This window comes from Nicotiana sylvestris, chromosome 9, assembly GCF_000393655.2.
Source record: "Nicotiana sylvestris chromosome 9, ASM39365v2, whole genome shotgun sequence".
Lineage (NCBI taxonomy): Eukaryota > Viridiplantae > Streptophyta > Magnoliopsida > Solanales > Solanaceae > Nicotiana > Nicotiana sylvestris.
In genome coordinates this window covers 113,391,504-113,463,592 of record NC_091065.1, presented here as the reverse complement: position 1 = coordinate 113,463,592, position 72,089 = coordinate 113,391,504, and the positions used below count along the sequence as shown (strand labels likewise).

At 36.6% G+C, this 72,089-nt stretch overlaps 2 protein-coding genes and 1 long non-coding RNA gene across 3 annotated transcripts; 2 read left to right on the top strand and 1 right to left on the bottom strand.

Moving 5' to 3' along the window:
* The first annotated feature begins 17,551 nt into the window (after positions 1 to 17,551).
* Positions 17,552 to 30,782, top strand: LOC104238247 (protein transport protein SEC31 homolog B). The gene is made up of 22 exons (XM_009792565.2): positions 17,552 to 18,136; positions 19,197 to 19,257; positions 19,365 to 19,487; positions 22,250 to 22,346; positions 22,429 to 22,465; positions 22,634 to 22,739; positions 22,812 to 22,869; positions 24,197 to 24,294; positions 24,492 to 24,611; positions 24,993 to 25,035; positions 25,598 to 25,710; positions 25,783 to 25,910; positions 26,001 to 26,550; positions 26,646 to 26,738; positions 26,963 to 27,148; positions 27,226 to 27,439; positions 28,305 to 28,420; positions 28,500 to 28,682; positions 28,836 to 28,967; positions 29,071 to 29,350; positions 29,962 to 30,200; positions 30,302 to 30,782. Exons 1-22 carry the CDS (start codon positions 17,820 to 17,822, stop codon positions 30,389 to 30,391), a joined length of 3,384 nt encoding a protein of 1,127 aa, XP_009790867.1. The 5' UTR covers positions 17,552 to 17,819; the 3' UTR covers positions 30,392 to 30,782.
* Positions 30,783 to 46,686: 15,904 nt separating this feature from the next.
* On the top strand, positions 46,687 to 50,202 carry LOC104238248 (uncharacterized). Its single transcript, XM_009792566.2, has 3 exons — positions 46,687 to 47,140; positions 47,366 to 47,472; positions 49,895 to 50,202. The coding sequence occupies exons 1-3, from the start codon at positions 46,752 to 46,754 to the stop codon at positions 50,098 to 50,100; spliced, it is 702 nt and encodes a 233-aa protein (XP_009790868.1). The 5' UTR covers positions 46,687 to 46,751; the 3' UTR covers positions 50,101 to 50,202.
* Positions 50,203 to 57,873: 7,671 nt separating this feature from the next.
* On the bottom strand, positions 57,874 to 67,599 carry LOC138876879 (uncharacterized). Its single transcript, XR_011402181.1, has 2 exons — positions 67,106 to 67,599; positions 57,874 to 58,465 (listed from the first exon to the last, which is right to left on the bottom strand). It is a non-coding gene; the product is annotated as an uncharacterized lncRNA (long non-coding RNA).
* Positions 67,600 to 72,089: the final 4,490 nt, after the last annotated feature.

The window sequence follows — 72,089 nt, the reverse complement described above, 5'->3', positions numbered from 1 at the left end:
TCTGAAATCATCTACTGCTTATTCTGTCGCATGCATTTATTGTCTATGTGTGGAGGCTAACTTGGGCATTTTAGTTATCTTTACGTGAAGTCTTATATGTTTTTAATGTCGTCTAGCTTTCTTATTTTTGAGCAACCTAAGTTGAGTCTAGAACCACCTCATAGTAGGTCCAAAGCCTCCTGGACCATAGGTGTGGGACGGGTAGTGCACGCATAGGATACAGTTTAGAATTGAATTAGAGCGCCTTTAAGTAACAACTTAATTGGGTAGCAGGAGATGATAGTTTGTGCCCCCTAAATAATATGAGCAACCCTTACCTTAAAGAAGTTGTGAAGTATTATTTATGTTGTATGGGGTGATCCTTTAGGCTAAAACACTTAGTACCCCTCCCTTTATTTATATGCTTGTTATTTGTACTTAGTTATTTAATATAGACCAATGCAGTTGTGCACTTGTAATCTTTAAGATTTGTACCAACTCATATGTGTTATAATAAAAGTCTTCAATTATTTACATTTTTCTTTACTTATTTGATCACCAACCTTATTACATAATCCACATAGTTTAAAATTTGGTCGGGATCCACAATTGTGGACCTCAAAGAGTGTCTAACACCTTATCTTTGAGGTAATTTGAGCCTTTACCCAATCATTGGTGACATGGACTAGTCAAACAACATTATTTATAAATAGGTGCCCCAACGCACCTTAAAAATCGTTAGATAGCAACTCTCTCTTTTAATACCTCCTTTAAAAGAGTTGCCACACGTCAAAATCCGCTTTCGCGAGAAAACGGGGCACAACACCAGGTGGCGAGGGCATCGGTTGCCAAGGCGGTAAAAGCGTAGAAGTTCATGATGGTGGTGATCAGTAGTCTTTCTTCTTCTCTCTTTTTCTATAAACTTTTATGCATTTTTTGTGGTGTCTTCACGAGCCTTTGTAAAGAATGTTTTAAGTATGAAATGCCAAATTTGTTTTCCACATCTACTTCTTTTCCTTTGGTTTGTTTTCTGTAATTGTATGTTTTTTGCTTCTATTGCTTGGCTGCCTTGGCTCTTTCTTTGTGCATCGAAACATGGTCGAGGTCGTCGACTTGATTGATCGTGATCTTTCGTTAAATTGCGGTTGAGGTTTGATAGGTGTTTGTTCGAGCGAGGTCAAAGATAACCTTTTGTTTAAATTGAGGTCGAGGTCCAGTATGTGTTAGTTCGAACAAGGTCAAACATAGCCTGAATTTAGTTATGGTCGAGGGTCGGTGGGTGTTTGTTCAAACAAGGGCAAACATGACCTAAGTTTAATTATGGCCGAGAGCCGGTAGGTGTTAGCTCGAGCGAGGTCAGACGTAACATAAATTTAATTATGGTTGAGGGTCAGTAGGTGTTAGTTCGAACAAAGCCAAGCATAACCTGAATTTAATTTATGGCCGAGGGCCAGTAGGTATTAATTTGAACAAAATCGAACATAACCTGAATTTAATTATGACCGAGGGCCAGTAGGTGTTAGTTCAAGCAAGGTCGAACATAACTTGAACTCAAGAAAAATGTGCTGATAAGTGTAAAATTTATTGCCTTGACATTGTTTCTTTTGTTACTACTTGGAGAATTTTATAGATTTTTGGGTGTTGGCTGGCGTTCCAACCTCAGTCCCAGTCTATCTAGTCCCTTCATTGGTCGATCTGGAGAGTAGTGAGAGGTCGAGCAATGAAATTGTAACCACTGCCCTTTCTTTGTGTTCTTCGACGCGAAACATTCCCTTGGCCGCCTTGTTAAAAACCTCCTTGAGAAAACCCAAATGGGACAAAATTCAAGTAAGGGAAAAAGAGTACGGATTTGGGGACGCTTTTTCTCTCAAAAGTTGAAGTATTTGAGGTGGCTAATATTCCAATTGTTTGGTAGTATCTTTCCTTCCATTATTTCTAGTTGGAACAAACCTTTGTTTGCTTTGGCTGTGATTTTATATGGGCCATCCCAATTTGTTCCCAGCTTGCCTTTCTTGAGTCCTTTGCTCGCTTGAGTTTTAGCTTTCAGTACGTATTACCCGACTTTGAGTGGTCTGACCTTAGCTTTCTTGGTGTAATAGTGTTCTGCTTGCTGTTTTTGGGCGATCATTCTTATATAGGCCATATCACTTTGTTTATCGATTTCATCGAGTTTTTGCCTTTTACTCTTGTCATTTCTTGTGACGCTCTCATGGGAGTATCTTAGGTTGGTCTCTCCGACCTCGACTGGTAATACTGCCTCGGTCCCGTAAACCAAAGAGTAGGGCGTCTCTCATGTGCTCATTTTCGGAGTTGTACGGTAGGCCCACAATGCTTCTAGTAGCACTTCCGTCCATAGTCCCTTGGCGTCCTCAAGCTTCTTCTTCATGATATTTAGTATCGATTTGTTTGAGGACTTTGCTTGTCCATTACCAACGAGGTAGTACGGGGTCGAGAATATCCTTTTGATATGTTATTTCTTAAAGAATTCGGCGGTTTTCTTTCCTGTGATCTGGGGTCCATTGTCATAGTTGATTTCTTTGGGAAGGCCGAATCGGCAAATGATGTTTCTCCATATAAAGGCGATTGCTTCATGTTCCCGTATTTGGGCGAATGCTCCTGCTTCCACCCACTTAGAGAAATAGTCAGTTAAAACCAAAAGGAATCGTACATTACCTCGCCCCGCTGGTAGAGGGTCCATGATATCCATTCCCCATTTGATGAACAACCAAAGCGATATTACTGAGTGGAGGTGTTCTCCTGTTTGGTGGATTATTGGGGCATACCTTTAGCATTGCTCGCATCGCCTTACAAATTCTGGGATATCCTTTTTCATGGTGGGCCAGTAATATCCTGCCCGTATAAAGCATTTAAAAAGTGCCTGGTTGCCAGAGTGAGCCTCGCAATGGCCTTAGTGGACTTCTTCGAAGACGTGCCGAGTTTGATTCGGGCCCAGGCATTTCGCTAAAGGGCTGCTGTAAGTCCTCTTATACAGGTCATTGTGGAGGATAATATATCTGCCCACTTGCATCCTTAGTTTTTGGCTTCTTTTTTACCGCCAAAGAGTGTGATGTCTTGAAAGTATGTAATAATACAATTGTGCTAGTCCCAAGTTAACTTTATGGTTCTTACCTTGACTTGGTCTAGCGACTAGTTGAGAAGATGGACCACGTTTCTATCTCCGGTCGTGATACTTTTGGTAGTTGCGGCCAGTTTGGCGAGATCATCTGCCTCGGCATTCTGTGCTCGCGAGATTTGGTCGAGCTGACATTCGTTGAACTCAGGTAGCAGCTTGCAGATTTCTGTTTGGTATTTTTGCAATTTTTGTTCCTTAATCTGGTAAGTCCCTATGACTTGGTTGACTACGAGCTAGGAATCGCAGTGTAGTTTTAACTGTTTTTCCCCATACTTGAGCGCTAATCTCAAACCTTTAATTACGGCCTTGTTGTTAGTCATATCCGGGCACCTTATGGACTGGCGAATTAATTCGCCTGTTGAAAATTCGAGTACGAGTCCCAGTCCGGACCCCGACGCGATATGACCCATAGGTCTTGTGTTTGAGGGGAAGTTTGGACGGTTTCCTTTTCGACTTTAGGCATTATTTTTGCACTGAAGTCGGCGAGCACTTGTGACTTTATCGTGTGAGTGATATCGTGCTCACTTAGCTCAATGGCCCATTTGGCTAGCCTTTTCGATGGCCCGGGTTTATGTAAAATTCTTCTTAGGGGGGAAGTTGTGACGACCAAGATGGGGTGACATTGGAAATATAGTCTAAGCTTTCTTGAAGTTATGACTAAGGCCAAAGCCAGCTTCTCGTGGTGCGAATACCTCGTCTCGACATCGATTAGTGTTTTGCTAATGTAACAGATGGGAGATTGCATACCTTTGTTCTCTCGAATCAGGATTGAGCTTATAGCTACATCGGGTACAGCTAGGTAAATGAGGAGACGCTCCCCCGGCTCTGGTTTTGAAAGCAAGGGCGGCGACGACAAGTATGCCTTTAGTTCCCTCAGAGCATGGACACACTCAGAAGTCCATTGGAGGTTGTTGTCTTTCTCAAGTACGGCAAAGAATTTATGTCACCTATCCGACGAGCGCGAGATGAACCTTGATAGGGAGGTGATGTGGCCAGTCAACATTTGGACCTGTTTTTTAATGGTCAAGAGTTCTGGTATCCCCTCGATGGCTTTGATTTGGTCACGGTTGACCTCGATCCTTCGCTGTGATACCAGGATACCCAGAAACTTTCCTAGAGGTCCTCTATAGTGATCCTGCTGCTTCGACTACGTCGGGGTCTTTGATGTCATTCCCGGTTTCATCACGCTCCGACCTCGACCTTGCTGATTGTTATGCCTCTTTTTCTTTGTCCTTTCTTTTTTGGGTAGTTGTGTTGTCGAAGTCAATATGGTAGTATTCCCGGGATGTACGTTGTTCCCCTCGTATACTGAATATTCCCCTACAGAGTTGGGAATTTAACGACTTGGTACATGTTGGAGGGGATGGCTTTCATGGGGTGTATCTATGGTCGTCCTACTATAGCGTTGTACGTAGTGTCCTGGTCCATGATGTGGAATGTTATTTCCAGAGTTACGTCGTCGGCCAAAATGGGAAGTGTAATTTCCCGGGATGCCCGTTCAACTGCATTGTTAAAACTAGTTAGCGTAATACAACGTGGTACTATTTTATCCCCGAGTTTCATTTGGGTAAGTAATCGAGGATGGATAATGCACGCACCACTCCCGTCATCTATCATAATGTGTTTAACATCGTTATCCAAAATTTATAGAGTAATAACAAGGGCATCATTATGAGGAAAAGCCAAACCGTCAACGTCCGATTTGTCGAAGATGATACTTTCTTCGAGTTCATCGTACTGTTCGCGGGTGATAGATCGTTTGAGTTTGTGGGTAGTTCCAAACTTCATGATTTTGATGGAGGCATCGCCACCACCGCCGATGATCATGTTGATGGTACAGACTGGTGAGGGCGGCTTAGGCGGTCCTTGGTGTTCGCGTCCTCTAGAGAAATTAGTTTTTCCCCTATTACTTAGCAGCTCTTTGAGGTGCCCTTGTCGCAATATGTTCACGACTTCCTGTCTCAAGGCAATACAATCTTCAGTTTTGTGTCCTTATTCCTGGTGGAACTCATAAAGGGCGTCGGATTTTTGGGTGTTTGGGTCTGATCTCATCTTTGGCGGCCATTTCACTTTCGGTCCGAGCTTCTCCAGGGTGTAGACTATCTTTGTAGGTGACAAATAAAAATTATGAGCAGACAATAGGGGAGACATACCTCGTTCGTTCCGATGAGTCCCTGTTCTTGGTTTGGGTGAGCCTTCTTCGTAGCGGGGGGAGGTCGCAGCGGCCATTCTGACATATGGTTGATGTTGTTCCTTGTTAGGTCACGGAATTACATGATCCCTTCTGGCTTCGTTTCTTCAATCTTTCCTGGATTAGACTTGTACCTAGGTCAGTCAATGAGTAGGTCCATTGAGGTCGTCCTCATCTACTCGGACCTCGGCACAATAGGCATTGTGGATTTCATCCTAAGTGGTTGGGGGGTACTTCATCAACCGACTCAACAGTTTCCTAGTTGCTCTCAAACCATCCCTACTCAGCCTGTATTGAAATGTTGTGACCGTTATCCCTTCAGATATATTTGGCAAAGTCATCCTTACTCAGTTGAATCGGGCGAGGAAGTCCCTCAATCCCTCTCCCAGAGACTATTTAATAGCAAATATGTCATTTACTCTCGCCTCAACCTTCTTTGCTGTGGCGTGGGCTGTTACGAACTTGTTGGCCATTTATTCAAAAGTTTCTATGGAGAATGGTGGTAGCTAAGAATACCAAGGTTAACGCCCCTCCTGTGAGGGTTTCATTAAACTTCTTCAGCAATATGGAATACACATGTTCTTTGGCGAGGTTGTTGCCATTTATGGCAGTGACGTAATGAGTCACATGATCCTTAGGGTCGGTCGTGCCGTTGTATATTCTTAGGTAGGAAGGCATTTTGAAGGTTTTTGATATGGCATGTGGTGTTGCATCATTATTGTAGGGCTGCTCTACGAACCGGTTGGCGTCCCTCTTAGGCAACAGCTTAGGAGCGCCTAGTATCTTGTCGACCCTTTCTTGGTGTTCTTTCATTTGATCTCGGAGCGCCTTGTTTTTATTTTCCATTTCTTCCATCCTTTTTAGGATGGACATGAGGGCACTGTCATCTGCACTGTCAATGACATTGTGAGTAATACCTATCGTTGAAGGGAGAGGTGGGTTGCACTGTTCGTCTATCTATTGTATTGTACAGGTCCTTGCGGTTTCTACTGTAGTGCCTAGAGCGGGTTTGTGGAGGGTTCTAGTCAGCGTGTTAGTTAGTCATACCTCGAGGAGTTTTTGTATAGCTAGGGGTGCCACTTCGTGTACAGACGTGGAGGCTCCTTTACCACGTGGTTTTGTTATGCTACAGTGTGGGGGTGGTGACCCATCTCGCCAAGGGAATGCACTGGGCATCGTGTCCTCACCCACCGTTCACAACTCTTGTTGATGACGTTTATGAGCTTGGTTGGGAGGTCGATTGTGGTTCTCGTCCTTTCTTCTCAGTTACCTGCCATGTAGAATTTTGTGTATACAAAGAAAAGAGATCTTGGGTTTTGTAACGTTAGTGACTCGTGTCAGTTATAGGTCTAGAGGAAACTAAAAATTTAACTAGAAATCTCCACAGTCGGCGCCAAATTGTTTGATCAAAAATACAAATCTTAATTCAAATAATTAAATTTATATGGACAAAGGTTAATCCTAGTTAATAATAATATCTTTAGATTTTAATGTTAGAAAAGCCAATTGTTAAGCATTTAAGCATATGGCACTAGCACCACGTGATAGATGCTTTGCAATCTCAAGATCAGTGGTGTAGCATATAATATTCAATGAACAATAATAAATGGCATTTAAGTAGATAAGAGAAATGATTCAATCAATAAAGGGTGAAACAAATGAAACTTCCACCTGACAATGATTGACAGACAAAATCTTGAACAATCGAGGATTTCTTAGATCTGATGGTAAAATGTCGATAAGAATCTTAGTGAAAAGTAGATCTTTGTATTGAGTGAAGACCGAATTTTTTTGTCAAAATGCCTTTCTTAAAAAAATATCACATGCCTCACTACCACTACTTTATTTTCCATTTATATGGGACACATTCCCAAAAGAAACCTTAATAGTACAAATAAAGAGAATATCCACTAGAAAATTCTTTTTAAGAACCTATCATGAAAACTAGCCGTTACGGCTCCCTTGTCGGTACTCTACCTCGGCCTCGATCCTCGTTGATGCCTTGACTACGGCCCTTATCGACTCCTCGACCAAAGGTTGTGCGGCTTCTTGGGCTATTCTAATAAATGACGATTTGCGAACTTCTCCCGTAATGTCACCTTAACCTGGATATTCTAAGGGTGGATTTTGACCTATACAATAGCCAATATTCAAAACATAAATTAGCGGACATGGGCACATTTTTATTACCCTTTGTGGTTGCAACGATAAAGTTATTTTCGTTATTTCTATGTAACTCACCGGTCATGGGTTCGAGCCATAGAAGCAACCGCTAATGCTTCGAGCTGTGAAAGCAGCCACTAATGCTTCGAACTATGGAAGCAACCACTAACACTTATGTCATGACCCAATTCTCTTATAGGCCGTGATGGCACCCAGCGCCGCCGCTAGGCAAGCCAATAGTGAGTTAACCACGTGATTTCCCTATTTAATAAATTTTCAAATAATTAAATTTTCCTTAATTAAAAGATTTAAGAAACATCAGGTTTAAATAAATAAAACGAAAGCAGCTGAGTGCAATCATAACCATAGCAATAATCCAAAACCACAAGCATGTGAGTATGTGCCAAGACCTGGTGTCACAAGTGTATTATCACTAATAGAATATACAAAACTCTAGCTACTATCTGAAATGAAAATAGACAGAAATGAATGCAAAGGAGAGTCTCTAGGTGTTGCGGTATGGCTTAGAAAACATCTCACCACTAGGCCTCCGGGTAACGGGGATGCACGCCGGTATGACCGCCAGATGCACCTGCCTCAAATCCTACACGGTTAGTGCAAACGTGAAGCGTAAGTACATAAACAATATGTACCCAATATGTATCTAGTCTAACCTCGAAAAAGTAGTTACGAGGGGTCGACATCAACAGTTACTATGGACTAACAATATAAGTACATAAATTCTAATTAAGTATGAGTTATGTAAATAATAATAATAATAATAATAACAACTCAATACAACCAGGAATGAATAAGTCTTTCACAATTAGTAATTTCCAAGTCAATTTCTATCATTAATAATCAAAACCTCACAAGCCATAAAATAATATCAAGTATGATTAGGCTCCGAGTATTATTAAGCACGATTTATGTCGAGGTCGTACGACCCGATCCAGAAAATTATGTACACTGCCGAGGGACGTGCGACACGATCCCTAGATGCATCTATTCTACTGCCGAGGCATTCGTCCCGCTGCACAAGAAGAGAGGATACTTTATAAGCATCTGACTTAAATGTTATTACAAAGCGAATACACAACAATAAGAAAGGATGCTTTATAAGCATTTTACTTAAACGTTATTACAAGGCGAATACACAATGTGATACAATTTCCATTAATGGTCAAGAAATCCGCTCTAAATTAAAGTTGTCTTGCACAATTCCTCTAACAAGTTCTAATATAATTTAGGCACTTAAATTAATAACTAGGGTGCAAGCATTACAAGTAATTCATGATTTGGGTCTTAAACTACCCGAACATAAGCATAATTAGTAGCTACGCACGGACTCTCATCACCCCGTGCGTACGTAGCCCCCACAATTAGAAGTAAATATTAATTTAAATTACTTATGGGGTAAATTCCCTTTCACAAGGTTAGACAAGAGACTTGCCTCATCTCAAAGCTCACTTTCTGGCTTCAAATTCACTCCTAAGCCTCAATTCGGTGCCGAACAATCCGTAACTAGTCAAATATTGTATAAATTAATCAATACATGTTCAAAAGTTCATATTTTAACTATTAGAGTGATTAGCCCCCAATTGAAAGGTTCTTAAAATTCATCCCCGGGGGCATGTGCCCGGATTCTGAAATTTTTTGAAGAAAGTTGTTAATCATAACTTCACGAACTAAAATATATAATTTTCACTCAATTCCATAATCATTTTCGTGGTTAAATCTCATTTTTATCAAAACCTAGGTTTTTCATCTAAATCCATGATTTTCACAATTTTACACATTAAAATCTACCCATAATCTATGTATTTAACTCACCTTGTATATAAATTATTTACCTCAAAGTGCTAGGTAAAAATACCTCTCTAAGAGCTCCAAAAATTGCCCAAGGAATGCAATAAATGAACCCAAAATGGTTGAGTCCCGACTTAAATGAAGGTTCTTCCCAGCAAAACTTTCGCATATGCGATCACTGGGCCGCATTTGTCGTATCGCTTCTGCGGAACTAGGTCCGCTTCTGCGGAATTCCTTAGGCCCAGTGCTGGCCGCTTCTGCGGGAGAGTCCCGCTTCTGCGGATGGTGAAGCGCATTTGCGGCCCCTTCTCATCTGTGGGCGATCCATCGCAGAAGCGAGGTCGCTCCTGCGCATGCTTCTCTGCTTCTGCAGACCACTAGACAGTTTCCCAACGCCACTTCTGCAGCCAAAATCACGTATCTGCAGGCTCGTACCTGCGGCCAAAAGCTCGCAGGTGCGGGCACACCAGAACTGGTGCACAACAATCCTTTTAGTCCTAATTCAATCTGTGTATTGTCTGGATTGCTCCCGAGGCCCCCGAGTCCTCGTCAAAATATACCAACAAGTCCGTAAACATGGGACGGACTTTCTCGAACCCTCGGAATGCGAAAAACAATGTTAAAACTAAGAATCGCAACCCAAAACGAATAGGATCAACTTATAAACTTCAAAATTTTCCAACTTACTATGAACGCGCCAAAACATACTTAAACTACTCGGAATGACTCCAAATTTTGGGTGCAAGTCTTAAATCATCATACGGAACTGTTCCCAGGCTCAGAATCCCAAATGGACCTCAATAACATCAAAACTTACCCCAAATCAAATTTAAAGAACTTTAAAACCTTCAAGGTGCCAACTATCAACATTAAGCGCCGAAACGCTCCCGTATCATCCAAAACCTAATACGAACATACTCCCAAGTCCGAAATCATCATACAAACCTATTGGAACCGTTAAATCCTGGTTCCAAGATCGTTTACTTAAAACGTTGACTCAAGTCATACTTAGCCCTTTTTAGCCAACCTTAAGGAACCAAGTGTTCTGATTTCAACCCGAACCTTTCCAAATCCCGATCTAACCATCCCCGCAAGTCATAATACAATAAAAGCACATACGAGGAGACTTATTTAGGATAACGGTAATCTAGAGAGTAAAACGAGTCGGGTCGTTACAACTCATATTAGGATATGTTGTTCACATTACACTCCACGGGATGACTTGTGCATCGTTTTTTTTTAAAATATTTTATTTTCATTTTTTATGCCAATAAAAAGTAATGTCCTATAAGTAATATTTAAATAAGCAAAACATAAATTGAAATATTACATTGTGTAAGTGAAAAAATAAAAAAACTTTTTACACAATTTCTCATTCTCCATGTTGAAATTTTTTTCATTAATAAACGGCAAGTACAAGATGTTATGCCAAATTTGTGCTTGGATTTGACCACAATCATTGAAATCGAGTTAATACACAACTTTCTTTATGAACTGGAACAGGATCACCAGATACAGTGTTCCAATCTATATCAGAAAAGCCTTCGAGTACAGTAGGATATTTTTTATAAAATAAACCATAGGTTTTTGTACCAAGTAAATACCTCATAATTCTTGTTATGGCATGTCAATGTTCATTACCTGACTTGCTTGTAAACCTGCTAAGTACTCCGACTGCGGATGCAATATCAAGTCGAGTACAATCAGTCACATATCTCAAGCTTCCAATTAAGCTAGCATATTCCTTTTGATTTATCATATCATTGTCACTGTGTACAAGAAATAAGTGAACACTTGAATCAAAAGGGGTTAAAACATGTTTGCAATCAGTAAAATTATATTTTTTTCAAAATTTTCTCAATATAATGTGACCGGTCAAGGAAAATTCCATCATATGTTCCAGTAATTTTCATTCCAATAATGAAATTTGCCTCACTCAGATCTTTCATGTCAAAATGCCTTCTAAGTATGCTTTTAGTGTCTTCAATAACATTCATGTTAGAGCCAAATATTTACAAATCATAAACATAGAGGCAAACAATTACATGTGAATTATTCCAAGACTTGTGATAAATGCATTTATCACACTTATTTGATTTAAATCCATTTTCAATCATGCAGGAATCAAACTTTTCATGCCATTGTTTAGGTGCATGTTTCAAGCCATATAGGGATTTAGTAAGTTTACACACTTTACTTTCTTGGCCTGCTTCTATAAAATCCTGAGGTTGATCCATATAAATTTCTTCATTTAGGTCCCCATTAAAAAAAATAGTTTTTACATCCATTTGATGAATATGCAAATCAAAAATTAGAGCAATAGCAATTAAAGGTCTAATAGATGTATTTCTAGTTACGAAGAAAAAGTATCAAAAAATTCTAAGTCTTCTAGTTGCTTAAAACCTTTAGGAACTAACCTAGCCTAATATTATCGATGGATCCATCCGGTGTTAACTTTTTTCTTAGGACCCATTTGTACCTAATTGTTTTAAAATCGGGTGGTAAATCAACCAACTTACAAGTTTTATTAGAAATTAGTGACTCCATTTCATCATTTACAGCTTCTTTTCAAAAAAAAAATAGCAAACAATAAAGCTTCTTGTAAAGTAAGAGGATCATTTTCAATATTAAAAACATAAAAATCAGGATCAAAATCATTTTCTATTCTAGCTCTTTTACTTCTTTTTAACTCAAAAGCGTCATTTTCTTCATTTTGCAAAATAGACATAGAAGAACTAGGCATAGACAAAAAATTATCTTTATCTTTTTAGCCCCCACTATTTTTAGATTCAAATAAAAAATTTATTTTCATGAAAAATAGTATTGCCTGATTCTATAATTATATTTTCTTCAAAATTTAAAAATTTATAGGTTGTACTATTAGTAGCATAACCAAGAAAAGCACAAACAATGACTTTTTTTTACCCATTTGTAATTTTAGGATCCGTTAGTCTAACATAGGCTAAACAACCCCAAACTCTCAGATAACCTAAATTTGGCTTGTGATTTTTTCACAACTCAAATGATGTCAATTTTATTTTCTTCTGAGGCACCCTATTCAACACATAACATGCAGTCAAAATAGCCTTACCCCATAAATTTAAAAGTGCATTTGACGCAATAAACATGGCATTAGTTAACTCTACCAAAGTTCTTTGATGCAGGAGAATAAGTTGGAGTAGTTTCATGAATTATTCCCAATGATCTAATAAAATAATTAAATTCATTATACTCATATTCACGGCCTCAATCACTTCTAATTCTTTTTATTTTTCTACCGAATTGATTTTCAATCTCATGGAGATAATTTTTAAAATTTTCAAATGCATCACTTTTTATTTTTTATCAAGTAAACATATGTATACTTAGAGAAATCATCAATAAAAGTGATAAAAGGGTTGGGATCCACTCCAGTAAATAATCCTCCAGTAATGTTCAATGCTCTTACTGATTATAAATATCTGTCCACCTATACAATTAATGGTTTGGATTACAACCCTCTATTTCATTCTCTGTCGCCTTTACTTTTCACCGTCACCTTACTTCCAAGTTCCAACACTCCATTTTTTGTTACCTTACTCTTGAGCTCCTCTACGTATCAACTACGTCCTAAATTCTAATACTTCATTTATTTCACTAAATATACTCCATCCCTCTCTATATTACAGTGTACTTAGAATGTGCTCTTCTAAAATAAAGAACACAGAATGAGAACTTGGTCTTAAAAGAGCTTAGTTGCAGGTGAATGACAAAGAACTTGGGAGTGAGTACTTCATTTTCAAAAGCATAGTTGCAACCACGTTTGATGAAACAAAGAAAGCTTTGTACTCTTTCTCTTTACAGAATTTCACTCCCCAAACTCTATAGTTTTTTTTACTGTAACGTTAAATAAGAAGTTTGACTGCCCCTTCACAATTGTTGCCCCAGTTCTTTATCTCGCAAGCCCAACTTAATTAGAACTTAGCTATCGAAGGCTTTAATCGATGTTAAAACACAATTTTCACATCACATATGACATACTTTTCTACTTTTTTTTTGGTTAACTTTGTTTTTTTTTACATTAATTGATAATTAGTCATAAAAAGGTTTGCAGGGCCACATAATTCTTGCTTGAAAGAAGCATCTCCTGAGATAGTATGTCGTATGACATCAACGTTGCTGAAAATATAATCAATCGTTTTAAAGAACAAATTTTGTCAACCAATTTCTTGTTCTTCGCCATTTATGTGATATATAGAGAGAAAATAAAAAGTTGGGAATTATGGTGATAATTAAGGTGACTGAGACTGACAAAGGAGGCTATAATCTTAACCATTAATTGTATAGGTGGACACATGTCTATAATCTACGAGAGCATTGAACATTACTGGAGGATTATTCACTGGAGCAAATCCCAACCTGTGATAAAATATCTATTTTCTCCACGAGTTAAAATTCCTCAAAGTTCACAAATATCAGTGTGAACTAATTATAACAATTCAGTTTTTCTTTCAACTTGAAAATGAGGCTTTTTAGTTATTTTAGCTTTACTAAAAGCCTTATATTTTTTAAAGTTCTTTTTAATGATTGGGATTAATCATAAACTACTCATGATTCCCACATAAAGATTATTAATATGAAACACACGAGCATGCCAAAAATTAGTAGAAGAAAGCATATAAACAGAGTTAGAAGAAGTTTTATTCATCTCAACATTCAACTTGAACACCCATCACATGCATACCCCTTACCCACAAAAATACCCTTTTTCACTATTACATATTGATCACTCTCAATAATATGTTTGAAGCATGCCTTGTTAAGAAGAAAACTAGATATCAAATTTTTTCTCATTGAAGGAGTATAAAGTACGACTTTCAACATTAATACTCTTCCTGAAGTAAACTTCAACTCGACCTCTCCATTTTCGAGCACCTGGGTTGTGTGAGAACCACCAAGCATGATAGTTTTGGCCTCCTCAAATAGAGTATATACTTTAAATTAATCTCTATCATAGCAAATATGAAAGGTTTGCTCTAGAATCAGCCCATCATCCATTAACAATTTCTACCATGTTAATGTCTGTTATCACCGTCACAAGTGGCTCTTCAGTAATGTTTGCCTGTGGTATATGACCACATTTTTTGAAATTTGCAAAATCGAGCAATATGCCCACTCTTGCCCCAGACAAAGCATGGTTTCGCAATTTGAACTTGTTGATTCTGTGCTTGGTTGTTTGCACCATTATTCTTCTTGGGAGGTCTACCATAATTTTTCTTAAAAGTCTTCTTCTTCGGCTTCAAAGAAATATTTTTGTGAGCTTCAGAAGTAATATTTTTGAAGTGATTAAATTTATCATTGTAATGACGGGTTGTAGAGTGCTCTCTTCCGATTGCATAAGTGCATCTTGGCCTTTTGCCTCTTCTTCCATGCAAATCCGCATTATCAACGTCTCAAGTGAAGTTTCTTTTTGTTTGTGGCGCATAGTTTTTTGAAATTCCTTCTATGAAGGTGCAAGCTTATCTATTATACCACAAACAATAAGGTTGTCTTCAATTTTAATATCCTCGGACCTGAGCTCTCCAACGATCATTATGAAATCTTGAGCTTGGTCTACTGCAGATCTGTTGTCCACCATTTAAAAACGAAAAAAATCTGCTAGCAGCATAATTTTTCGCACCTGCCTCCGTGGTATTATGCTTACTCTGCAATGCTTTCCAAATTTCCTTTGCAATAGAGTGAGTTCTATCATAATCATAAAATTATCAGATAGATAATTAAGAAGATAATACTGACACTTGTATGAATTATCGTTGTATTTTTCAATTTTTTTCTTGACGGGCAATTAGCTCATCATCATTCATGGAAGAGTTGTCTACTTTGCTTGAATTCTTCTCGGTTAAAACGTAAGAGACATTGAGAAGTCTCGAATAAAAAAGTACTTTACCCTTCCATCTCTTGAAATGAGTACTATTGAAACGGAGTGGCTTGTTAAGATCTCCTAACTTGATATCTGCGGAGTTTTCAACTATAGCCATAATGAATTCGCTTAAAGTTGTTGGTGAAAATACAATTATAGTTGAAAAATAAAATTAAGAAAAATAAAATATCTTCAAGTTGAGGCGCAGATATCTCGCTCTCTTTAAGGTGATTCAAGCTCACTGCAGCAAAGTCTTCACTGGTCCAGCAGTATCCCTCTTGACTTATCTCCCCCAGGATACAACAGCCCGATCACGTCGTATGTCTCGAACAAACTCTGGACAAGTTGTTGAGTCCAAAGATCCACAAAGATGAACACCTTCCTTCAACAAAGTAAAAACTTGCTTCTTCTTTTTTCACAACTTTAACCTCACTTTATTGAAACACTCTATAACTGTTTCTCACGCCACATTATGGAAGAAAGACTCCTATTTATAGGTGTAGGAATTATTCCTTGAATTAAATTGGAATAAAATGGGGTAATAAGTTATGAAATCATGGAGAACATGAGATAATGGTTAAATTATTATGTAATTAGTGGTAGAGCATGTGAGAAGAGTTACAAAAGAATTATAGTTATTTTCTACATCATGGAGTAGTGAGGGTTATAAGAGTTATGACCATTTTCTACCACATGGAGTAGTGGGAGTTATGACATATTTTATTTTAATAATAAAATGCTATTATACTAACACATAATAGTCAACTTAATTATTTTTTTTTTCAAATTCATCCATTAAAATTAAAAGCTTCAAATTGCAACTTATCACTCCACAAATAAAAAAATACAAATCCTAATGCACAACCTTCTTCATCAATCATTTTGACTCTGACTCGGCAATGAAACTAAGAGTTTAAGACTCTTCATTAGTTTTTTTTTTTTACTATTAACATATCCTTAATCTTGATTTCTTTAAAGTTTGAGCGTCATTTTGATCACCGACCCCTTTTTTTAATTAAAAAATCTAGAAATTTTAAAGTGCGAAACATGCTAAATCAAACATTTTCCTTTCCCATAGCACCCATTTTGAGCGAAACAATGTTCCATTCTTTTCGACGGCATCCTTCCGCATTGGCGGCGAGTGGAGTGCCACAATCCCATTCATCATTTTTGATCTACATAAGCCAAAGCCCATAACACTAGTGACGTCTCCGGATATAAATGCAAGGAGGATGTATAGCTGATATAAGATCTTGTGGAACAAGATTTGATTCTGCAAGCGGTTCAGTACAAACGAAGAAATTTCGAACAAAAGGGTCGGAACTCGCTGATAGGAAAGGAGAGAAAAACAAAGCAATGCCAAGAGCTCCGTCAATCTGTTGTTCATCAATAGACGAAGCTCTCTCTTTATCATCTCGTGCCAGATGCAACATTCTTTTTCCATCTCGCGAACCACGGGAGCGCCTAGCGCCCAGAGGAGCAAAACTCATTTTCCTTTCAGGGTAAAGCGGTGCATAAAAAAGGGCTGGCCCGTCAAAAGTCCGGCTCCTTCACGAACGAAGTTCAGAATCAACAAAGGTTCGTAGAACGAAGGGAGTGTATAACTGGGGCGCAACCCCACTTTTTTGTTCGTAACGAGGGAGAGATAGAACGGAGTTCTTCACGAAGTTCGAAACAAAGGAATGCAAAGAAATCTCTCTTTGTTCGGTGTTTTTTTCTTTTCTTTAGAACTTCTTTTTGTTTATACTTGGATGATAAGTTATTATAATCATTAAGTTTTTAAAGAGTTACATGCCAAATTTTATCGCTAGTGATTAGCAAACAGTGGTGTCCCGTCGTGCTAAAATCCTGAGTCCGCCTCTGGTGTGGTAGTTTAGTAGAAATAAAGTAACTTAAAATTCAAGGTTAATCATAGCTAAGACAACATTAAGTGAGGATTTTCGATCCGTTTAAACTTTTAATGAGTCAAATTCTTATACATGTGTTCGTTCTCCTGTTTGATTCATAGGAAGAGGGGAAGATTAGGGAGAACGTGGAGCTATAGATGCTACAAACATTTGTAGGAAGAGGGGGCTATAGATGCTACAAACATTTGTAGGAAGAGGGGACGATTAGCTAATTTCTGTAATTTTCAGTTACAGTTCCGACTTTTAGGTATATGCGGGGTAGTCATGTCATTTAACTAAGCGTCCACCAATGCATTCCACGTGACAACCTATCATTGGTCATATGACGAAAGTTGAAGCCCAATTCCTGTGTCTGAATTTCCAATATTAGCCCCTACCTTTCATCAAAACCCCCTTCTCCCTTCTTCTCCAAAATGAATTTCGACCTTTATATTATAGTAGTAAGTAGTAACAGAAGAGATTAAAAAAAGAAGCAAAATAAGGAAAATATATATGCAGAAAAATCTAATCTGAAAAATTCCCAAACAAGAAAAAATAAACAGAGAGAGACTCCACACTCTCTCCTCTCTCTTTCTCCCTCTCGATCTATACTTTCTCTCTGAGAAAAGCTTCGATCCCAATTTCTCAAACCCTAACCCTAGATCTCTTCATTCCAAATCTACGCAGGATTTCGTCACCTATATCGATTCGATCTGGTTCGGTGTGTGTAGATAGTTTCAATTTTGATTTTCTGATCCGATGGCGAGCATAAAGGTGGTGAACAGATCGGCATCGGCGGCGTTCGCGCCGGAGGCACCGTATCTGGCGGCGGGAACGATGGCGGGAGCGGTGGATCTTTCATTCAGCTCCACTGCGAATCTTGACATTTTCGAGGTGGATTTCGTATCGGATGATCGGCAGCTGATTCTCGCCGGTTCGGTTCCGAGTTCGGAGCGGTTCAATCGGCTATCTTGGGGTAAATGTCAATCGAACTCGGAGGAGTTCTCGCATGGAATCATTGCTGGTGGGCTTGTTGATGGCAACATTGGGCTTTGGAATCCGAAGCCTCTGATCTCGTAATTCCAATCTCTGTTTTCCTTAATTTGTTTTCTTTTTCGTGGTTAGTTTTCGAGTTTATGTTATTGCTCATTGTGATGATGTACTGTTCATTTGCGCATGTATATGAAGAATTCTTCCTGTAGAAGAGATGAACTAAATGCAGACGTTTAGTGTCTTCAAAATTTGTTCTTTTGGTGAAATGGTAGTGCTGTAAATGAACTAGATCAGCTATTTGAGTTCCAGGTTTCCTTGCATATTTGAAGGACAGGATTCCTTTGATTTTGGTACCTTAAATGCACTTTCTTTGTGCTGAAATATTAATAAAATTATTTATTATTATCATTAATAAATGCACAGGCTTGGTGATTATTGTGGAGTAATTGATCTGGGATGTTTAGAAGTTGGGTTGGCAGTGAGTAGTGTTTCTGATTACTCCTTCTAAGTCAAGGAATTAAAGTGATCATGTCTTTTCAAAAGAAGTTATCTATGATTGAACTATGTTTGCTGACATAACTTGGACAGGAGAATTTTCGAACCAATCATCTCTTATCTCCCTAATCTAGTGGGGCATACTTCTGCCATTTAATTTTTCTAAAGATTTTTACTGTTTGTGTTTAGTACAGAATGGACGTGGCAATATATTGATGCAACACACAATATGTGTGACCTGTTATGGGCATGTAGCACTGCTGAATCCAAAGATGCTGTCTGCATTTTACTCTTACCTTTTTCAACCAAAAAGATGAAAAAAATAAACCCTCCTGATAAAGGTTGTTCCAACTTCCAATTTAACCTCTTTTGAGAGAAGTTCACTGAGGCCCTTTTTGTTGTCTTCTTTATAAACCTATGCTTGTAGCCTTGTAGGAAAAGAATTCTTTTTGTTCTTGTTTACTTAGTATTGAGAAAGGTGCAAAAAGGTAGCAAGACTAATTTGTTATAATTTACTGGCGAAAGACGGGCATAATATCACTTTTTATGATGCTATTAAGAATTTTTGCTTTGAGTAAATGCATGATTCTTTTGGTCTTGCAACCTCGACCTTATATAATTTTGTTTCTGTCCTTTCTTTGGAAGTAGAAAAGGTTCTGAGGCAATTGAAAGTGCTCTTGTTGGAAATCTGTCGAGGCACAGAGGGCCTGTAAGTTTTACCACTTTGCTATTTTTGCATGCTTCTGTTCTTTTTGTGGACATATTTTGATTTTTCCTGTGTATCTGATATATTTTTCTCATAAATCTAATTTTTAGGTTCGCGGATTGGAATTTAATGGGTTTACTCCAAATCTCCTTGCATCTGGAGCTGATGAAGGTGAAATCTGTATATGGGATATTGCGAAACCTTCAGAACCTAGCCATTTCCCTCCCCTTAAAGTAAGTAATATTTGACATTAAATATTTTTATTAGCATTTCTCATGCAATGCTTTTTTAAATTCTACTATTCTATTACCCTCCTGGACGTCCTCTAAGTCCACCACAGTACAATGGAGATAACCGAGGAAAAATGATATAGCTTCTTGCATTTTTCTGTAGCTGTTCATTCAAGTCAAATGTAAAGCACGACGCCCCAATCCTTAAAATGCTCCCCTGTATCTTGTTGGTTTTTTAAAATGGATTGGTATTGCCCCTAGGGCCTAGCTCAAGTGGCAAAGGGTGGTGGATTTGTGTCTTAGGTCACAGGTTCAAGCCCCCACACCATGCAAAGCAAAGCCTGGTATTTAAGTGGAGAAGGGTAGAGGGGCGAGCCCATTATCCACCGAGTTTCGAAGGCTGCGGTTGGTCCAAAGGATCGGCCCCAGACGAATTTCTCGGCCATAAAAAAAATGGATTGGTATTCTGGATTCTAAGCGAGTAACAGTAGTTGCTCTTGATAAGTGATAGCCACTGTGAAAAGAGAAAGCAAGAAGAGAAAACTTCTCGGTTGAAATTGGTAGTTAACATACAAGATGATGCTTCAGGGCTTGAGCACAACACGTGATATGTGGTTAGATTCATGTCACGGGTTCGAATCCTGCCGCATGCAAAAGCGTGGTATTTAAGTGTAGATGTATAGAGGAGTGGTCCCATTATCCACCAAGTTACGAACCTCGGCCCGGTGTTGGTAAAAGCATGCGAAGCGAGGGTTTATCGCTTCTTTAGTATGAGTCAGACGGGTTGAAGAAGCAATTGCTTTAGTCAACGAAGCGCTGAATCGAAAATAGGAGTGCCGAGACGGAGACTGAAAATAGGAGTGCCGTTCCAGTGGCACCATTTCTTCAGGCTATATTGATCCTCTTTCTTCTGGGGCAAGTTATAAGGAACTAGCCAAAGGTTGATGCTCCAGCATATGTTTTTAGACCTGATCAACTCCAGTTTGCTGTTTGGGAGATGAATTTTTTGGGAACAATATCTTATCTTTTGAGAAGTTCCTATATGCCCTCATCTTAAGATACTTCTGATGGTTTCATCTCTTTTTGTTGCTCGTTAGGCTTGTCTTTATCATTGATATCTGACGTAGTCTGGCCTTTGTTGTGTCCTTAGTCATCTCCCATTTGTTTGTGCCATCATTTGTTTGTAAACATCTTGGTTGCAACCTTGGAATTTTGAAGTCAAGGATTGCATGAACCTCACTAACATTTTTAGGAAGAGGGCAGCACACAACAAGGAGTGGTTGGGAGGCTGTCGAGGAGGGTTTTGACTCGTGGGGTTTACCGTACTGATGACTGTAATAAATACTAATTCGACATAGTATGAGAAGAGCTGTTGCTTCGCACAAATGGTCTTTGTGTTTGGTTAAAACCATGTGGTGTGAAGCCACTTTGAGCCCGGATATTGACTGAACACCTCAAAGTTAGAATCCAGCCTGCTTACAAAAACAAGTCAGAATCCAGGCTAGATTGTTGTCTGCCAGTCTGCATGCCGATGTAGGGCTTTCGGCCCCAAGGGCATGTGTCGTTAACGAAGTTACTTTCTTTATATTGTCCTACACACGCCCTCTGTCGTTAACTAAGTTAATGCGGTGGAAGGATTGCGGTGACCGCCTTGCACATTGTAATGGACCTGAAAAACTCACTTTTGTTCTTTCTTTCTTTTGTACTATTTGCATTTACTTGATGCCATTAATGCCACTTCAGCTAAAAAAAGGATTGTAGTGACCGCCTTGAAATGCGATTTCCACTTAATAGCGGTAGAATCTTTGATAAATGACTTAAATAAGCAATATAGTATTGTAAGTGGCTGGGTGACATTGCTGTCATAATCCACTGAGATTTAACCCTTTTGTGGCTCCAGTTCATGTATTCTATTCTCTTGTTAGGGTCTTCACCTTAGGGTTGAAGCTTTAAGAATATTCTACACAGTAGTCTTAATGATTCTCTTGACATAAAAATAATTATCTAGAAACAACGAAATGGAGTTAAAGGTTTTTCTTTAATTGTTTTAAAGGGACATGTTTTGGTGAAAATAGATGACGTCCTTTTTTGGGCTCTGGTGCTTCTCTTTTCAGTGATCGGTTCACCAGCGTCATGCCTTTTCGGTGACAGTTTTGGGTTTCAAACTATCTAACTTAAATGAAATAAATAGAAGTGTTCATTGTCCAGAAGAATAAACTTTCAGATTAAGTATTCAAGCAAGTGAACATAATATGGAAGTAGGGTAGAAGTTCTGAGTTCGAGTCTTATTTCCATCCATTAGCAAAAAAAAGATATTCCCATATGTTTTACCCCCTAAATATGAGGGGGTGTCTGTCAGTCCTTTTTTTGTTGTAACAAGGGTCATTGTCGCCCCAACTTGCATGCACCTTGCTATTCCACCAGGCACGTTGCTACAACCCGTAAGTACAGGTGGTGGGTAAACCTGTCCCACTAAGGTCGGAGCAGATGGACCCTCACTGAGTTTTGTAGTTATGCTTCCTTATAAGTGGCATGCAAGTAACTATTTATGGAACTGATGGTTTAAGCAGATAAAAGTGTGGTTTAAAATCACAGCAGAAAATTTAGTTTAATTGTGTGTTTCAGTTAATGATGGTTTTGATCTGCTGTTGTTTTCTCTTGCTATCCGCTCTTCCTGGCCTATAAACATGCTATAGTTATTGAAAAGTTCTTGATTTTGACAATCTATTTAAGGTACTTACTTAGATTTTGACTCCTTTTTGCAGGGTAGTGGATCATCAACTCAAGGTGAAATTTCCTATGTATCGTGGAATAGCAAGGTTCAGCATATATTGGCTTCCACTTCGCTTAACGGGACAACTGGTAAGCAAGAAGCGGAGGTTGCCTGTGTTATTCTTCTATTAAGGGTTGCCGTAATATCCTCTTTTTTCTTTTCTTATTTCAGTTGTGTGGGATTTGAAGAAGCAGAAGCCTGTGATAAGGTAAGCAGTTGTCCATAAAGTGTATGCTTTAATTGTTATTATATTCAATTTTACCTTCTAAAAAATATTGTTATTACATTCAAGAGTTGCTATAAGTGGAAACAATTCTCCTTCAATTTATGAGTAAAGAAATAATGACATTCAAACCTCCATTGGGCTACTATGCAGTTTCGCAGATTCTGTTAAAAGGCGGTGTTCTGTATTGCAGTGGCATCCTGATGTTGCCACGCAGCTCATCGTTGCTTCCGATGAAGATGGTTCACCAGCACTTAGGGTAAGAATTCTACTCTTCTATCTTTCTTGGGCTTGTTGTAATTATTAGCTGACTAATATATTATTCGTTCAGCTGTGGGATATGCGGAATGTAATGTCTCCTGTGAAAGAGTTTGTGGGTCACACTAAAGGTTAGTGCACCTGAAAGCTTGTCTCTTCCATCTTTACAAGCTTGTCACGAGTCATATAATTTCCATGTTTCAACTGTCTTAGAACATGCAAGTTTGAAGAGACAAATGATGGTGGAATTATATCTTACAGATGGCTGAACTCTATTAAGCACTTGCAAAAACTATTGCTTAGCTAGCCCATATAGATGCAGTCAATTCATGATTATAATCACCTTGTTAAAAAAAAAAGAAAAAGTAAAAGCAATGCAACTGTTATAGACCGGTACGACAATGGTAGTGTATTCCAGTGCACGACAAATGATCTGCAAAATTTTATTGTATACAAGTGGATATATTTTTCTAAAACACATGACAGGACAGTCTGGGTGCGATGGTGTTTCTTAAGGTGAATCAAGTGTAAAAGTCAAGTGATTTGTTTGTTTCCTGTTCCTTAACTTGAAGTCCTTTCTTCTTTGCTGCTCTCTCAATGTTTTCCTGTCTTTTGCTGATAAGGCATCTGCCTGAAATGCTTCACCATTTTGAGATATGAGGGTTTTGGTACTGAATGGGCTTTGGTCCATTTTGAGTGTTAATTATACTACTTTCTCTGGGGGCCTTTGGCAAAAGAAAGAAAACTTTTGCAGCATTTTACTGGTTTCTATATGCTAGTTATCCAACATGATGCCAGTGGGTGCAAGCAGAATCTGGTTAGCAATTACACTATGAGGAGAGCAACATCATGATTGGCTGGTAGGATTTGGAAGGAAGGGAAGGAGATATAACTATAGCAATTTTGTGTTTAAATCACCTTCAGTCCTTTATCCCCCATTCCTTTCATTCTTATGAATGCAGCTAGAATCGCTTCATCCTTTACCCAGCATGGAATGCTGAGAATTGAGATATGGCATGGTGGAGGAAGAAGAGAGTATAAATGGATAAATGGGAAGGGATGTGAGGTAGAGGGAGCAGAAACTACGTTTGGAAGATTTGATGAATATCAAATTCATTCCATTTATTACAATAGTCTAAGTTTTGAACCTTGCTTTTAATAGAATTTTAAAAACTTTCGGAGTGAGGAAATAATTTGATAGACTCTACTAACCTGTAACAAGGAAAACCAGTACTAAATATAAACCAAATGCTCAATTCCCATTATCTCGCTCCTCAGATATTCAACAATATCTTATATTCAAAGTCCTTAAGCTACCAATAACGGCAGCATATTGGTGTGACATACCTCAAAAATTCTGTTATAAGATAATTTGATCTTAAAGGAAAAGATACAGTTTTAGGTTATCTATCAAGTACATTCCATACTATATTTATATGTACTAAATTTTCCATTCAGGTGTCATTGCAATGTCCTGGTGCCCCCTTGACAGCTCCTACTTGCTTACTTGTGCTAAAGATAACCGCACTATCTGCTGGGATGTCGTGTCTGGAGAGGTGAATGAAATTTTAGCTTGTTCATATCCTCATACTGTCAATTTCTGCTTTTTGTTTCATAACTTTCTTATTTCTCTGTTGACCTTCTCTTTGTGGTAAAGGTTCTTGAACCAGTGAATTCTTGCTTATTCTTTTTTTATTATCCATGGAAAGCTCCAAAGAGAAGTAACAATTGGTGTATTGTTTAACTTTGACAGATTGTCTCCGAATTGCCAGCTGGAACCAATTGGAATTTTGATGTACATTGGTATCCTAAGTGTCCAGGGGTTATATCAGCATCATCATTTGATGGAAAAATTGGCATTTACAACATAGAGGTCTGTTCCTCTTAAGTTATAAATATCCTTTATTTATCAGATTGCAATGTACAGCAAAGAACTTCAAAAAAAATTCTCTGCCTCCTTGTCCTTGAACATTTTTATTATTCCGCTGCTATTTTGAGTTGAGGCATGCTGTCTAGCTAAAAATACTGTACAAGGACAGGCATGTATGGCAATATCCCTCGTTAGAATGACTTGAGCTGCCAAATACTAGATGTTTGGTATTGTGATTGCTCGTCCAATAGGACAAACACATGATATTGTGAAACTGGAAAACTTTTTTTCCCTTGCACTTTTTGAATTGCTGTTGTTTTCCCCTACCACGACCTTTTTTGTTTTGATTGGTGAGTGTGGTCCTCAAATTCATGTGTTTTATAGGGTTGTGGTCGAGCTGGTGATGGAGATGGTTATTTTGGCGCAGGTATGATGATATTTTATTGATCTTCTTCCTTCCCCTTCTCTATATTTTTTCCCTCAACATCCTTGGGGTTCGGGACATCAGGCTATATGTTTCAATTGAATGTAGGAAGTTGTCAGCATAGTTGAAACAAGGTGCATGTTTATTGCTTAGAGACATTTACACACTATGGTCGGTCAACTTTTTTAACGTAATATTTGATATTTTTAAAAAGTAGCTTGGCTACTTGGGGACTTGATATGGATCTCTAGATATCAAGATATGAGAGGGGCCGTAGCTAAAAAGCCAAAAATAGAAAATGAAAAGATCACTGTAAATTATTCCTATATTTTGAATAACGAAGATAGACAGGTATTACAAGTGCATCTTCCTGAACTATTATGTAGTACCCATGTGGGGTGGGGTGATGTAATGGGTTTTTATGGGTTTACAGCTTGTCTGCTATTGTTTTTCTGCATTATTTATGGCACTTCTCTTGGTCTCTCTTCTGCTTTAAATGAAAAACAATTGTGATCTTTGTATTAATCTATCTGGGGTTTTCATTTGCATTGCGTGTGCTGATCAGCTCCTTTACGAGCTCCAAAGTGGTGGTCTAAGAAAAAAGCTGGAGTGTCATTTGGCTTTGGTGGAAAGCTTGTTTCATTCCGTGCTGCTGATGCTCCAACTGGATCGACAGAGGTATGCCAGCGCATGTCTTGTAATTTCCTCCTTTACTGACATTTGCTTTGCTTAAACTTTACTCCTTTCCAGGTCCATGTGCATAACGTAGTCACTGAAGAAGGTTTGGTGAGTCGGTCTTCTGAATTTGAGACTGCGATTCAGAATGGCGAGAAAACTTCGCTGAGGCTTTTCTGTGAAAAGAAATGTCAAGAGTCAGAGTATGCCTTTTCCTCAAATTGGTGAAATTTCTCTTTCATAAGTTGCATTCATCTGCCGGCTTACATCAGCTTGCTTGCGCTGTCTTACAGATCTCCAGGTGAAAAGGAAGTATGGGGCTTCTTGAAGGTTATGTTTGAAGACGATGGGGATGCAAGGACAAAATTGCTTTCCCATCTTGGTTTCACTCTGCCTGTTGATGAAAAAGATACTATGCAGAATGATATATCTGAGCAAGTAAGTGCCCTTGCCCTTGACGAGGATCTTTCAGGTAAAGATGCTGTAAACAAAGAGAACTTAATGCATGTGACGGACAATGGGGAAGATTTCTTTAACAATCTTCCGAGTCCCAAAGCTGATACACCAGTGTCAACATCTGTGAGCTCCTTTGCTGTTGACGAGTCAGTTGATGTGAAGGAGTCCCAACAAGAAGTGGATGTACAAGAGGGGAGTGCGGACACATCATTCGATGAAACTGTTCAACGCGCATTGGTTGTTGGTGACTATAAGGGGGCTGTTGCACAATGCATATCTGCAAATAGAATGGCTGATGCACTGGTTATTGCTCATGTTGGTGGTGCTTCTTTGTGGGAGCAAACTCGTGATCAATGCCTTAAAACGAGTCAGTCTTCTTACCTCAGGGTAAGATCTATTTATATCATTTCTGTCATTTTCCAAAATGGAGACAAGTCCATGCTCATGAAAATTTGATATTTCGGTCTAAACAATAACTTCAGGTTGTTGCTGCTATGGTGAACAACGATCTAATGAGCCTTGTAAATACCCGGCCGTTGAAATCCTGGAAGGAAACACTTGCACTCCTTTGCACCGTGAGTTGTTCTACTTTACCTCCTAATCATTGTTTGCATTTTATGTTATTGGGTGGGGGTGTAAGGGGCATTATGAAAAGTTCATTGACATAGGGCAGAAATATGAAAATCTGCTCTGATCCAAACAATTAATGTACACCTATGGGATGTTTACTGAGGACAGTTTTTGTCTTATCCATCTGAAGTGATGTTCACATGCTAATCTGATCATCACTTTCATGCAGTTTGCTCCACAAGATGAATGGACTTCATTGTGCGATACACTTGCTTCAAGACTCTTGGCTGCTGGTGAAACCCTTCCAGCAACACTGTGTTACATATGTGCAGGGAATATTGATAAAACTATAGAAATATGGTCAAGGACTTTGGCAGGAAAGCGTGATGGAAAATCATATGTTGACCTACTTCAGGTATTGCATTCAGATTCTTCTGAGCTTTCTATGTTATGGTTAAAACGCTTCACACTATTTTCTGTTCCTTCCTGTAGGATTTAATGGAAAAGACGATAGTCTTTGCATTGGCAACTGGCCAGAAGAGATTTAGTGCTTCTCTTTGCAAGCTTCTTGAGAAGTATGCTGAAATCCTTGCAAGTCAGGGGCTTTTAACTACTGCAATGGAATACTTGAAGCTTATGGGCTCTGATGAATTGTCACCTGAATTGACTATCTTACGAGATCGTATTGCGCTCTCCACTGAACCAGGTTAATATGTTTTGCAATGCTATAGTGTTCTCCGTTATAGACTGATACTATTATGCAGCTGGCCATTGTACCTCTCTTTTTCATGTTGATAACGATCATATGGTTTGGTTAAGCTTGGCTCTTCTTCAAAAATCTTGGTCCTTCGTGCTTTTATTATAGCACTTGTATGCCTGAGAAGTAAGGGAGCAGCTGATTGAAGCTTATTACCGAGATTCATGTCTTGTAGAGAATTTCTTACACCACTTTAGTTATATTTAGGAAGTATAGTATCATTTGCCTTTATCTTAGTTGGCTGTTTTAGTGTTTACACTACCGACATGTAAACTTATGGGTTTGGCGGGATGGGGAGCTTGAGAAGTGTTTCTATGGTTTTGAGAGTTGACTAAACAGACTCTACCTTTTCATCATTTGGTGTTGATGATTCCCATTTCAATCTTCTAGGCTTACCGGGTGCATTCCATCTTTAACATTCCTCATTCGATGGGTCTAAATTTTGTCAGCTTGTTTGCATATAGCATAAATGTCTTTTTTTAAGCTTTCTAAGGCTAACATGTTTGTCTCTCCCTTCACCTAATAAAAAGAGTGAAATATGGACATGCATTACTATGGTGTAAAGAAGGTATATATGGCTGTTTGAGATATTTAAAGAAATATTATCTATGATTTCCCTCTCCCTGTACCTGTTTTTTTTTTATTCGAATGTTGGGCTGCTTTTTATGGCGTATTTAGTCTGGTTTTTATTTAGGCAATGGCGGTCTTTTATGTCTGGTAGTATTCTTTTATTTCAAGCCAATCGACTAAGTGCTGATAGTTTAATCCTTTCAAACAGCTAAGCTGATGATTTTTAGCATTATGGTCTTTGCAGCTAAAGATACATCGAAATCTATGGCGTTTGACAACTCACAACTGCACAGTGGATCCGGCTATGTTGCTGATCAATCTGGTTATGGCATGGTTGATCCTTCTCAGCATTATTATCCGGTATTATCTTCTTCCACTCTTAGTGGCCCATTATTTTTGTTTTGTATTATTTATCCCTCTTTAATTTCTCTCTCCCCAGGAGCAACCATCCAAGCCGCAGCCAAGCATTTCGAACAGTCCCTATGCCGAGAATTATCAACAGCCATTTGGTTCTTCATACAGTAGCGGCTTTAATGCTCCTGTCCCATACCAGCCTGCTCCACAGCAAAACATTCAGCAACCAAACATATTTCTGCCTACTCCAACTCCTCCAGTTCCTCAGGTATACACTTTTCGGTTTCCTTTCTCTTGGATGTAAAGATTTTTTTGCCAAATTAATAGCTGCCATTGAGTTGAAACAGATAGCTGCTTCTTGAAGCGCTTTAATGTGGTGTCATCTTTTCCTACTAATATATATATTTTCTTGTGTTTGCAGGGTAACATTCCTCCACCACCTGTTGCTACTCAGCCTGCTAAGACCTCCTTCATCCCAACAAATCCCCCTGCGCTGAGAAATGTGGAGCAATATCAGCAGCCGCCACATACCTTGGGTGCTCAGTTGTATCCCGTATGTTAAAGATTTCCATTTTTCGCTTCAATCTAAGGGGGAGATTTGGTTTGGGCTAAGATAAATGTGTTGTCTTATGATTTTCGTTGCATGTTCATTTCAGGGACCTGCTAATACTGGTTATCCTGCCGGTCCTAATGTGCCTCCTCCATATGGCCCTAACCCTACTCAAGTCGGCCCAGCTTTTGGACAAAAGATGCCTCAGGTTGTAGCTCCTTCCCAAGCTCCTAGAGGATTTATGCCTGTTAATAATACAGTTCAGAGACCTGGAATGGCTCCAATGCAGCCTCCCAGCCCTACTCAGCCAGCTCAAGCCCAGCTGCCAGCAGCTCCTGCTGCTCCCCCACCTACAGTTCAGACGGTGGATACCTCAAATGTTCCTGGTTTGCTTCTCTTCCACTTTAATGCCTGTTTAATTCATGTTCATACAATCCTGTAGACTGGGCGGACCATGCAATCCCTTCTTACCAACACATTGCTTCTTTCCGTGCAATTATTGCTACCTATGGATTGTGAATGTGGTCTTTAAGAAGTGCTCTTGTATTAACTGCACTGCACCATTGACAGACTTTCATGGTTTGTGTAACTAATGCTATCAAGTTACAGAAAGAATACAGTGTATTTTCTTGTGCAAGTTCTCACACTTGGATTCTTCTAACCTGATGTTTGTCCCCGGAAAAGCTCCTGTTGCTGCTATATTATAACCATTCTTCGTAAGAAGGCCAATAAAGGAGTAAACTTAGATGAATTTGCACTTTACCTAGCGCCATCCTAAACTGTTTCGAATTTCTCCTAGATACTGTACCTTAAACTACTGTGGTCTATGTTAGCATGTATTTCCTTCTTTCTATATTTTTTTTAATGGCAAGGTTGACTGCTTTGCTTGTAGGATCAGCTTTTAAGTCTATAACTGGGAAATGAGGTTCTACTTCTTGTGCTTGCTTTCTTTAAATCACAACATGTGTAATAAAACGAATCTTTTGGTGTGTTGCAGCCCAGCAAAAGCCCGTGATAGCGACTTTGACAAGATTGTTCAATGAAACATCAGAAGCATTGGGTGGAGCACGAGCAAATCCAGCTAAGAAGCGGGAAATCGAGGATAACTCAAAGAAGTTAGGAGCGCTTTTTGCAAAACTAAATAGTGGGGACATATCTAAGAACGCAGCGGAGAAACTTGTGCAACTTTGTCAGGCCTTGGACAATGGTGACTTCAGTACCGCCCTTCAGATACAGGTAGCTCTCTGGAAAGATTATAGTTTCAGATTATTTGTTCTAGTATTGCTAGTAGAATATTATATGATCTCCGCGTGCTTCTTATATTTGCATATCCTTAGGTACTTCTCACCACAAGCGACTGGGATGAGTGCAACTTCTGGCTAGCAACACTAAAGCGAATGATTAAGATCAGACAGAGCTTCAGATAAATATGGCAGCCTTAACATCGGCCAGACTTGAGAATTTGAGATTTTGGGTTCAAATCCTTGTCGCCCGTGAGTTCAAATGGAAATATCATTTCTCCTATCTGTAGATGGGCGCCTTTAGATTGTCTTTTTAGTTGGATATTTTCTACCTCTTTTCTCACCCACTCTAGATATTGGTTTTTAGGGGCTTGCAAAATTTTGGGAAGAGGTTAGAGAGCTTAGTTCTCTGGACATGGTAACGATGTTTGATTATTTTTTACATTGTTAAAATATAGAGTTGGTTTTTTATTAACATATGTTTTGGTTGTAACCTGTCTGAAAACTAGTCATTCAATCTCGGATTATAGTAAAACTTATTGTTTAGTTTGCATAAATGCAACACTGTTAGTTTTTACTTGTTAGCAATTGATTTTTGGTACCCGATGATTTTCAGACTTTTGGTGATCCCCTTTAAATGCCTGTACTGGTGGTAGAATACTTGTTTAATCCTTTTCTCCGTGTTGAACATATGCACATAGCAGCGAAGTCAGTAGCTCTAATGTCCATTTTTCAATAAGAAAAGCTGCTAATCGTGTAAAGCGAAAGGTGTCAAAAGGATAAAAGTCTAGCTCCAAGTTAGGAAGGGTTAAACTTAGAATTATTATTACCGAATGTTCGTTTGTAATCCATTAATTATTATCTTCCTGCTTGTCCCGAAGTTTAAAATCCAAACGGTTAAATTTGTTCCACCAAGCAGCTGATTTTTGCACTTGAAAAATATATGCAGTGCACCTTCTTGAGTATTTCATGCATACGTGACAATTCACATTCAAACTAATGCCTTTCCTTGAGGTGGGGGGGGGGGTTATGATTTTTGTTTGTAGTTTATCTATGTTTAGTAGTAGGGGTGACAAACGTGTGGGGTGGGTTGGACATGGGCGAGTAATGCAAAAATGGATATAATATCCGACATCGACCCATATTTATACGGATAATATGGATATTTATATTATCCATGACTTCTTCAATATAATCACTTTTGAGAGAATTTACAGTGTCCCAAACTTGAGGAACCACCAATTTGAGGCTTTACAAATGTAAAAAGTAAACCCATTTATCCATTTAAAAAATAAATAATATGGTTCTTATCCATATTTGACGCATTTTAAAAAAGTTCATTATCCAAACTATTTTTTAATGAATAACATAAATGTGCAACTATTTTCTTTTAACCAATTTGCCATCACTAATTTAAAGTAAAGATTATCTTCAGTTTTATTCCGTGACCCAATGAAACAATTTCCGAGATTTGCATAAGTAGGGACTCAGTTACATGCCACAGATAAATAGATGAGCCATTACCAACTTGGCAAATATAATTTTCCTTCAACGTTTCTACTATCTGGATGGAAAATGTCACTTGCTCAGTTGCCGAAATGAATCAAGAATTAAAGGCACGTTATACATAGAATTGTATTTAAGGTAAATATTTATATTTTAGAGAGATTTTAGGGTTTGCTACTTTGTGACTAAGTCATCTTTTCTTAGAGAGTTTTTATTCCATTGTAAATCATCCTAAAAATTAATAAATTCTCTCTTTCTTTTCTTTGCAATATTCTTCTTTTTCTTTATTGTTTTATTTCACGTTATCAGCACGACTCTACCGTCTCAAGAAGCTCTTTGAGAAAATTAAGATATAATTTTTTCCCTCTTTTAGCTATGACTAATATTATATGAAACAAAAGTTCGTTGCCCTTGAAATTTCGGGCAAGAACTATATGTCATGAGTATTGGATGTTGAAATCCATTTAGATGCAATGCGTCTTGGAGACACCATCAAAAATAAAAATAAAACATCAACCCAAGACTATATTAAGGCCTTGATTTTCTTGCGCCATCACCTTGTGAAATGACTTAAAGGAAAGATATGACAACTTGGTCACACTTCCACAAACACGATATGATTGGGCTCATATGAGGCTCTAAGATTTTAAGTTTGTTTCTGAATACAATTCGACGATCTTCAGAATTACTTCTAAATTGAATCTCTGTGGAGATAATGTGACTATGAAATGCTTGCAAAAACATTCACAACGTTTCATGCCTCCAATATGGTCCTGCAATAGCAGTATCGAGAGAAAGGTTTCAAGAAGTACTTTGAGTTGATTTCTCTTCTCCTTGTAGCTGCACGATACAATGAGTTGCTCATGAGAAATCACGATAATCGACTCACTGGGTCTACACCATTGCCCGAAGTGAATGAAGTGTATTCCCATTATGCTAAGAGTGGAAAAAGTCGTGGCCCTGTTCATGATCGTGGTCGTGGCCAAGGAAGAAATTTTTCTGGTATTAATCATTCCCCAAAGAAAAATAACCACCAAAAGTGGAAAGGGAAAGATGAGAAGCCAAAAGCAAAGGGTTCAGAAACTGAATGCTATCGTTGTGGTGGAAAAAGGGCATTGGACAAATATTTGTCATACACCAAGGCATTTGGTTGAACTTTATCAAGCATCTTTAAAAAAGAAGACCCTGAAGCTAATTTTGTCTCTAACAATGAATTTGATATCACCCACTTAGATGTGACAGATTTCTTTGAGCACCCTGATGGAAAAATAGACCACTTGATCGGTGATGGATATGTGGTTAAAGATGATTGAGTAGTTTGATTTTTATTTTTGCCTATTCGTCATACCTAGTGAATAAACGTCATGTAATCATAGTTATTTACATGAGTAGTAGTCATTAATATCAATTAGTATTATTTATTTTATGAAATAGTATTAGTTCTTGGGCTGTTCATAACTGAATCGTAACCGTTAACCTAACCGAAAAAATGGCTTATTGATATCGGTTCGGGGTAACGACCGGTGAACGGATTGAAATTTTAGAATTAACGACTTAACACTTTGGGGGCGGATAACTCAATTTCCTTATATGATAAACCATTAACCCGTTAATAATTTTTATATTTATACTTTTAACCTATGTATATAAAGCAATATTTGAAATCCTACGGCCTAAAATCTAAATCCCTAATTTATCAAATTTCAATAGCATCGGATAGGCACCCCTACCCCTACATTCGTCTCTCTTTTCCCTAATTGAGAGTATATGTAAGACTAAGAAACATGCATTCATATTTCATTGTTTATATGTAGACAATTATTATAACCTTAAAAACAATTACGAATTTTCTGTTTATCAAATTTTAAGGTTGTGATTTTGCTTTTGATGACTATGAATCTGAACTAGAATACTAGATCCCATTGATAACTATTTATGATTTTCACAGCAAATCTCCTTCACTTGTCAAACATATTTGTTCAGCTAGACAGCAACAACTTTATTTGAAGTCTATTTGATTTAGCCGATAAACCGTCGCCCGATGTCTTATTGGATGGCTAGACGATTACTATATTTATAAATCGATAATCGATAAACTCAACTGTTAAGCGTAAATAATCACCCGATTCGTCCGATAAGCACCCTAGTTAGTTCGTTTTGATAAGATAAATTCTATCTTTTCAATTTAAAGGTCAATTAATCTTGGGCACTGCCGGTTCTTTCCTTTCAAATCTAAATAACATGCTTTTCATATTTTGACGTTTCTTATACTATTCCAACTTCTATAACTTTTATAAATTTTAAGAAATCAAATTCATTTAATAATCCAAATTCAAATTACTGATGTGATATTTTTGTTTATCATATTTACTTTTTAATTATTTATTACATTGATAATTACATTTAAATAACAACAGCAACAGTTTAGAGATAGAGGAATAAAGACTTATGATTGTATTATTTTTGCTACGTAATTGTTTGTATCATAATCAGAGTTTACTCGAAATCGCATTAAAAGGACATTATTGAATCATCTACTTAACTTTGTTTTTTTCCTTTTTTTCTGAAAATACTAATATTTATTCGTATATTTTTTTTGTATGTCAAACCACATGAACTAAATATGGATATCTTTCAAAGCAAACTTGGATCAAATTTCAATAGTAAAAATATTTGTTTAATTGATCCATGTACGGCACATACAATATTCAAAGAGAAGAACTATTTCTCTCATTTAAATATGTGTAAGGCAGATATTACTACAATTTCTGGTGGTAGTTGTCACGACCCCGGTTCGCCCTCCGTGAACCATCGTGACGGCACCTAGTCTCTACGACTAGGTAAGCCTAAAACGCGAAAGATAAACCAATTTGCGGAAGAATACAATTTAAAACAGAAATAATATAATAAAACAGCGTTTAAAAGTGCCGCTCAACATACAAAATATAACTCTCAAATCTAATATATATCTATCCCAAAACCTGGAAACCCATGAATCACAAGCTAAGAGATACATAAGAAGCTCTAACTCCAGAAATGTCTAACAAAAGGGAAGTACTGAAGGGCTATACTATTACAGAAAGATAGAAAGGGACTCCTCGGTTTGCGGACGTGGCAGATATACCTCGAAGTCTCTACAGAAGCGCCTCGCCTCAAGGATGATAAGACTGAGTGAAAGTACCTGGATCTGCACATGAAAAACATGAGCAGAAAGGGGCATGAGTACACCACAGCGGTACTCAGTAAGTGCCAAGCCTAACCTCAGTCAGGTAGTGACGAGGAAGGTCAGGGCCCTACTGAGGTTAAATAAAATTCAAAGTATAACAGTGTAGGACAAGATAGTACAATTAAGTGCAATAGTAAGAAATAACATAGAATAGAAAGAGCAACAACAACTAGAACATAGGCAAAATAATCACCAAGGGAACACAGCTCAACACAGAGATAGCAACCGGGGATCTACCAGGATACCGTCCTATAGCCCCCAAATATAAATGTCCAGTGGTTCTCCCGGGTGTCGTCCCATAGTCCAACTCATAATGCGCCAGGGATCTACCGGAATCCCGTTCCGTAGCCCCCAAATGTAAATACCTAGTACTGGGGGAATCTACCGGGTGCAGTCCCGTAGTTCCATATAACTGTACAGGGGGATCTATCGGAATCTCACATCCGTAGTCCCAATAAACAGACAAGGAGGATTTACCGGAATCCCACATCCGTAGTCCCAAATGTAAATACACAACAGCAACATGGAATATATTCAGCAAATGTCAGTTTCATATTAAGGCAACCAGGTAATTCTAGTCTAGCATGCTGCACAGAATTCAGGTAAAACAGTTTGAGCAAATAAAGCAATTAAATCCCTTAGACATGCTTTCCTAAGCTAACAACAAGCTTAAAGTGCAAGTAATATAAATAGGAAAGGAAACATACTAGTAATTACTTAATGAAAACCGGATTTCAACAATTAGTACAAGTACACACTCGTCACCTCACGTACAAGGCATTTCAATTAGCAATAATACCAAATCCTAAGGGGAAGGTCCCCCACACAAGGTTAGACAAGCCACTTACCTCGAATCGGCTCAATAATCAATCCGAAACCACGCTCTTGCTACGAGTACTCGACTCCAAATGGCCCAAATCTATTCAATTCAATTCAATTGCATAATGTAACTAACACTTCAAGTAACTGATTCTACAAAGAAATTCTAAGCTAATACGCGAAATTAGGTAAAATGACCAAAATGCCCCTCAGACCCACATCTCGGAATCGGGTAAAATTTACATTTCCAGAATCCTCACACTCTCACGAATCTAACCATACCAAAATTATCCCAATCCAATGTCAAATCCCCAATCAAAACACAAATTCTTGGTCTAAGAACTTTCCCTCAATTTTCATACAAATTCTGAAATTTAATGAAGAATTCATACTTAGATTAATGGGTTACAAGCAAAAAGGAATTAAGAATCGTTACCCAATCGATATCTCTGAAAATTCCTCAAAACCTCGCTCAAATCCGAGCTCCCAAGCTTAAGTTTTGATAAAAATGGCTAAACCCTCGATTTTGAAATTTTATATTCTGCCGAGATGTTTGTACATCGCGATCGTCTAAAATGATGTGCGATCGTGAAGAGGAAAATCTGATGGCTCCTAAACTGGGCTATGCGAACGCGTGATGAAGCACGCGAACGCGGAAGAGGAAAAGGGTAGGCTTACGCATTCGCGGATGGGACAATGCGAACGCGAATGGGAAATGGTCACAGTACCCCCGACTCCTAGTTCTACTATGCGAACGCGAATGGAGGGATGTGAACGCGAAAGAGGAGGGGGCAGACTTCCGCGATCTCGAGCCAAAACATGTGAGGGGGAAGACTTCCGCGATCTCGAGCCAAAACATGTGATTGCGAAGAATAATTAAATCATCCTCCGAAGTTACACTACGCAAACACAGAGGGAAGGGCGCGAACACGATTAAGGAAACCAGATACCATCAGTTCTGCAGTTCTAACAAGTTGCAAAATGACCCGTTGAGCATCCGAAACATACTCGAGGCCCCTGGGACCTCAAAAAACCTGCCAACAAATCCTAAAACATCATGCAAACTTGTTCCAACCTTCGGAACGCTCAAAACAACATCAAAACACCTATTTTTCATTGGATTCCAGCCTAAGAATTCCAAAAACTCTAAAAACACGCCTTCGATAAAAAAGTCTATCAAACCTCGTCCAAATGACGTGAAATTTTGCACACAGATCACATTCAACACTATGGAGCTACTCCAACTTCCGGAATTCCATTCCTACCCTCGGATCAAAATCTCACTATTGAACCGAAAACTTCAACAAATTCAACTTTCGGCATTTCAAGCCTAAATTAGCTACGGACCTCCAAAATACAATCCGAACATGACCCTAAGCCCGAAATCACCCAACGGAACTAACGGAACCATCGGATTTCCATTCCGAGACTGTCTTCACACTAAGGTCAACTCTCCAACACCTAAGCTCTCATTTAGGGACTAAGTGTCCTAAAACTCTCCGAAACTCAAAACTGAACATCCCAGCAAATCAAAATAGCAAAAATAAACTTGGGGAAAGCAGTTAATAGGGTATCGTGGCGTTAATTCTTAAGACAACCGACCGGGTCATCACATCCTCCTACACTTAAACATTCGTTCGTCCTCGAACGAGCATAAAGACATAACTGAAGTAGTGAAAAGATAAGGGTAACGACTGCGCATATCCTGCTCGGTTTCCCAGGTCGCCTCCTCGACCGGCTGGCCCCTCCACTGAACCTTTACTGATGCAATGTTCTTTGGCCTCAACTTTCTAACCTGCCTGTCCAATATTGCCACTGGCTCCTCAACATAGGATAGATCCTTGTCCAACTGGACTGAACTGAAATCCAACACATGCGATGGATCACCATGATACCTCCGGAGCATCGAAACATGAAATACCAGATGAACTCCGGCCAAGCTGGGAGGTAAGACAAGCTCATAAGCAACCTCCCCAACATGCCTCAGTATCTTAAAAGGGCCAATAAACCTCGGACTCAACTTTCCCTTCTTCCCAAATCTCATAACGCCCTTCATAGGCGAAACCCAAAGCAGAACCCGCTCTCCAACAATACAGGAAATATCACAAATCTTCCGGTCCGTGTAACTCTTCTGACTGGACTAGGCTGTACGGAGTCTATCCTGAATCACCTTAACCTTCTCTAAAGCATCCTGAACCAAGTTTGTGCCCATAGTCTAGCCTCACCCGGCTCAAACCAACCAACTAGGGATCTACACTGTCTCCCATATAAAACCTCATACGGTGCCATCTGAATGCTGGATTGATAGCTATTGTTGTAAGCAAACTCCGCCAATGGCAAGAACTGATCCCAAAACCCTCCAAAATCAATCACACACGCACAGAGCATATCCTCAAGAATCTGAATAGTACGCTCGGACTATCCGTCCGTCTGAGGGTGAAATGCTATACTCAACTCTAACCGAGTACCCAACTCATGCTAAGCGGCTCTCTAGAACCGTGATGTGAACTGAGTACCTCTATCTAAAATGATGGAAACCGGAATACCATGTAGGCGAACAATCTCCCGGATATAAATCTCCGCCAATCGCTTCGAGGAATAAGTAGTACACATAGGAATAAAGTGAGCAAACTTGGTCAGCCGATCCACAATCACCCAAATAGCATCGAACTTTCTCAAAGTCCGTGGGAGCCCAACTACAAAGTTCATGGTGATCCACTCTCACTTCCATTCCGGAATCTTCATCTGTTGGAGCAATCCACCCGGTCTCTGGTGCTCATACTTCACCTGCTAACAGTTGAGGCACCGAGCTACAAATTCAACTATATCTTTCTTCATCCGCCTCCACCAGAATCCCACATCCGTAGTCCCAAATGTAAATACACAGCAACAACATGGGAATATATTCAGCAAATGTCAGTTTCATATTAAGGCAACCAGATAATTCTAGTCTAGCATGCTGCACAAAATTCAAGTAAAATAGTTTGAGCAAATAAAGCAATTAAATCCCTTAGACATGCTTTCATAAGCTAACAACAGGCTTAAAGTGCAAGTAATATAAACAAGAAAGGAAACATACTAGTAATTACTTAATGAAAATTGAATTTTCAACAATTAGCACAAGCACGCACTCGTCACCTCACGTACAAGGCATTTCAATTAACAATAATACCAAATCCTAAGGGGAAGGTCCCCTACACAAGGTTAGACAAGCCACTTACCTCGAATCGGCTCAATAATCAATCCGAAACCACGCTCTTGCCATGAGTACTCGACTCCAAATGGCCCAAATCTATTCAATTCAATTGCATAATGTAAATAACACTTCAAGTAACTGATTCTACAAAGAAATTCTAAGCTAATACGCGAAATTAGATCAAATGACCAAAATGCCCCTCGGGCCACATCTCGGAATCGGGTAAAATTTACATTTCCAGAATCCCCACACTCTCACGAGTTTGACCATACCAAAATTATCTCAATCCAATGTCAAATCCCCAATCAAAACTCAAATTCTTGGTTTAAGAACTTTCCCCCAATTTTCATACAAATTCCGAAATTTAATGAAGAATTCATGTTTAGATTAATAGGTTACAAGAAAAAAAGAGTTAAGAATCATTACCCAATCGATATCTCTGAAAATCCCTCAAAACCTCGCTCAAATATGAGCTCCCAAGCTTAAGAGTTGATAAAAATGGCTAAACCCACGATTTTGAAATTTTATATTCTGCCGAGATGTTTGCACATCGCGATAGCGTAAAATGATGTGCGATCGCGAAGAGGAAAATATGATGGCTCCTGAACTGGGATATGCGAATGCGTGATGAAGCACACGAATGCGGAAGAGGAAAAGGGCAGGCTTACGCATTCCCGGGTGGGACAATGCGAACGCGAAGGGGAAATAGTCACAGTTGTCACACCTCTTTTTTCCGCCCCCGCAAGGGTGAAGGAGTTTTTCCAATTAAAGGACAATCGAAGCGGGATTTGTTTATTTATTTCAGAGTCTCCACTTGGGAGATTTAGGGTGTCCCAAGTCACCAATTTTAATCCCGAATCGAGGACAAGAATGACTGGCATCAAGAACAAATGGAAGATAGATGTGATCTTGTAATCCGTAGTCTAGCCTAGCTTCTTGATTTTTCTTTTAAGCATGGTGTAATAAGGAGGTCAGCAAGCAGTAAAAGTAGCATGCAACAGCAGCAACATTGCAGTCCCATGGTAGTCCCAGCTACCAAAACTTCCCGAACTACATTGACCTGATTCCTGTTCAGCCCAGGATATGTAGGAAACCTCAGAAGCAAAGGTTTGGTCAAATTTTTCAAAAAATGCTTCACACGGAGTACTCGAACGGTTAAAAATCGCTCGTATCCGCTCACTTTATCTTTGCACGAAAACCCTTCGTGTTTTCGGACAAAGAGGGGTAGCTGTGAGCACGTGATTTTTGCCCTATGAAAGAATTACTCCAAAAAATTCAAAATAAAACGATTTTCCTTGGTGTGCAATTTTTGAATTTTTGTGGTATTTTTGTATAATTATTTGTATTTTGTCTGTGCATGTTTATTTGTTTAAATTAATAAAAATATAAAATATGTCGCATTTTCATTTAGTATTTGTTTAAGTTTGTTTTACAAAAAATGAGAAAATCATAAAAAATAATGTACGTTGCATTTTAGCATTTAACGTCTAAATTGTGCGATTTTATCGTTAATTGCTATTTAAATATGCGATAATAGTTATTTGGAATTAATTAATATTTTTGATAAGTTAATTTAGTTTATAACTTAATTTAGAATTTTAGTTTTATTAATTAGAAAGTAGAAGAAAATAGAGCAAAAAATATAAAGAAAATCGGGATTGGGCCTTTCCTTCAATTTTAAACCACAAGCCCAAAGAGTTTTCCCCATGACCCGGTCTATTTCAACCCGGGTCGACCCAGTCTGCCCCATGGACCAACGATCCCACTCCTATCTTCCCATTTTTTTCATTTTTCACTCCAAAAACCCTAACACCTAAAGCTACCCCCCCCCCTCTTCTTCTTCTTCCTTTCTTTCTCCTCCTACCCCAAGCTCCTCCCATGGCAGCCCTTCCCTCTCACACCCCTGCCCCCTCACACCTCCAACACACATAGCACACACCACGCACACACATCTCCAAGCAGCCATGACTGCGGCCTCATCTTCGTCAATGGAGCTCGTCAATGGCGACCAGCAAATCCGCCATCGTCATCGCACCACCCAAGCCATGAACAACCAAACTCCTGCTGCCTCGTCGAGCTCCAGCCATGGACGTGAGCTACTGCTACGTTCAGTTTCGACGCTCCAAACGCAGCAACATTCAGTCCGTCACGTTCGCTGCGTCTTCGTTTCTCCCTGGCGAGCTCAAAGCTCGGCCATGGCTGATTGTTGTTGCTTCTTCTTCTCCATTCGTTGCTGCTGCTGCTGCGTTTCACGTCCAACGCCGAGCTGCTATCATTGCTGGTCACTTCTTCTCCGTCCGCTGCTGCGTTTTCTTCTCCTTCACGTCGCCATGGCCGCTGCTGCGTTCTTCTTCTCCACCTCGTCGCTACTGCTGTTGTACGCGGCTTCCTTCTTCCGTTCTTCGATCGTTGTTTCGATCCGGTTAGTGGGTTTGAGTTTCATTTTTTCCGTATTTTGTTTGATATTTTCGGATCTAAAATTAGATATATTCGATATTAATTTCATGCTTATCGTTTTGTTATTTTCTTCAGTATGTTTCATTTTTCTTGTTTATTTTTTGTAGAAATTGTTAGTTTAATTATAATATTGTTAGATTTAAATGGAAGTTCAATTAATTATTTATTTTTTCAGTTTGTTTTATTAATTTAAAAGGATTTAGTTTTTAATATAGAAAACTGTTAGTTTAAATCATTTGAATCCGTCATGTTTGTTGTTCAATATAGATTTAATTCATGTTCATTTTGTTTGAAGTTAGTTTTTAATTCAGTGATTTAATGTGAGTTTATGTTTTGGTTTTTAATTTTTTGATTTAGTTTGAATCATGTATCTTTGTTGTATTTTGTTGGATTTAATTTGAAGATCAATTGATTATTTGAGTTTAGTGATTTGAATCTGTTTATTTATTTTGTTTAAGTTTAATTTGAATTTGAGCTCATGATTTGAATATACTTATTTGTTATTGTCGTTGAATCTGAAAGTAGATTTGTTGTTTAAAGATTGTTCAATCAAAATAATTCCAGTTGTTTCTTTATTGTTCATCATATAGTTTGAGTTTGTTCATAAAATCTGATTAGGAATTGGTTATAGCTGCTATATTTTGGTTAGAATTGATTAATTGAACTTGTTATAGCTGACGTGGTAGATTGGTAAATTATAATGTTTTCAGGGTCAAAATGGTAATTTCTATAAGGTCAGAGGGGTATTTTTCGAATTAAAATTTTGAACAATTATTTATTTTGAGTGTTCTGTCCATTAAGATTAAGATAATATTAAAATAATCAATAATGGGGGGACAAGATATAATGGTGGGGAATAATACAATTGTTTAATATAAGCATGAGGGACAAGATATAATGGGGTATTTGTTTAATGTAGTGGGGGACAAAACATTAGATAGTGGGATTAAAAGGGGGATGAATGGAAGATAGTGGGTTTTAATTTTTAAAAAATGCTGAAGATGGTAATAAATAGGGGGACTTAGACAGATTTATAGGGGAGAGAAAAAAGAGAAAAGAGAGAGAAAAAAAGGGAGCTGAATATTTAAGAGAGAGAAAAATTCCGAAAATATTAAGACTTCCAAAAATACAAATAAAAACATTCTGAAAATTAAAAGAGTGAGTAGTATACACCTGATATACAATCTAAATATTCTGATATACGGATTCAGAAATTAAGGGTTGAATATTAACTAGTCTTTCAAATCTAAAAAGATTCCCTTTGCTTCTGTCCGTTGATTGTTGTCGATATTTCTGGATTTTTATCTTGGTTTTCAAATCTGTCACTGGGTGTTCCGTTGACTGGTTATTGCTGGTTATTGTTGTTGTTGCTGTGTTACATACTACGTTGCTGACTTTCTTCTTCTTATATTGGCAGTACCAGATACACAACTGACACGCTAATTATTGTAAACTGAAACATGAAGCATGAATACGAAATGAAGAGTTGAAGTTCTAAATTTATTTTAATTATATTTTGAATTTTATTTGTATATATAAATTATTTAGCTTACTCTAATCAGAATCATGTAGTTGTTTAAAATATATAGTGGAACATCTGACGATAGCTTAACGGACGAACTATCTATATATTGCCTAAAAATAAATAAATAGTGTAGTAACTCCGTCTAGTTAATTCGTTATTGTTGGATGATTACCATGTCTCAAAAAGCACGTTAGTTCATCAAACGAATAGACCATCTCGGAACTTGTAGGAATGTTGTTTAGTTAACTACTATTGGTTAATTTCAGCATGTAAATGGTTTAGAATTAAAATTATATTGCTAAGTTTTTTTTTATTTGACAAACTGTGAACATGCCTAGTATAATGTAACTAGGTAGTAACATGTGAATAAGATGGCCCAGGTCTAGTTTATGCCATACACGTTGGGCCTGGGCCCGCATTGGCAACGGACTGTCCTGTTTGCATTATTTTCAGATTTTATGAATTATATTCGAAACCCAACTATAACAACTCAAGCATGTAAATAAATTAAGACATTTTCTCTTTCATTTTGTAGAGACAAATTTAATAGAGAAAAATGTAGGCATTTTAGGATTGTCCTTTAAAAATAAATGAGATGAGCCTCGCCCAATAAAACGCACCAATTGCGGGGCCCTCAATAAATGTTTAATTGAATATTTAGAATTCGGGATGGACTGTTTAGCAAATTTCACAGCCTTCTCCAAAGTAATAAAGCGTTAGATTCTTTAGGCACGATTTTAATAATACTACATCCCTAAACTCGGGTACGCATTTATGCGACCCAAATCCAAATCTCAACGGAGTCAAAACATGTCAACAACCATGGGTGCATTGATTGCGATGTGGTTCGAAACGCATTTTCACGACGTTGCAATTCTAAAAATAAATAAATAATAAAAGCGGTTTAAAGTTGATAAAAACACATAAATTATAATATGTATTATATCAGATAATCAAGCCGAATATAACAGTTGAGAGACCGTGCTAGAACCATGGAACTCGGGAATGCCTAACACCTTCTCTCGGGTTTACAGAATTCCTTATCCGGATTTCTGGTTCGCGGACTGTAATACAGAGTCATTCTTGTCCTCGATTCGGGATTAAAATTGGTGACTTGGGACACCCTAAATCCATATTGTCGATTCGATGAGGCATTTTCCCCAAAATTAGGGGGAGAAAATAGTGAAACCAAACGATAAATTTTGTGGAAAATTCATCATTGTTTCATCTTGGTACGTGCCTCTATTTGTGAAAAAAAGGTGAAAAAATTATTCATTTGTAGAAAATATAAAATCAAATGGCAGACGCATTTATGAATCTGAAAAGGATAACAAAATCACATATCATTGTAGAGAATGTTCCAATCTGTATTAATGTCCATGTTGGACAATTTTCTAGTGTCATAGCTAATGAGTCAAAAGCACGCCTAAAGCGTGAAAGACCATTGAGTTCTAAGGATCGAAATCCTAGAAAAAGAAAAACAAATTATCAAGATGACATTGCGAAAGAGTATCATGAAGAAATCCACGATTTAACCAATCCTGAGATTCATGAGGAAATCACTGAGCTTAAGACTCAAGAAAATGAGGAACTATCAATAAATCCAATCGCTATTGAGACAAATTTGAATTGATTGGATATAGTAATGGATCATGTCTTTGCATACAATATTGCATCTAGCATTATGCAAGATAGTGGGGATCTTGAACCTCAATCTGTTGGAGAATATCGACAAAGACGTGATTGGCAAAAATAACAAGAAGCAATCCAATTCGAGTTGGATTCACTTGCGAAACGTGAAGCTTTTGGGCATGTAGTTCAAACATTTAATGGTGTTAAGCCTATTGTCTATAAATGAGTCTTTCTACGTAAAATAAATGAGAAAAATGAGGTACAAAGATATAAGGCACGCTTTGTTGCACAAGGATTTTTACAAAGGCTTGGTGTCGATTCTGAATAGACATATTCTCCTATTATGGATGCTGTAACATTTCATTATCTCATTAGTTTTGTTGTCTATGAAAAGCTTGACATGCATTTAATGGATATGGTTACTGCCTACCTTTATGACTCACTTGATGATGAGATATACATGAAAATTCCTAAAAGATTTAAAATGCCCGACGCACATAATTTAAAGTTCCGAGAAATGTTTTCAATCAAATTGCAAAGATCTTTGTATGGTCTAAAGCAATCAGAAAGAATGTGGTATAACCACCTTAGTGAGTATTTATTAAAGGAAGGTTATATAAATGATGTCATTTGTCCATGTGTTTTTATAAAGAAAACAACATCAGAGTTTGTTGTACTTGACGTATATGTTGATGACATAAACCTTATGGAACTCCTATAGAACTCCAAAAGGCAATTGATTATTTAAAGAAGGAATTCAAGATGAAAGATCTCGGAAAGACAAAATTATATCTCGGTTTGCAAATTGAACATTTGGTAAACAGGATTTTTATGAATAAATCTGCCTATACAGAAAAGATATTGAAATGGTTTTACATGGATGGAGCACATCCATTAAGTACTCCGATGGTTGTTCGATCACTTGATATGAATAAGAATTTGTTCTGACCTCAAGAAAAGAATGCAGAGCTTCTTGGTCCCGAAGTACCATATCTTAATGCAATTGGTGCATTAATGTATCTTGCTAATATAATACGACCTGATGTAACTTTTTCAATTAATGTCTTAGCAAGATATAACTCAGCTTCTACAAGGAGACATTGGAATAGAATCAAACAAATATTGCGGTATCTAAAAGGGACTATCGATATGGGTTTATTTTATGGCAGCGATTGCAGTCCAAATCTTGTTGGTTACGCCAGTGTTGGATATTTATCCGACCCACACAAGGCTCGATTTCAAACAGGCTATGTGTTTACATGTGGAGGCACTGCCATATCTTAGCGATCGACTAAGCAATCAATCATAGCTATTTCATCTAAGCATGCTGAGATAATTGCTATCCATGAAGCAAGTCGAGAATGTGTGTGGTTGATGTCTATAATACATCTTATTTGAGAAAATTGTAATTTGAAATGTGATAAACTACCCACGATTTAGTACGAAGACAATGCAGTATGCATAGCCCAATCGAAGGGAGGATTAAAGGAGATATGACAAGACACATTTCACCAAAGTTATTTTTCATACATAATCTTCAAAAGAATAGTGATATCAATGTCTAACAGATTCGTTCAAGTAATAATATTGCTGATTTGTTCACCTAATCTCTTCCGACGTCAACCTTCGAGAAGCTAGTGTACAAGATCAGGATGCGAAGGCTTAAAGATGTGAATTGATGCTCTCATCAGGCGTTGTACTCTTTTTTCCTTACAAGATTTTGTCCCACTGAGTTTTCCTTGCAAGATTTTTTAACGAGTCAACCAAAAGGCGCATTTCTAAACACGTGTACTCTTTTTCCTTCTTTGGATTTTTTTCTCACTGAATTTTATTTTAGTTAAGATTTTAACAAGGTACATTATCTGTTGGATAGACATTAAAGGGGAAGTGTATAAATAGAATTGTATTTAAGGTATGTCTAATATTTTTGAGTGATTTTATGGTTTGTTAGCTATGTGGCTAAGTCACTTTTTCCCTCAATCTCTTTTCTTTGCAATATTCTTCTTTTCCTTTATTGTTTTATTTCAAGGCATTAATTAATCATAATAATAGACACAAAAATTTATACAAGCGACTGATAACATAATTTGTTAGATAAACTCCCTGGGTTAAGCATTTTTTAATCAAAATTCATTGTTTGAAGCTAACGGTCAACTGCAGATCACAAAACTGTGGGATCGTCGCTATGGCTCGGCCCTTATCAACAATCTTCAAATCAACGAAACCCCATATTCTGAAACCACAAAAACCCACAAATTTTGAATCCTTGAAGTCTGCTAACCTAAAAATTACCTCTTCTTCAAATCCAATAGCATTTTCCTCAAGTTCCAGCAAATTGAAGAAAACAAGAAAGTGTGATGCTGCAAACTCACAGCTTTCCTCTTCTTCAAATCCCTTAGGAAATGGGTCGGAAATATCAACGAGCTGTAAATTGCCAGCTTCACATTCAACGGAATCCAATAATAATTCAAGAAAATGCAAAAAAATCAAGTCTTTATGGTGTGTATATCTTATTCTCTCCACAAATCCACCTATTAAGACCTATGTTGGTGTTACTACCAATTTCTCTCGTCGGTTAGTTCCATCTTTCTCTCGTTTATTCTAGAAAAGAAAAAAAAGGATAAAAAGAAGACTTTTGATTAATGGGTTTCTATGTTATGCAAGTAACAGAAATTTAATAATAGACATTTCTGTAAGCTAAAATCTGCATCATTATATTGTGTCATTTGTTCATATAACTTTTTTCTTTTTTAATAGTATCTAAGTTTGCTGAGTTCTAATTGGTGATCTCTCTGGTAGATTGAAACAACATAATGGTGAAATAAAAGGGGGTGCAAAGGCATCCCGCTCGGGAAGACCTTGGATTTGTGCCTGCCTCATTCGAGGATTTGAGGGAAGAAGTGAAGGTACAATCTTTATACACTATTTCATAAAGAATAAGCATGTTGAAGAGAGTGGTAAACTAATGTGTCTGTTTACATCAAACTTAGTATTCTAGTCGTTACCAAGGTATGGTTAGGAGCTAACAGAGAAGACATTGGCTTCAGGTGGATCATAACATGATAGTCATAGCTTTTCACCCCGGGATCTGACCCAAAATGTTTGTAATCAAAGAAGCATACAGTTCACAACAACTTCCCAGTAAAATTGGTTATGTTTGCAATGGCCCAACACTTTCTACGGTATGTGTTGGATTTGTAGTTCTTCTATATGTATGATCAACAAACAGCCTTATTTTTTCCCTTTCAATAGTGACCTCTCAATACTTTTAGACTCTCTCCACACCCTTGTTTTCATAAGAAATGGAAGCATATCACACGTTACCCGCACATGGTGACTTGAGAATGCCTAGATCTACTGCTAAACACCTGGAATTTTGTCTATTTTATTTAGGTAGCTGAATATTGAAGATAAAAACAGTGGGCTGATCATTGTCAAAGCATAGTACCAATGAACTAAAACAAAAAAACTACACAAGCGGAGCTCTAACTATTAATGGGACATTCCTCAAACTGATCATCTTGCTCCTCCTTTATTTTGTAAGCTTCCATGGCTGGCTCTTCTTCATTTGTGCTACCATTGTCTTATGGATTCGCTTTATGCCAATTCAGACTTAATACGACAATATGTTTTTAACTGGATAATAATCAAGCCTGAGCATCCGGCTTACAAGTTGCAAAACAAATTCCGATTAGGTGTGGTGCAACCTATTCCTGAAACACTATTTTATAGCTAAGTTAAAACTCTGAATCCATCGTAGCTCTCCAGAATAGATGTATTCCTGCTGGTTGTTGACTCTTAAATGTCCCAAGCCGTCATAACTGTCTTGACCTTAAGTTTGACATCATCATTTCTGATAAGAAAAACTCTGTTTGATGTGCCTTTACCAATGCATGTCATTGTGCGTTTAGTGAACAGACCTACAAGAATTGATTGCTATAATAGTATAATGGTACTGGAGAAGGATCAGTAGAGGCCTGCCTATATCATTACTATGACAATCTAATCATCCCAAACATTACTTGTCTTCAAACCAACAACAGGATTAGCTAAAAGTGATTGTCTGGTATGCAACTACCCTGCTTGTGAATATCTGAGGAATTAGAGCATCACCATCTTCAGTGACAAAATATTGGTTGCCAGAGACTTTTGGACAAGAATATCCAATATTAACCAGTTTGAAATTAGGTGTATCAGTAGAACTTTCGAAAATTCCGAAAGTGGATCCTTCTCTCTTACTGTTTTCTTGTCCTTTATCTTCTTCATCGTCATTGACTGCGTCGATCTATGGCATTATTTACAATTCTTAACTCGATATTGTTATCAACGAAATTGGTGCTGAATTTATTTGGGATCTCCTTGGTTATGCTAACCACTTGAGGATCTCTTCTGAACCTACAGATTAGGAGTAAGGGGTTAGAGGGGGATGCCTGACGCGGTCCTAGAGAGAGCTGAATACCTGGTTCAACCGATTGTATTATTGGCTTTTCATGGAGCACGCATTGCACTCCTGCATGAATAGATGACTGGATGCAGTTTTTTTGTTGGATTTTTTTTTTTTTTTTACTCTGATAGATTGGATCTCTTGCTGAGAGGACATATCCAGCTTTGTTAATCTGTAGCAATTGAAAAAGCAAAAGCATTGGGTTGGTTTTTACAATCAAAGGAGTCAAATCTTTTTTCGGTCCTCTGTTTCTAAGAGAAGTAGTGCCCCAACTATCTAAAACAAAAACATCTCTTCACTGTAAAGCGGAGGGTGAGACTTTTTTCTAAGAATGTTAAAAATAAATCATCGCTCGAGGATGCATCTTAGGGTCTATGGGCATAAAGTTTCAGCAGGCTTGAGAAGCTTATGCTTTTCTCTTAAGGAAGTCCCTTTGATTGCCCCAGCAGAGACAGAAATGCTAGGGAACTTATTCCTGTTTGGCTAAGCCTTGGGAGGTAGAGTATCTGTTATCTATGCTGGTGGGAAGTACTATGTGTCTAGTAAAATAGTTGAGGTGCTCTCAAGCTGGTCCGAACACCAGCATTATTTATTAAAAAAAAGTTCATTTTAATTGTTGTTGCGGGTGGGTGTCATTGTAAAGCACTCTCGACTTTTTCAGCTTTGGATTAAACAGGATATCTATTCAGAAACCATGTGGATCATTCTTTCTTATATGCTCTCGCCACCACAACTAATTCTCGTAGCAGAAAAACAAAATTTCTCTTATATGGTAACCTTTTAGTTAAAAAATTTCTCTTCCAAAAGCAGTTAGTTTTCATTTGCTTTCACCTGAGCTTAGACATTGATCAAGTTATTAAATCTATTTCTTTTTGAACTTGTAGCTTGTGCGTTTGAATCAAAATGGAAACAAGTTTCAAGAAGACTGCCTCGTAAAAGGAAGACTACTGAGGAGCAGAAGCCAGAAGACAATGGATCTTCTGTATTATTGCAGCATAGACATGCAGCTCTGAATCGCGTTCAATGTTTGATCGACTGCAGTCACTTAAATATTGATTGGAAGTCTAACATTTCTGATTTAATAAGTTGAATTTTTTGTATTGAAAAATGCTACCACAGTTTTAAAACTTGCAAGAGTGACTTATAAGTTTTGTTTTAAATTTACATGAGTAAATATAGTTGTGAATTTTTATAGGTAGGGAATCAAAGATGTCTAAACCATTAATGCATTGATATCTCGATGACAATCTATATTAAAGCAAGAAAGTTTGCCTTCTCATTTAGCCAAGTGGCAAGCTAATATAAAGCCACTTGGCAATTTAAGGCAATATTTATTATAGTATTTAATTTAAATTGGGAGATAGGATATTTCTTTAATTTAAATACAAAGATAGTAAATAAGATTCTTTTGAATCTATATATATATATATATATATTAAAGCAAGAAAGTTTGCCTTCTCATTTAGCCAAGTGGCAAGCTAATATAAAGCCACTTGGCAATTTAAGGCAATATTTATTATAGTATTTAATTTAAATTGGGAGATAGGATATTTCTTTAATTTAAATACAAAGATAGTAAATAAGATTCTTTTGAATCTATATATATATATATATATATATATATATATATATATATATATATATATATATATATTAAAGCAAGAAAGTTTGCCTTCTCATTTAGCCAAGTGGCAAGCTAATATAAAACCACTTGGCAATTTAAGGCAATATTTATTATAGTATTTAATTTAAATTGGGAGATAGGATATTTCTTTAATTTAAATACAAAGATAATATATAAGATTCTTTTGAATCTATATATATATTAACGCAAGAAAATTTGCCTTCTCATTAAGCCAAATGACAAGCTAATATAAAGCCACTTGGCAATTTAAGGCAATATTTATTATAGTATTTAATTTAAATTGGGAGATAGGATATTTCTTTAATTTAAATACAAAGATAGTAAATAAGATTCTTTTGAATCTATATATATATATATATATATATATATATATATATATATATATATATATATATATATTAAAGCAAGAAAGTTTGCCTTCTCATTTAGCCAAGTGGCAAGCTAATATAAAACCACTTGGCAATTTAAGGCAATATTTATTATAGTATTTAATTTAAATTGGGAGATAGGATATTTCTTTAATTTAAATACAAAGATAATATATAAGATTCTTTTGAATCTATATATATATTAACGCAAGAAAATTTGCCTTCTCATTAAGCCAAATGGCAAGCTAATATAAAGCCACTTGGCAATTTAAGGCAATATTTATTATAGTATTTAATTTAAATTGGGAGATAGGACATTTCTTTAATTTAAATACAAAATAGTAAATAAGATTCTTTTGAATCAAGATGGAAAGAAAGTTAAATTTGAATTGATTGTTTAATTAATTAGGAAAGTTAATCAATACATAAATATTCCAATTCAAATGAGAGGCTCAATGAGTGAATTGTTCTAAATAATAAGAAAGAGTTTTCTGAAAATTTTCACAACAAAAACAACATAAAAAATAAAAAAGTGTTTGTTACTAGAAATAAAACTAAAAAAATCTAGGTTTGAACCAATCATGATTACCGAGTAGTTGGATCAAAACTTAACTTTCGTAACTACCTTAGTTGATCAATAACGTTCGCTTCTCCCTGTGCCCTAAGAAGTTAATTCAATAAATTTAAATATAGAAAATATGAAATTAAGATTTATATTATATTAGTAGTGATAACAAAAGAGTAGTGATAACAAAAGAGTGAAAATATGAATTAAAGTCTTAGACCACAAAAAAATTGAACTGAAAGACAATTTAGGATAATATTTATAATAATATTTAATTTAATTTAAAATTAAAATATAATTTTTTTAATTTAAATGGAAAGGTAGTAAATAAGATTATTTTGAATCTGAAAGGAAAGAAATAATAATAGTCTTATAACGATATAACCAACTACTCTATCTTAATTAATAATTTTTTGACCATAAGAAAATATTGAGCTGAAAGATAAAAATAACACTCTTATCTTAACTCATTATAAAGATAAATATGGAGGTATTATCAACATATACTACGAGTACCACTACTCCATTCAGCTAAAATATAAAATCTATATATATATTAAAGCAAGAAAGTTTGCCTTCTCATTTAGCCAAGTTGCAAGCTAATATAAAGCCACTTGGCAATTTAAGACAATATTTATTATAGTATTTTAATTTAAATTGGGAGATAGGATATTTCTTTAATTTAAATACAAAGATAGTAAATAAGATTATTTTGAATCTAAATGGAAAGAAAGTTAAATTTGAATTGATTGTTTAATTAATTAGAAAAGCTAATCAATACATAAATATTCCAATTCAAATGAGAGGCTCAATGAGCAAATTGTTCTAAATAATAAGAAAGAGTTTTCTGAAAATTTTCACAACAAAAACAACAGAAAAAATAAAAAAGTGTTTGTTACTAGAAATAAAACTAAAAAAATCTAGGTTTGAACCCATAATCATAATTACCGAGTTGTTGGATCAAAACTTAACTTTCGTAACTGCCTTAGTTGATCAATAACGTTCGCTTCTCCTTGTGCCCTAAGACGTTAATTCAATAAATTTAAATATAGAAAATATGAAATTAAGATTTATATTATATTAGTAGTGATAACAAAAGAGTGAAAATATGAATTAAAGTTTTGACCACAAAAAAATTGAACTGAAAGACAATTTAGGATAATATTTATAATAATATTTAATTTAATTTAAAATTAAAAAGATAATTTTTTAATTTAAATGGAAAGGTAGTAATAAGATTATTTTGAATCTGAAAGGAAAGAAAGAATAATAGTCTTATAACGATATAACCAACTACTCTATCTTAACTAATAATTTTTTGACCATAAGAAAATATTGAGCTTAAAGATAAAAATAACACCCTTATCTTATCTCATTATAAAGATAAATATGGAAGTATTATCAACACATACTACGAGTACCACTACTCCATTCAGCTAAAATATATAATAAAGATAATAAATAAATGATGATCAAAAATATTATTGATAAATTTAAATATTAGTTTCAGTAGAAGAATAAAAAATAGTGAATATAATTTTTTTACAAGAAAAAAGAAAAACTAAATTCATCTACTAACGGGAGTTGTGGGCAATGATATAAATAACTCTAAGTTATGGGTAATGCAATAACATGAACAAGGAATCAAAAAAGAAGAAAAATATGTAAATAAGTAATAATCTCAATAGCAAATATATATATAGAATGATAAGATTTATTTGATCTTTGAGAAGAGAACGTTTCTAAAATAATAATGACATAAGTCATATTATATGAATAAGATACACGTATTTAAAACCGTTATAATAGATAAAACTAAAAAAATACAGGTAATAATTCCAAGAATTAAATTAAAAATATTTAAATATAATTTAAATTCTTATATAGTTAATTTAATGAAAATTTAATGTCAAACTTCCATATAAATGAAACAATTATATAAAATTTCATAGTAGAGGGAATAATATAGAAAGAGGAGGTATAAAGATAATGTGAGTAAATTGATATTTTGAATTAATTTAAAAATAAATCTATATCTCTTGCTCATTTAGCATTTTAGTTTTGAGAATCAAGATGTGTAATGTATATAGTTTGGAGTTGAATACTTTTAAAATGACTCTCAAAAAGAGAATTGTCACATAAATGCAGTACGATTCGATCAATATTAAAGCAACTCCAATAATGTTGGAAGGGAGTTAATCAATCATAATTTTACACAAGAATAGAGGAACTGATGACATACATTTTTGTGGGAATAATGTTTTAACTATGAAGCAACTCAGACATCGGCTGAATTAAATCTCAATTATGTTGCCTTACGGAAAAATTAATTATCCAACATTTTATAATTTATTTTATATCTCAATTGTTTGGAAGCAATACATATACTTTTTATATTTTATTTTTTTATTAGTGCTAGTAGTTTGTCATGCTAAATTAGATAAGAAGGGAGAATGGATTCTTCTCTAATGGCTCAGGTATGGACTATGACTTTTTAATCCGTTGTTGATATTTATGTCTCTCAAAGTGTATGAGCCAATTGATTGAAAAACCGATGGGATCGGTATATATATATGTCAATTAGAATTAAATAGATTTAGATAGGGTAAACATATACAGGAATATAATTGCACTATTTGGGATTACTATTTACACAAATTAAAGTGAATTACAAAAATCATAAGGTAAAATTCATTTTAAGAAGTACAATATATTTAAAGTAGTTTAATATTTATTTAATTATAATATACTAATATTAACTATATCCCAAAAGTATCATTTAAATTGTTAAAAAAAAAGTGGCTTTAATTGTGTGATTAAAATTGAGGTGGCATTAAAATTGTTGAGCAAATTATGATCCAACTGTTTTATATGTTGGTAACTCCCAAAAGTTAGAATATATTGGTTGTCAATAAATCATCATGTGTGTTTATATTAATTTATCATTGTGAAATTTTAGGTTGGTAGAAGTTGATGTTGATGTGAGAAATTATTATGTTGAGATAATAATATAATATATTTTTATAATTTAAATTAAGATATTACTAAATGTATTTTTATTAGTTATTACTCTATTTAGTATTATTTCACTCAGTTTCAATTTTGATGAGATAGTTTGAATTAAGTTGTTACTGATACACTGTCTCTTTCCTTCTTCTTGTGCCGAGGGTCTATCGGAAATAGCCTCTCTACTTCTCCGGAGTAGGGGTAAGATCTGCATACACACTGTCCTCCATATACCCCATTTGTGGGATCTCACTAGGTTGTTGTTGTTGTTTGACTTGGCACGAAGTTTAAAAACGAAAAAGAAAACTTTTGAAACTTATGGTCCTAAAAGATTTGTGGGGCTGTGATAGTTGTATGAGTGTAAGAGCTTCTCATTACGGGTAAGATGGGTAAAATGAAAAATTTAAAGTTAAATGTGTCATTCTTTTGGAATAGTCTAATAAGAAAAATACTTTATGTAAATTGAAAGGAAAGGAGTATTTATTTTTGAATCATATTGTATTTTTATTTGTTTGTATCACCGGCTATATATGGGGTTAAGTTTATGCCAATAGTTATTCATATAATTTATTCTTTTTAATTTATAGAATATAGCAGGATCATAACATTATCCGCACATCGTGCGGTACTAATACTAGTTTTATTTTTAAATTAAAGAGATAACTATAATCATTTAATGCCAATTGTTATTTATGTTTCGAAAAAAGGGCTTTAACTATCCCTATCGTTTGCTACATGGTTTACAAATATCCTCCGTCCATCTATCCATCCAAAAAAATACACGACGTTGATTCTATTAATAAAATTATCTCCCGCGACTAACAACAGAACTGTTGGGCCTTCACTTTAATGACCTGTCATTTTTTTACTGGGCCACGTGACAATCTCTGATTATAACAAAAAAATGAATGTTATTTCGACCCACCTACCTTAGCCGACCCAAGGTTTTGTTACCTGGGTCATAAAATTACATTAACCCACTTATCTGATCCTATCAAAATTGAATTTAGATATCTCACCATCCATCACGAAGTTCTGTTTCTCAATTAAATACTCTTAACTTAATTTCTTGAAGATGCCAACGATTTATGTAAGCTTTCTTATTTTTAGTTTTATAGTGTAAAATAAGAATTTTTTCCCTCACTTTTCCTTTAGTTATCTGTAACTTTAGGGGGTTTGTTCACAGGAGAAACGACTATGGTGGTGAGGTAGGCAAGATAGTAGAGGAGGTGATGAGAGCAACGACTATGGTGGTGGGAGCAGTAGCTACGGTGGCGAAGGCAGCAACTACAGTGGTAAACATAGTGGTTGCGGTCAGTATGATGGTGGAGGTCAACTCCCGATGGGGATAGTTGCGCAAGAGAGAAGATGAATGGGGGAGAGAGAATTTGGGTGAAATCAAAAAGATCGGAAAAATGGGGAAGCCATTGGGAACAACAAGACGTCTGCCCCTTCTCACTCCACTTCTTTCGCCATTGTTTCTCGCTCTAACAAAATTTTGGGTCGGGTCAGCTAAGTGGATTGAAATAAAATTTATTTTTTATTTCAGTACGAGATTGTCACGTGGCCCAGTAAAAAAATGACACGTCATTAAATTGAAGGTCCACCGGTTATGCTGTTAGTTGTGGAGGTAATTTTATTAATAGAATTAACGTCGTGTGTTTTTTTGGACGGATAGATGAATGAAAGGTGTTTGTAAACCATTTAGCAACAACAGGGGTAGTTTATGCCCTTTTCCGTTTATGTTTTTTATGGAAAGAAAAAGGTTGATGATGTTAACAAATTTTTCCTGAAAGGTTGCACAATACTTAGTATCAAGCCAATAATGCAGGCAGCTCAGCCTAGTCGTTTTCCCATTTTTAAGCAAACGAGAGCTCTTCCTGATAGCTTAAGGTACACAAAATCAAGGTCCTTACAAATACAGTCTTGATTGCACATTCCAAATACTATAACCATTCTTATTTGAAGGTGATTTTGAATGCTCTCCGCTAGCTATTCATTTGTCTTTTAGCTCAAGTACCAACTGAAAGTTGAGTTCCTTATTCATTAGTTTACTTGATATATATATATATATATATATATATATATATCCTACTCTTCTGGCAGCTTGATCTTCGTTAAACCACCAGTGCAACTCTTGGACATCGCTCTTACTGTTGTATTCATGTTCTTGGCTAGATTGTCGTTATCTGTCTTCTTGAAACTCTGATTTTCAGTAGTCACATTAGAGTTGGTCTTTTCAGTATTGCAGTTTTCTTTCTCATGATTTTCTTGATCTTCAAAAAAACTCCGCTCCACCTCTTCAATGGAAGAATCATAACCATTATCGAAATCTTCTTTAGCACTCAGTACTCCAGAATTCATCAACTGCTTTAATATTTTATTTTGATGCTTCTTAAACTCGTCAGGATACTTCCGTTCACCCACTGTTATAGCAGCTTTAATCAACTCAAATATATTATCTGGCCTTTTTCCTATGCAAAAAACACTCATAAACACAGCTTCTAAATCCATGCTTCAAATTATTCTACCACCAACGCAAGAAAATTTTGTCACCCTAACAAAAAGAACAAGGTAAATGCTTTCCTAATGGCCTATTTATAATAAAATACTCTTAATCCCATTCTAACTAGGTTAGGGAAAAGTAAGTTTTCCTTTTTGCATTCCTACGGTAGATTAATGCTGTATTGTGGCCCGGGCCAAACGGGCCTGGGCTTGAGGTGGGCCCAATGTGTGGAACCGGCCCACGACGGTCCTAAGCCCACATGGTCCTGGGCTAAATGGACCGGGCCCGCGGGCCTAACGGGCTTTTTCCGTTTCGGGCTATTTTTTTTAAATTTTTTTTTTATCTAAGGCACTTTCTTGTAAACTATATATGTATATACTAGTATAAATTGCTTATATATAGCTATACAAATATATATATAGTATATATAGTATATATAATATGTATAGTATGTATATATAAGGGTGTATTATGTGTATATATAATTATATATTGCCTTATGTAATATATATTGCCTTATATATGTGTGTGTGTATATATATATATATATATATATATATACATACACACACACACATATATATAGAGGCTATTTTTTTTAATTCTTTTTATGTAAGACACTTTCTTGTAAACTATATATGTATATACTAGTATAAATTGCTTATATATGGCTATATAAATATATATATATATATATATATTCAAGGGAAGTTTATATGTATTAGATATATAATATATATACTATTAAACACAAAATAAATTGCAAAGAAATATTCAAGGGAATGTCTTATATATTTTACTATTACGACATTAACAAAGAATGACAATATCTTTCTTAGTCTTCCTCCCCCTAATGGAATGAGCACAACAAGGTACTAATACCACCATTAAAAGGAAAAAAACTAAGGAAGATGTGTCAAAATACAAGTTACATGTTAGTCTATGTATTATCTCTAACAAATCTCATAAATCCTTGAAGGTCCGGAGGAATTTCCGTTGGTGGTGGTAGAAAAGAAGCTTGTTCATCACCGCTTCCGGGCGAAGCGGCATCCTGCGCAAGTTCCGCTAGTATTTCTTCATAAGCTTCATCTATCTCCGGTTGTGATTCTGCAAGTCCAAAATTTCTTCTTTCCGAACGGATCCAATCTCTAAAGAGTACTGATTTTTCCAAGCTCTCCCTCATAGACGCTCTATGATCACCGATTTGAAGCCTCGCTTGACTGAATGCGCTCTCTGATGCCACTGTTGAAGCTTGAACACCTAAAATATCTCGAGCCATCCTTGAAAGAACCGGATAGTGTTTTGTTTGTCCTTCCACCATTCCAAAACATCGAAGGAGCCGTCGGGATTCTCTGATTCAAGTCCCTGCGACAAATAAACTTGAAGCTCATTTAGTTGTGAACTATCACCAAAATTATCACCTTGAGAACCCCTGAACTCCGTCCAAGAACTAAGGGCTTTTAGGCCCGCAGTTCTTTTAGATTCTTGCGAACTAGATGAAGTAGGAGTTGGAATATTGGTCTAGCTTGATCTAAGGCAAGTTGATAAGCATTATAAATAGTTTGAGATTTATTTTAATTGAGGCTTTTGCATCTCCAAGTGTAGCAAATTCCTCAGTTGAAAGTGATAAAGCGTTATAAATTTTTGAATACCAAAAGTGAGGACCTCCTAATTTCATTATAGAATTTAACAATGCAGCAACACCAAAAATAGGGGGGATAGGGAAAAAATATTTTTTAAACTTAGCTTTCATAGAATTAATAGCTTCTTTATAAATTACTCCACCCTCTGAAAATTGAGTAAATAAATCTACAAGTGCTGCAATATAAACTAAACAGTTAGAAATAGTAGGATAATATTGGCCAGATAATTCATTTGTAGCAATATGAAATTGTTCTAAAAAGTCTACAAGCATTTTAACATTACTCCAATCTTGATTTGTAAGGTGCTCATCATCATCATCATCATCATCACCATCACCTACACGAGCATTATACGTTGCGCTTATTGGGTTCCTATATTCATATGCAACAACTAAACTTTCATACATGTAATTCCATCTAGTCGGACAAGGTTTAGGAACCTTTCTTTCTCTAAGGCCAAATTCATCACATTTTTTAAAATAGTCTCTAAGTCTACTTCTACGGTTTGAATAAAAAAGCCAATTAAGAGCCATTTTAACCTTTTCAATTTCTACATTTAAAACTTTCATACCAGCACCGACGATTAAATGGTAAATATGACAAATACATCTAACATGAAAAATATTACTAAATGCAGGATTTAGTGTAGTTGTAAGCAAGCCTATAGCGTTAGTGTTACTAGAAGCATTATCCATTGAAACCGACATAATTTTATCTCTAATGCAAAAATATCTACAAATATCTGCAACTGTGTTAGCAATAAACTTACCTGTGTGGCGTGAATTAATTATTCTATAAGCAATAATGCGCTTTTGCATTATCCACTCCTCATCTATCCAATGACTTGTAACAGTTAGATAATCACAGTCATTACCACTTCTACCAATATCAGTAGTAATAGCAATGCGACAATCTATATGAGTAAATAAATAGCGCAAATATTGTTCATATTCATGTTTATATTTATAAATATCGCTCTTTACGGTTGCGCGAGGCCATCCTTTATAAGTAGGATTAAAAACTCTTCTAATATAATACACAAAATGAGGGTTAGAAGGAAAACTATAGGGTAAGCACATAACAGTAACCTTTTTTGCCAATTCTTCACGATATTTATTTGGATCATAATATAAAATGCCACCGGTAACAGTATTAATTTCCGGTTGAACTAGATTTGAACCTGTACTAGGGTTAACCGTACTATCTACACTTGTCCCCTCTTGCGCAGCTTTCATTTGTAAAAATCTAACTTTATCTCTAGGGTGTTTCAATATGTGTCTAGTCAAACTGCCCGTACCGCTACGGTCTCCAGTAAATTTATGAACTAGTTGAGACCCACAAGTGTTACACTTAGCCTTATTTTTTTCTCTTAGTTGAGTAAAATTGACTATCGGAAAATTGAAAACAAGGGTTATCACTATCAATAATAATAGGTGGAGGAGGACGGGTAACAGGTCTGGGTCAGGGAGCCGGGGGAAGAGTAGTAGCTTGGCTACTAGATTCACCAATTTTAGATTTTCCCTTACCCTTACCACCAAAAATATTTTTCAAAGAAAATGCCATATTAATTATAATTGTACTAAATAAAACTAACAAAACTATAATATTAAAACTTAAGAGTTGGAACGCGTTTACCGAATTGACGAACAACTTCTTGAAAATTGAATATCGTTGAAGACTTGAAGACTTGAATACTTCAATTCACCAACTTTACAATTTTTCACGAAATTGCAATAATAAAGCAAGCAATTATAGAAGAAAATTAGAGAGAGATTGATGATTTTGTGAGTAAAAATGAAAGAATGGGGGGTATTTATAGTTGAGAATTGAGAAAAAGTGTAACTATAAAAAGTTTGGGGTTAAAGCGAAGTTTGGGGGCCAAATGGCTATTTTTTAAAGTGGTCAACGGATAAATTTTGAAAGCCAACGGCTAGATTTAAAAAATCTGACCGTTGGTCTTTTTTTTAAAAAAAAAAATTAGCCGTTGGAGCCCGTTAGACCCGTTGGGCCCGGTTGAACCGGCCCAGGCCCGCCAGCCGGTCCCGGGCTCACGGGATAAATGTCTTGAACCGGCCCACCACGGACTTTTACACCACTAGAGCCCAGGCCCGGTTGAACCGCCCCGTTTGACCCGTTAGGCCCGCGGTCCTGGGCCGGTCCCGGGCGACAATACAGCCTCACGGTAGTAGGAAAAGTTATGAAAGATTTGATTTAGGAAACGTTTTCTTTTTCTTTTTTCTTTTTCATTTTGGAAACTTAATTCCGTAATTGTTTTTTTTTTTTACCATAAATTTAAAGTTCAATTGCTTTCATCCAAAGCAACGTGATTTTTTCCCCCCAAACACATGGAATCTTTTTTCCCGTCCATTTTCATATTTATATTAGTACTAGTCTTATAATACGTGATTTGCGCGTGTGCACTATCTCAATAAAAAAATATTTAACATATGATGTAATAAATATATTAAAATATTATATTTGAATTATAAAATAAAAGTTAATATTTCCTAAAATGATGAATCTTCATAGAAGTTCTCCTCATCAGTCAATAAATTCAACTAAAAGTTTATTTTAATTTTATAATTTAATCCCTTTAAATTCATAAGTTATCATGCTTCCTTTTTAATTTCAGCAATCACATATAATCCTAGAAAACATAAGAGTTTTTTTTTTGTTGAAATTTTATTCAGAAGTTCATTTTAGGCCCAAACTGGATTAGCAAATTGATAAAAAAATAATAATTTTTTTCACGAATAAAATGCAAATTATGTTCTTTAATTAATAAGAAATATTATTTGAATTATTTCCAATATATTAGAAAAAAGGAATTATTGTATCTCATCTTGTATAATCAAATTAAATTAATTATACGAAGAAAAGGAGTTCTAAACAAGAAAAAGAAAATAAGCAAAACTACACCTAGAACTTTTTAACCAATTTTTTTTTTAAAAAAAAAATAAGAATTCGTAAACCTAAAAGTGGAATACGAAAAGGACAACAAGGACTCTTAAACAAAAAAATTTACAACAAAAAGATAATACGCGTAAACTTATAAAATACTCTTAAGTTTAAAGGGATTTGATAGTGAAGAACTCCTAGAATCGGAAGGAAAGCGAAAGAATTTGAATTAAATAATTATATGATTTTCATTTTTCTATATCAAAATCCTAAATATTGGGCAAATAATTAAATGACTATCCCTAAATATTAGGGAACTAATTAGAATGACTATTCCTACATATTAGGAAAATGACTAAAATTACTACTTTATTCAACAGAAAAAATATTTATAAAGGGTAAAAAGGCGAACGATATATAGCATGCGTGTCGCGCCCCTTTTTTCCCTCTTTGCATTGGGAGATCGGGTTTATGACATTTTGGGTATAGGACAACTCATTCCTTTTGGAAACTAGGTTTGCATTTGAAGAGTCGTCACCTAATGATTTAAGGTGCATTAGGACACCTATAAAGTTCATTTCTATGTTTGTTTGATAACTAGAGATAGGGTAAGAGCTTGAAATTATCCCAAGGGGAGGGTATTAGGCACCCCTCAGAATCCACTAGTGTGGTTCCCGGCCAGACAATTTTGTGAATTTGTACAATTAGCAAATAGACAAGTATAGGCTCAAGTAGTAGGGAAATTGGGTTTGAACACATAAGAGTTTGAAAACAATTAAAAGGCGAATTTTGAAAATGAGATATAGTTCTACAAATACTTGAGAATATAGAAGGAAGGGGACTCCTAGGTTTATTTATAATATGCATCACATCAATGCGATACCCGGTATGACACTCCTCAGAAGAGGGGATACACGTGATATTAGCGCACCGGTCATTATATCCACATCTACTCTTTTCACCATGTTAAGGTATTAAAGCGCGGATTGGTATCGACCTCTATTGCATGCTATTACCCGTCCCATTCCTATCAATCCCGGAGGAATTTAGGACTACTATTCCTATAAGAGAGGATTTTAGGCTGACTCTTGGGTTTTTAAAGGTAAAAAGACTAAGGCGACATTCAAAACACGTAAGACTGCATATTAGGAGAACATATAAACAGCTAAGAGGCTCATATATACCTCCTCAAGCAAAGCACATAAATAGCATGACTTAAACACATTCAGGGTCAGAATTTAAAGTACTAAGACAGGGGAGTTTTAGTTGCTGAAGCAAACCAGTTTATTACATAACTCAGATAAGAAGTCCGAATCAGGCATGCCTGCTGGTTGTAGCGGTTACTAATTAACAAAGGTGGATTCAATTTTGTTGTTATCACCTAAGGCTTGCCTGAGTGTGTATTAGTGATATCCTATAAGCATGATATCTATTACTAATTAGGAAATGCAGTAAAGTAGTGACAGTTTTAAACGAGCGATTTGGATCTTATAGGCATGCTTTCTAAACCGTATTAATAAAAAGAGTAGGTTATTTAAACTGATTCAGAACAACACGAGTCGAACTGGTTTTAATTAAACTGGTTGACATGAGTATCAAAGACTGATTTTGGTCCTATAATCATGGTATCTAGTTGAACGTGAAATGAAGCAGACAGGATTTACAGCGAAATTCCTATAGGCATGATTTCTATAAAAATACTGATTTTAATCTTATAGACATGACATCTAATTTCAAAGATGATTTTAACCTTACAGACATGACGACTGATTATAACCATTTAGATCATATAGGCATGGTGTCTAAGTGTGGTAATAGAACATGCAGAGTTCATTAGACAAATCATATAGGCATGTTCTCTATCTGCGTGAAAGTGGAGCATGCAGAACTTGAATTAAAACAGAACAGATCCTATAGACATATTCTCTACCCTTTTAATAGCAAAATATGCATAATTACCCATCCTTTTTTTACTAACCAACTCCAATGTTTGTTACAAATTATTATAGACCAAACACTGAATTACATCAGAAAAGTGTAAAGTAAGAAGTTACAACCATAGGAAGCTTGATTCTTGACTTCCTCTCTGAGTTATGGAATAAACCACCTCAAGAGCCACTTGTTTCAAAGCCTTTCTCATATCTGGGTGTGTCAAAGTTCCCTAAGGGTCTTAAGGGACCCCGGGTTTGCATAACCAGACAGAAATGAGTACAGTGTGGAAGGGTCAGCCCTTATGTGTCCAAGTTCAGAGGGAGCTCAATGGTCCCAAGGCAAGGCTCACACAAGAGGGGTAGAACCTAGGTTCTAAGAATATAGTGAAAGTGCAGAATACAGAGATTTATTTAAAACTGGGTTGAGAATAGTAAGGGGTAAGGGTGATTTGAAAACAGTAGTAGTAAATCTTAAACTACATAGAATCAACAGTTGCACAAAGGGGTCAAGGGTTTTGGGAATACATTGCATGAAGCATATGACCCCAGTAAGAGTCAGGTTTGGACATGCACAACAGTAGATGATGCTGGCATGCCCACAAACCAGCCAGAGAACATAAACACAAAGAGGGGATGTGGGGTTTGGGGATTCACACACATAGGAAAGCATTAATTTAAAAGGGGAAGGGAACACATTTCAACATGCTAGTAATGTAACTTGACTGCAGAAACATAAGCAGAAATAGACAAATATGAGAGAAGTTGGAACAATTATAGAAAACATGTTGTTGTTGATGCTTGAAAATTAACTAGGACATACCAGTAAGAAGCAAACTGCAGAAAGGAAAGGTAAGCAAATTTTCACAGCCTAGCCTTGGCTTTTAGCCGGCTAGACAAAGCAGTAGCACAAGTAGCAATAGAAAAAGAGAGGTTTTGAGTGAAGTGTGTGTTCTTGAACTCAAATTGTTCGTGTCTTTGAAAGAAAAGAGGGTGGGTATTTATAGTTTTGAAAACAGGTGAAGAGTAAGGTAATAAGTAAAGTCTTAACACAAACATGGAAACAATCACAAGTCAGAATCAATTAACCCAAGTGATTCCCCTTTAATTAAGGAATCACTGTTTAACGGATAGCAGCAGGTCTAATTAAGGAAAGAAAATCAGTTTGGGGACAGATTGATTATTGCCATAAAAGGGATAGTAAAAACATGAAGTAAACAATCAAGTCTAAGTACAAATATATGCTTATTTTTGAAAAGATTCAGTAAGGTAAATATCACAGCAAAGGAAAGGAATCAATTAATTTTAAAGAGGCAAGTGAAATTAGGGGTCATAAAAGAAAAGCTTTTGCAATCAGTCACAAGACCAAGATCAATCAAGGAAGAAACACGATTCTGCACTTCAGTATATAAATAGAGTGAACAGAAGCATCAGACATGCGAGGCCAAATACATTGGCAAAAGAAACAACATACAATAGTAGCAGAAATAAGCTGGGATTCAGTAGTAAGAAAGATATTCGAAGCATAGTAGTCAAGTATGTCAGGTAGTCACATAGAATTAACAGTGAAGAAATCATAGCAACAGGTAAAGAGAATCGAAAACAAGTAAAGGTCTCACATCATCAAGTGAGGAAAACCTTTTAAGAAATTAGGGTTTCAACAATAGTCGAGTTAAAAAGATAGTAAAACTCAGAATCAGATAGGTCACATAAAAGAAAAGAGAGTGAAACAATAATTGAGTCAAGTATACTTTTAAACAAGTAGTCTCATACCAAAAGACCTAGAGTTTTCCACAATAATCGAGTTCAAAAGATGGTAAAATTCAAAATCAAATTAGTCAAACAAGAACGAAGAACTTAATTGAGCAAGTACATATTCAAACATGCAGTTTCAGAACTCGGATGAGACAAAAAGAAACTAGGGTTTTAACATGTTGACTCAAGTAGAAGGAAAGCATAACAAGTAGTTTGAACATAGTAAAACCATAAAACAACATCAAGAATCAGAAAAGAGAGTTTTTTAAAAGGGAGGTTAAGAGAAACCCTAATCGGAGAAAATGAAGGGTCGTTTTGAAAGAAAAGTTGAAGAACTTTCTAGAAAACACTTAAAACATTCATAGCAAGTACAGATCTAAAGTAGTTCTGAAAGAAAAATCCAAAGATCTTAAAGATTAGGGTTTCGTAAGACCCAGAAAAGGTGAGAAAAACCTTGAAAGTTACCGATCTAACCAGGAGAGTCAAGGATCTGACTCGAACGGCCATGGCTGGACAGAGAAAGGTCATGGATGACCGGAAAAGGGCCATGAACAGAAGTCGAGCAAGGACTGGACCACATTCCCTCGAGGTCTGGCTATGAAACCACAGAAACAAACACCCAGGAGCCATAGGAGGCCACTAGACATCTCCAATGACCATGAGAGGTCATAAATTAGGCAGGGTTTAGGGTAGATTAGGGTGGGATTAGATGGCGGCAACTAGGGTTCTTGAGAGATTTCAGAGAGAGTTGAGAGAGAAAGGGACTTCAAAGGCGGCGGGTGTAGAGAAATGATTTAGGTTTAGGGGTCGTTCAGAGTTAAAAAAGGTAAGGGGGAACGGTGGCCGTTGATCTAAATGATCAACAGCTAGGATTAAAGGGGTTAGGTGGGGAATCCGGGTTGGGTCGCTTAAATTGGGTTAGGGGTCGGGTTTGAGTTGCAATTGGGCTAGGAAATTGGGTCTGATTTGGGGCTCAATTTAGGCTGAAATTGAAAGCCAATCAGGCTAGATTTTAAATAGCCATTTTCCCCATTCATTTTATAAAATAGTAAATTAATTTCTAAAAATAAATTAAAATCACTAAAATCATTTATAACATATAACTAACAATTTAAAAATATAGGACTTGATTTTATGAATATAAACGCAATTAAATCTTAAAAGAGGCTAACATTGCAATTAAATGCAATTTAGCTTAAAAATACTAAATAAATTTGTAAAAATATGCAAAAATTACCTTAGCTATATTGGAATGTATGACCATACGACATGAATAGGGGAATATTGAAAGTTAAGAAAATTAATCTTTAATTGACAGAAAACTAAAAAGAAGCCCAAAATGTGGAATCAAGTTCACATTGTGTCAAGTCTATATAAACAACGGCCATTCTAACCTAGGACTTCCAGGTTTTAGCATTGGAATGATTTATTCAAGCGATGAAACTCTTACAGCTGCTGTAGCCACTGATTTTAAAACAATTGCCGTCCTAATTGAAGGATTTGACACTAACTTCAAACATAACAAATTCGACCACAATAGTCACCTTTAAATTTTATAGGTGTTCCTATTTTGAATTTACCAAATGTCAGCTTCTGCTTGAATTACACTACATGACAAAGGCACTCATGTCCATAATCCTATTACAATCCAAACATGATAGTTTAACAAATCCAAACCCTTAGACAAATACAGAGAACAAATAGATTATGCCAGATTTCATAGAGACTAATGGCCATCTCATTTCAAAGGAACATAGAACATACAGAGACATAGAACTTACCGGTTCAAAGTTGAGAAAACACTAAGGAATAGACCAAATAAAGGTCAGAAACAGCTTCGTCTAGAGCTCAACAAACAATTCCAGCAGCTACCGGCAGAATCGAGAACCAAATCGGTTCTTCTTCCTCTCTTTTTTTTTAATTCCTTTTTTTTTAAAAAAAAAAGGAAAAAACTAGAAATTTCAGATTTCTTCAACTCAAATCATCCATGGCTCTCTCTGAAGGCGATTTTTTTTGTTGTTTTTGCGTGTGTGAGGATGTGTATGAGATAAATGAGAGCGCTATTGTGTGAGGGATTCGATGGGGAGTCGGAGAGGAGAGAATATGCTGAAGGGTTTTTTATGGGGAAAGGCTTTTTGTTCGAGAGGAGTGGGAATAAGGGCGTTGTTGCTCTCTTTTTTTTTAAAGAAAAATGGAGAAACAATGCTTATCCGTGAGAGAGGAAGAAGGGTCCTCGTTTTTGGAGCGCCGTTTTTTGGTGAAGGGGTAGGAGTCTAAAAAAATCTGATGTTAGGTCTTCTATATCTAGGTTTTATTAAAGGGTAAGGGGTTTGGGTAGGCTAGAGTGATGGGCTTGGGCTAAAGGGTTGGAATTAGGTTAATTAAATAGGGTCAATCTTAAGGATTGGCCCAATTTTGAACAAACAAGACCAAATATTTTTTCCTATTTTCTTCTATTATTATTTCTTTTTCTTTTCTCTAATTAATTAAAAACCTAATTAAACTATTTTTTGTAGAGATTAAAATTCTTTATTTATTAAAACAACTAATTAACTTAAAACTAAGTAAAAACACTAATTTCTAAAGACTAAAAGTTAAATATGTAAAAATGGCAATTTTTATGATTTTTTTCTATGATTTTAAAATATTAAAAATGCATGAAATGCAACTAAATAAAGAAAAATTCCTAAAAATCAATAAAAATTATTTTTGGTCTACTATTAGGAGTTGTCTTCATGTAGGGCAAAAATCACGTGCTCACAGCTGCCCCTCTTTGCTCGGGAACACGAAGGGTTTTCAGGCAAAGATAAAATGAGCAATTATGAGCGATTTTTGCCCGTTTGGGAAACTCCATGAGAAGTATTTTTTGGAAAAATCTGACCAAACCTTGCTTCGGAGGCTGCCTACATATCTTTGGCTATAAAGGAATCAGGTCAGTGTAGTTCTGGAAGTTTTGGTAGCTGGGACTACCGAGAAGCTATGATTTCGCTGTTGTTGTTGTTGTTGTTGTTTCTGCTTGCTGAGCTCCTTATTACACCAAAAATGGAAAATAAAAAGCTAAACTAGCTAAACCTATCAACTACGAGTTACAAGATTCCTATCTATAAATCTCTTGAAGCTTGATCTTGAGTCTTAACTGGTTCTTGATGTGGACTCCGATCTGAATCTTGATGCTCGTTAGTTGTAGGTGTTGGTTCTTTCTTCAGCTTTGGGTCAAGGGGGGACATGAGAAGCTTGTGACTTCAATCATATCTTGAGCAGTCCGCATCTTTCTCCGCTTCAACCTTTTGAATTCACTTCTTTTGTTTTTTTCTTCTTTTCTTTATTCTGATTGAGACTCATTCTTTCGGTCATCTCAAACCCTGTGTCTCGAGGTAAAACCTGCTCAGACACCAAAAACAAACAAACAAACGAAATTTTTCTGCCCCAGTTTTCACTAGGAAAATTTAGTGAGTTATTTGCAACAAAATCTAAATTATTCCTCTCTTTTTTTCCTTCTTCTTTTTTTTTCTCTTTTTTTTCCGAAAGCGAATGAAATAAGGATTGCATCTATCCAGAAAGGAAAAGATCAAGGGATGGAGCCCTATATCTAAAATGTCAACTCAGGGATTGGAGCCCTAATGTTGGCTAAAAGACGACTATGGAATGGAGGCCCTATATCTAAAAAGCTCAACTCAGGGATTGGAGCCCTAATGTTGGCAAAAATGCGACTAGGGAATGGAGGCCCTATGTCTAAAAAGCTCAACTCAGGGATTGGAGCCCTAATATTGGCGAAAAGACGACTAGGGAATGGAGTCCCTATGTCTAAAAGGCTCAACTCAGGGATTGGAGCCCTAATGTTGGTAAAAAGGCGACTAGGGAATGGAGGTCCTATGTCTAAAAAGCTCAACTCAGGGATTGAAGCCTTAATGTTGGTGAAAAGGCGACTAGGGAATGGAGGCCCTATGTCTAAAAAGCTCAACTCAGGGATTGAAGCCCTAATGTTTGCAAAAGGCGACTAGGGAATGGAGGCCCTATGTCTAAAAGGCTCAACTAAGGGATTGAAGCCCTAATGTTGGCAAAAGGCGACTAGGGAATGAATGCCCTATGTCTAAAAGATTTCATAGAGACTAATGGCCATCTCATTTCAAAGGAACATAGAACATACAGAGACATAGAACTTACCGGTTCAAAGCTGAGAAAACACTAAGGAATAGACCAAATAAAGGTCAGAAACAGCTTCGTCTAGAGCTCAACAAACAATTCCAACAGCTACCGGCAGAATCGAGAACCAAATCGGTTCTTCTTCCTCTTTTTTTAATTCCTTTTCTTTTAAAAAGGAAAAAACTAGAAATTTCAGATTTATTCAACTCAAATCATCCATGGCTCTCTCTGAAGGCGATTTTTTTTGTTGTTTTTGCATGTGTGAGGATGTGTATGAGATAAATGAGAGCGCTATTGTGTGAGGGATTCGATGGGGAGTCGGAGAGGAGAGAATATGCTGAAGGGGTTTTGATGGGGAAAGGCTTTTTGTTCGAGAGGAGTGGGAATAAGGGCGTTGTTGCTCTCTTTTTTTTTTAGAAAAATTGAGAAACAACGCTTATCCGTGAGAGAGGAAGAAGGGTCCTCGTTTTTGGAGCGCCGTTTTTTGGTGAAGAGGTAGGGGTCTAAAAAATCTAATGTTAGGTCTTCTATATCTTGGTTTTATTAAAGGGTAAGGGGTTTGGGTAGGCTAGAGTGATGGGCTTGGGCTAAAGGGTTGGAATTGGGTTAATTAAATGGGGTCAATCTTAAGGATTGACCCAATTTTGAACAAACAAGACCAAATATTTTTTCCTATTTTCTTCTGTTATTATTTCTTTTTCTTTTCTCTAATTAATTAAAAACCTAAATTAAACTATTTTTTTGTAGAGATTAATTTTTTTTATTTATTAAAACAACTAATTAACTTAAAACTAAGTAAAAACACTAATTTCTAAAGACTAAAAGTTAAATATGTAAAAATGGCAATTTTTATGATTTTTTTTCTATGATTTTAAAATATTAAAAATGCATGAAATTCAACTAAATAAAGAAAAATTCCTAAAAATCAATAAAAATTATTTTTGGTCTACTTTTAGGAGTTATCTTCATGTATGGCAAAAATCACGTGCTCACAGGGGGGATTGAAAATTTTATTGAATTGTGACCGAACCCATAGGGCTGCCTATGTATCCCCTCTTAAACGGGAATCAGGTCAGGTGTAGTTCAATTTACATCATATAAGGAAAGCATAAAGATTACACATAGTAACGCTTGACTGCATCTGAATTGATCTGCTTTGGCCAGACTTCTCCGTCAATTTCTGCAAGTATGAGGGCTCCTCCTGTCAGAACCCGGTGAACCATGTATAGACCCTGCCAGTTGGGAGAGAATTTTCCCTTGGCTTCATCTTGATGCGGAAAAATTTTCTTTAACACCAGCTGCCCCGGTGTGAACTGTCTCGACTTGACTCTTTTGTTGAAGGCTCTGGACATTCTGTTCTGGTAGAGTTGACCATGGTAGACTGCATTCATTCTCTTTCCGTCTATAAAGGCTAGTTGCTCATAACGACTTTTTCCCCACTCTGCGTCGTCGAGCTCAGCTTCTTGTATGATCCTTAGGGAAGGAATTTCTACTTCAACGGGAATGACAGCCTCTATACCATAAACTAGCATATAAGGGGTTGCCCCGATTGATGTGCGGACTGTGGTGAGATACCCCAATAGAGCAAATGATAACTTCTCGTGCCACTGTTTATGCTTTTCTATCATTTTCCTTAATATCTTCTTGATATTCTTGTTGGCAGCTTCTACAACTCCATTCATTTGAGGCCTGTAGGCTGTGGAATTATTGTGTTTGATCTTGAAGGTTTCACATATAGCTTTCATCAAGTCACTATTGAGGTTAGAGCCATTATCAGTAATGATCGACTCTGGAATCCCGAATCGGCAAACAATGCGGTCGCGGACAAAGTCTACCACGACTTTCTTAGTTACTGCTCTGTAAGATGCTGCTTCGACCCATTTGGTGAAATAATCGATTGCTACTAGGATAAACCTATGCCCTTTTGAAGCGGCAGGCTCGATTGGTCCAATAACATCCATTCCCTAGGCGGCAAACGGCCACGGTGAGCTTGTTGCATATTAAGCTCATTTGGAAGTACCTTTATCATGTCTGCATGTATCTGACAGCGGTGGCATTTCCGGACATACTGGATGCAGTCCGTTTCCATTGTCATCCAAAAGTAACCAGCCCGAAGTATCTTCTTTGCTAAGACAAAACCGTTCATATGTGGACCGCAGGTCCCATCATGAATTTCCTCTAGTAGCTTGGATGCTTCCTTCGCGTCGACACACCTTAATAATCCCAAATCAGGCATCCTCCTATAAAGGATTCCTCCGTTGTGAAAGAAGTTGTTAGACAATCTCCGAAGTGTGCGTTTCTGAGTAGGGTTTGCAAGCTCTGGGTACTCTCCTTTTGCCAAATTCCTTATATCATGAAACCAAGGCTTTCTGTCTGTTTCTTCTTCAACATAGACATAATAAGTTGGCTGATCATGGATCTTTACTAGGATAGGATCAACGAAATTCTTATCTGAATGTTGTATCATAGATGAAAGGGTAACCAATGCATCGACGAACTCATTCTGGACTCTAGGAACATGTTGGAACTCCGTCTTTGTGAACCTTTTCCTCAGTTCTTGTACATGATATAGATACAGGAGTATCTTGGAGTTCTTGGTTGCCCATTATTCTCGTACTTGAT

Excerpts from the sequence above, each read along its gene's own strand:
- LOC104238247 (XM_009792565.2), top strand. The coding sequence starts at position 17,820 with ATGGCGAGCATAAAGGTGGTGAACAGATCGGCATCGGCGGCGTTCGCG. Across the intron at positions 22,740-22,811 it reads ATGGTTCACCAGCACTTAGG|CTGTGGGATATGCGGAATGT; the intron begins GTAAGAATTCTA and ends TTATTCGTTCAG. Across the intron at positions 26,739-26,962 it reads CACTTGCACTCCTTTGCACC|TTTGCTCCACAAGATGAATG; the intron begins GTGAGTTGTTCT and ends ACTTTCATGCAG.
- LOC104238248 (XM_009792566.2), top strand. The coding sequence starts at position 46,752 with ATGGCTCGGCCCTTATCAACAATCTTCAAATCAACGAAACCCCATATT. Across the intron at positions 47,141-47,365 it reads ACTACCAATTTCTCTCGTCG|ATTGAAACAACATAATGGTG; the intron begins GTTAGTTCCATC and ends TCTCTCTGGTAG. Across the intron at positions 47,473-49,894 it reads ATTTGAGGGAAGAAGTGAAG|CTTGTGCGTTTGAATCAAAA; the intron begins GTACAATCTTTA and ends TTGAACTTGTAG.